Here is a 71,694-nt window from a genome sequence, read left to right on the forward strand (position 1 = left end):
CCACGAAATGACACAAAAAGCTGACCTGCATTGTAAAAAATTAAAGCTTTGTGGCTGCTGAGCGAAAACAAATAGTTACAGTGCAGTTTGTACCTGTAATTTTTACGACTACGCCACGCTAAGGTGAGAAAGTTTTTAATTAAGTGCTTTGAAATAACGTAAATAACGCTCAATAAAACGCGTTTTTCGTGGCATTTGAAAGCGTTCTGAAAGGTATCTAAGGCAAAACGCACTGCATAGCGCTATGTAAATGAAGGCTCTTTGGGGACAACCTCTCATTGGAGGGCACGCGATATGAAACGACCTGGTGATACTATGGAGTAAGAGATTCCAGGGACGTTTTCCTATTGGTCCAAACAACTAAGGAACGGGACGCAGAACTTTGCGTGTTTTTAACCCGATGTATGCCAGGAGCGAGAAGCAAAGGCGTATTGTGTTTAGACGGATTCCCGTGCTGCTGGGGCGACTCGCTGGTGGCTGGGCAAGAAGCCAGTCGTTCGTCCTCTGTGGGAGTCAGCCACTGCTGAGGACTATCGGTCAGGTGTCGGGCAAGTGAAGCATAGTTTTGCACATCTCCACAATTCCAACCTCACAAGGAAACAATGACCACCATAGCCAAGCAAAGCATGCGCTGTGGATGATCGGAATAGAAATTGTGATTTTTTTTTTTTTACATTTTAGGACATGGTTTAATTTTTGTTTTTTTGAGCAGCCCAATTATACGAATGAGTCTTAAGAAAGGCCAGATCCTGGTAAACCACATCTAAAAATGCACTGCATAGCTTTGCATTGGGCTTTTTCAAAGTCACCCCGAATACTAAGTCCCAAAATAATATAGCAATATTAAAGAGCTCTGGTGGCGCTAAGGCAATCGGGCTGCTAACCTAAACGTTGGTGGTTCAAACCTATCCGGCTGCTCAGTGGCGATTTGCTCGGGTATAAATTAAACCCAAATGAACAAATCTGTTGCCTTCAAGTCGATCCCGACTCATAGTGACCATATGGGACAGAGTGAAACTGCCCCATAGGGTTTTCAAGGCCATAAATTTTTAGGGAAGCAGATTGCAACATCTTTCTCCCCTGGAGAGGCTGGCTGGTGGGTTCGAACCCACCAACCTTTCTGTTAGCAGAAGAGCGCTTAACGACTTCACCACCAGGGCACCGAGGTAGATTACAGCCTAGGAAACCCTGAGGGGCAGTTCTACTCTGTCCCATATGGTCACTATGAATCGAAATCTATTCCAAGGCACTTAACAACATTACTATGGTTTTAACATTTAGGATGATCTTTAAGAATGTTAAGTGAAAATTGAAATAAATGTTGTCTAAAAGGGAAAGGTATTTTAATCTGGACCCTGAGGGTTTCTTACCAAGCTGGTTTCATGATTTTTAGGAAGGTTTCTTTCAGATTCTGTCAACTGTACGGCCTCCAAAATTTCCATAGAAGTTTTGGGTTCAGCCTGTAGAGCGTTCTGGCAGTTTAGTGAAGTCTATAGACTCTTTTCACAAATAAAATACATACGATCACAATTCTATTAAAATAAAACTTTAAAAAATTCTGACAGTAACATATGAATTTGTTAATAAATAACATCTAAATTACTACCACTCTTTGGAAATAGCAATGAGGATAAACGATTTTTCAATATTCTTGCAACAAATGTCAACTGAAAATACTTTCTATCGTTTAGTTTATAGCAGATAATAGAAGGAAATGCTAAATTTACTAGAGGTTAGTAAAAATAGAAACTAGAGTGTTCCTGGATTCGGATTAGGAGGAGAAAATTAACCCGTAATTATTGACCTGGACACTGGACTAAGAAAATCTGGTTGCTGCCGTGGAGTAGATTCCGATTCATGGCGACCTTATGGGTGCAAATAGAAACTGCTCCATAGGATGACACAAAAGGACAAATTGGGACATAGCTCTTGCTGTTAAAAAAAAAAGAAAAAAGAAAAAAAGTCTCTAATCCATTGCCATGGAGTGGATTCCAACTCCTAGTGACCCTTATGGAACAGAGTAGAATTGCCCCATAGGGTTTCCAAGGAGCAGCTGTTGGGTTCAAGCTGCTGACCTTTCCGTTAGCAGCCAGAGCTCTTAAGCACTGAGCCACCAGGGCTGTGTCTAGAATATCTATCTAGATCTAGACATCTATCTATTGATACTCTAGCTAGCTAGACACTGATATATTTGATAGCTGAGCAGAGCTTCATCCCTTCAACACCCTGGCATCTCCAGAAAAGCAATCTAGCCTACAGGAGAAATCCGTGTGTCCTCTAATAGCCTAAGCAGGGGGAATCTATAGATTTTTTGGGTTGGGCAATTGACTGAACCGCACCAGGCTTCGTTTTTTGGTTTATACTTTGTGTATAGAGACCTTTTATTTCAGCCCAAATATAACTGCACTTCTTGTAAGCAAACCCCACGTTGACCTAAGCTCTATTTTGTTACAGAAACTTCTAGAAATTTCTAGTGTCACGCCATTTTGTAAATATTTGGGTGGCTCTTAAAAGAGCCTTTGGGTTCTTTGAAAACTAGCCTCTCACGTTTTCTCACTTCTTTGATACTGCCTTCCTAGAATTTATTTTCTGCTGGGTCACTTTGGCCTTCCCGGCCTTAACCTGCCCTGTTCTGGCCTTCGCTGGGCTCTTCCGCTGTTGCTTGACCTTGGCGCCCTTAGCTTTCTTCACGCTTCTTCTAGCAGCTTTCTTAGCTCCTGCTGTCCTTGGCTTCTTGACTTTCTTGGTCTTGGGATTCTTTGCAGACTTCGGGTCTCTGGACAAAACCAGCTTCCTGGTCTTACCAGAGGCAGACTTTTTCACTTTGCCTTTGGTGGGCTCTAAAGCGGCCTTCTTGCTGAGCTTGAAGGAGCCAGAGGCGCCGGTACCCCTGGTCTGCACCAGGATCCCTTTGCTCACCAAGCTCTTGAGGCCCCACTTGATACGGCTGTTATTCTTCTCTACGTCGTAGCCGGCTGCTGCCAGCGCCTTCTTAAGCGCAACCAGGGACATGCTTGCTCGCTCCTGGGACACTGATAGCGTCTCGATAATCAATTTGGACACAGAAGGGCTCGGAGCCTGGCGGTTTGCACCTGTCAGGCCAACAGGTTTCTTCCCTCTCTTCTTGGCTGGAGGTTTCTCCATCGGGGCTGGAACAAGATAGGCAAGAGCTGCAGGCGCTGTCTCAGACATAGCAACAGAAAAAAAAAGAAAGGACGTAATAACCAGTGAGAAGCGTGAAATGAAGCGGGCCTCAGGGCCTTATATAGGGCAGGGCGCGCTGTGATTGGTGCATCGCCAAGGCACCTCCCCCGCCCTTCGGAGGAGGAGCATTTGTGTTTGTTCTACCCCCAAAAGTTGAATCCCACAAATCTCCTAGGAACCAAATCGCCCAAGTTCCACTGCTGAATGATCCAGGGAGACTTGGATTTCACATGCCTATTGTCTTTTAATGAAAGATAACCCTTTATGTCAAAACTAGTCAGTAAAGCTCTCGATTTCCAGCAAAATCTAAGGGAGAAGAACAAAACTTCCTCCTTTCCTTGAAAATTCAAAAGTGATTTTTAGCGGGAGGTTTATCTCACCTCTTCTGAGTGGTCTTCCAAATGGTTGGTTTCCACCTGATGGAGAAAATAAGTTATTCACGCCCTGACTTTTATTGAAATTTATTTATGTATGTGAGGGAAGTAACACAAATTTCTTAGATGTCTCACTGTGGAGTTAGAAGATGCTTGTGGAATTGCCTGAAACTTCAGGATATGAACATATTTGGGCAAACCCAATCTATGAAATCATAATCCACAAGGCACATGACTTTCCTGTGGGTAAAGCTCCTCCCCAGACCCTGTGGCTTCATAGTGGCCCCTCAAGGACAGGGAAGTCACATGAATCTCAAAATATGGTATCTGCTTGGTCAAAATCAGGCCACCCTCATAGCTGGTATCCTCGACTGAGTTCTGCTTCTGGTTTCATTACTTCAGTTTCCTCCCCTCTCTCCTGACTGATAAACAAATACAGTCCCCTACCCTCCCTAACTATAAAATGTCAGGCAGGAATCCTGCCCTGAAGAGCCCAATAGAACCACAGACCTGCAGCTCTAACAAGAGTTGGGTGGCAGGTGTGGTGGCAGAGCTGTGGAGGAAAGGTTGTTGGGACTGTGTCCACGATGCTGCTCTGAGCTTCTCCTTGAAGTGGTCTTTGTGAGGGGTCTGGAAATAAGAGTTTGCTTATGAAAGCCGTGTCTTTCAGGAGGTTGCTGAGGAAGCTGTGCAGTGTGGCCAGAACCCAAGGCCTCAGCAGAGGAAATCCCCATAATGACCTTTTTGTGAATATCCCCATATGCCTGGGTGAGAAGTTCCTTGGTTATTTTGCATACCTAAGAGCCACCAGAAGTTTTTAAGGAGAGACAGTTTGTTGTTGTATTGTTGTTATAGTTGTTTTGGCTTGATGTTTTTTGCAAAAAAATGATCATTATTGAAGAGGACCCAGTGTCAGAGGTTGGGAATCTCCTGCAGTAATCTCTGAAGGATGACAAGGGCTTCACCTAAGGAAAGCATATGGAAAAGGAGCAAGTCTGCATCCGAAATATTTCTGAAGCAGAACTTAAAGGATGAGATTGCTGGCTTTCAAACTTCTTCTGATTGTAAAGTTAAGTAGAAAAGTTTCTCTCTCTCTTTCTGTCACACACACACACATACACACACACACCAGAATCAAAAATTCGGAAACTACTACTACCCTAGGTGCCTGCACTGTGATGTATTCCATTGTTCTGTTTCATTTTTTTAAATGCTGGTTGCAAACCATGAAATTGATTTAATGATCCATTAATGGACTGTGACCTTCAGTTTGAAAAATCTTTCACCTTAATGAGAGTGTATCTTACCAAAGACCCTTAGTTTTGACATTTGCTTGGTGTCTCTGACCTCCAATGGTCTCTGAGCATTTGTGTCATTAAATGCTAGTGGTTTAGGGGTCCCTCTTGTGGCAGTTTGATCTTTGTATTTACAAGTTGACAGAATATATGCCATTGCATTGAAAATAACATACAATTAAAGAATTAAGAAATAAATTTAGATTATATAATTTAAGACCCAGAGAAAGAACCATGACTCATATTTTGCATTAGATAGTTAAAAAGATATCATAAAAACATGTCTCTGTCTCACACACACACATAGATACATATGTATGTAAACACATATATAGTGCTTACTTTATGCCATCACTGTCCTACACTTTTTCCCTCTTAAAAAAAAACCTCATTTTATAGATGAGGAAATTAAGGCATAGAAAAGTCACATGATTTGTCCATGGTCATAGAGCTAGTCAGGGCAGACTAAAACCATAAAAACCAAACCCGCTGCCGTTGAGTCAATTCCGACTCATAGCGACCCTATAGGACAGAGTAAAACTACCCTATAGAACCCAAGGAGTGCCTGGTGGGTTCAAACTGCCAGCCTTTTGGTTAGCAGCCATAGCACTTAACCACTATGCCACCAGGGTTTCCAAGGGCAGGCTACAGGGAGGAAAAAGCTGTAACTGGTTAAAAAAAAAAGCAGCAGTCATTCACTTTAGCCTAAAGAGGGGGACGCTTGGTGGTCTGTGGGTTGCAGAGTACCTTGTTTTCGTCTGTATTTACAAAATTTTGATAATCTTATTTTTGTTCTTTCTGAAACTCCAGATTCCCTTACTAGCTATTTATATGTAAGTAAAGACATGTACCCCATCGTGCTGTTTCTTAATTTGTGATTAACATGTATTATGCTAACCTTTCAGACTTCTGTCTAAAAGATTTATATGAACAATTCAGCCAAAAAAACCAAACCCATTGCCATCGAGTTGATTCCAACTCATAGCAACCCTATAGGACAGAGTAGAACTGCCCCATAGGGTTTCCAAGGAGCCGCTGGTGGATTCAAACTGCAGACCTTTTAGTTAGCAGCCATAGCTCACTGTAGCTCTTAACCAATGTGCCACGAGGGCTCCAATGCATCCCCAGGAGTCAAAAATAATTTTCCAAACTTACATGGATGCTAATAAGCCAGTCTTCAAAAGCAGGTGATACAAGCATTAGCACTTGGAGTGAATTTTCTTTAATCCAGAGTATGGCACAATCAGCAACAACAGAAAGTTATTTTTCTTAATCCTCCCGGTAACAAGGGAGTAGAGTCTGATGGTGTATGCTTATTTCCCCTCACCCTTACCCCTTCTTCCCACCTCAGCATAGATCCAACGACCCCCTAGAGGTGCTACAAACATCTGACGACCATGAAGTGGAAAGTACGTGGAGAATGGTTAGCACAGGATGATAGAAGTAACCTGTTAGGCAGCCCCCAAAACCACAGCCTAGCCTAAAGTCATGGATTGAATTGTGATCCCAAAAATATGTGTAGTAAATTCTAACCTCTATGCCTGAGGTTTTAATGCCGTTTGGGAATGGGTTGTCTTATGTTAATGAGGCAAGATTAGTGTAGGGTGTGTCTTGAGTCAATCTCTTCCGAGATATAAAAGAGACTGAACAAGCAAGCAAGCAGAGATGTGGGAAGGTAGATGCCAAGCCACACAGAGCTCTCCAAGGAAATGGAAACAGAAGCTGGCTGAAGAGACCATTCCCCAGAGCTGACAGAGAGTAAGCCTTCCCCTAGAGCCGGCACCCTGAATTCGGACTTCTAGCCTCATAAACTGTGAGAAAATAAATTTCTGTTTGTTAAAGTCATCCACTCACTTGAGATATTTCTGTTATAGAAGCAATAGATAACTAAGATACCTAGGTTCCTGCTAACTGGGAAAAACAAACCCCTTTCTGGTTAAGCCACTCTAGTAGTTGGGTTTCTGTAAAATGTCGCCCTGCACATCCATAACTGATACACAAATATTAGTTCAATGGGTGGTACGTCTCTATGAGCATGGTGACTTCATGAGGCTGGGATTTTGGTCATGCACACTGCTGAGTGCCCTCATCAGTGCCTGGTGCATGAGAGGGGCTCAACAGAGCATATTGAATGAATGATGCACACATGGTCCATCCCCTTTCCAGCTTTCTCTCATATCTTTAAACCATAGCTTTACAGCATATATCATTCCAGCTTATTTACCTATCTCAGATATGAGACCAATTTATAGATACTCACCCCTCCAAGATTATAAGGATATCATTGTCAATTGGATAGATATAAATAGTTGTGTACATAATTTGCATTTCTTTAGTTTTTCATAAGGTTCAATGTTTTTCATGGGTGAGTGTTCAGAATGGGCAGTTGGATTGGGCATTGGTCTAATTCTGGCTCTGGGGACACTCATTTCTTGATTCCCTGCACTGCTGTCTGCATGTGGTATGGGAGGAGCCCTGGCCTTGGAAGGAGGGAAATGGACTAGCTTCCCATCTCATCTGTTTCTGCTTTTGTGACCTCCAACAAGTTTAACTTCCCTGCTCCTGTGTCTCACTCAGTTTTCTTGTCTGTAAAGTAGAGCAATAACCTTCTTCACTGGGTCGTTAGGAGGTTTATAACAGACAGTGTAGATAAAAGTAGTTGAGCTACAGTTACACGCAGCCAAATGCAGTTGTTTATTCCAGCATAGCCCTGGGCAGAGAAGACACCTGATAAATACGTTAGGCTTTAACCTAAGATCCTATTAATTCTTTAAATAGCGCCTTGATTGCAATCATGTCCATCATTTTGCAGCACACTTTTTTTCCTTATTGGGCCATGGCTAATAAAATCACGGTGAAAATTTGACCCTCACTAATAATGAAGGAAATACCTTTAAAATATGGAAAAAAAGTTTTGTTTTCTTTTTGCCTATCAGGTTGACGATGCTTTAAAAAAAAAATCCTCAGTGTAAGTACTAGTGCAGTAAAACAGGAGTTTCTATACTGTGTTGGGATTATACATTGGCATGGTTCTTTGGGACTGACATGTTTGGTAATATGAAAGTTATGAGATGTAAAACATGTTTTTACCCTTTGGTCTAGATTTTATCTAGGTTTCTATTTCTAGAACTCTAACCCAAGGAAATAATCAAATATTTGAACAAAGATTTATGTTCAAAGATGAGTGATCTGTATCACCTGTAAGCATAAAAATGGGATTCAGTCCAAACATCCAATAACAGAGGACTAATTACGTAAGTAATGATACATCCAAAAATTAAATATCAAACATCCATGAAAAATTGTTTGTAAGCATATTTAGTTACCTAGGAAATCATATGTATATATATGTATATATATATACATACACACATATATATACATACAGATATATGGCATGCCACCTAAATTTGCTCTATATTTATATATTTTATTTATAGACTATAGAATTAACATATTTATGTAATATATATTCATATACATACATCTCTCACATATATATAAAAAGAACAGGAGATACTAGGAATGATTTTAATTTTCTTTATATATTTTTCTTTTCATAAATTTCTGCAGTGAACATTTAATATTTTTAAAAACAGAAAAAATAAGTAAATGTTTTAGCCAGATGCTTATTAATCCTTCCTGTTCATTAAAAATACTTCCATTTATCTTCTTCTGGTATCATTTTCATTGGTTTATTTGTGAGATGACCTGTGGTGGAAAACTGATGCCTAAAGTCTGTTTCCTCCTCCTGTAAAAAGAGAGAGGGAGAAAGATAGATTCATTTCCATAATTCATCAGATCCCTGATATTGTACTTGACTCTGAGAACAACAATGATAATGAAGATGGCTGACCTTCAATGGGTGTTTGCTCCGTGCTAGGCACTGTTCTAAGCACTTTATCGATATCAATGCGTTTAATCATTACAACAACTTTATGATATAACTACCATTATTCTCCCAGTTTTATAGATGAGGAAATTAAGGCACAGAGAGGTTGAATTTTCCAGGTGACACAGCTGTTGGATGGTGATGCTCTGCAGTAAAGCCATACCTTCTAGCACTTAAGCCTAGGTGTGCTCTTAAATAAGGGATGAATGACCTACTCAGTGTCCTGGAGGAGACAGACTCCCAGATGAAGTTCTATTAGAGCTACATCTTGAAGGGCGAGTAGGAATTTATCAGGTGAGGAAATAGAGTTAGGGCTTTTCACGCAGGAGACACAGTAGTGGCAAAGGCCAGGTGGAGTGGATTATCTAAAGCGGGAAGCATAGGCTTGGCCGTGAGCCAGGTGAGCTGCCCATGAGGGATGAGGAAGGCATTTGCATGATGACAAGTTGAAGAGTTCATGCTTGTTATCCCACACGGGCAAGTGTAACAGTCTCCAGAAGGCTCCTTCTCTCTCTCCGGTGACATAAATCCGAGCTACTGGCAGAGGAAGCCCCCATCCCTCTAGATTTCCTCTTAAATAAGTCTAACGAAACATACCCATTAGATATTAGATATGTTTCCTTACACTTAAGAGAAAAATTTAAGGAAAAATGTCTTTTACTTCCTCTTATTGACAATAAAAGGAGCCCTGGTGGTGCAGTGGTTAAATACTCAGCTGCTAACCCAAAGGTCGGCAGTTCAAACCCACTAGCCACTCCACGGGAGAAAGACGTGGCAAGTTTGCTTCTTGGAAACCCTATGGGGCAGTTCTACTCTGTCCTATAGGGTCGCTATGAGTCAGAATTTACTCGATGACAGTGGGTTTGGGTTTTTTTGATTTGCCGACAAGAAAGCAAAGGAAAAGCTTATTTCATGCTCTCCACGAGTGTGTCCAAACACAGTGCAGGGAGATATATGCAGGGTTTGCTTATTAGAGAATCCCCTTTAATACTTGTGAGGCTGGCAGGGAGAAATGGGTTTCTGTGACGAGGGTTCACACATTTATCCGAGGGTTCATTATTGTGTCTCAGGCTTGACACATCTAACATCCATGCCACACTTCACTTGACAGAGGCTTTTGCTACATGTTTTATATGTACTTGTGAAAAACAGTAGTCTTTAAACAAAGAAGTTGTCTTTAGTCAGGTCCTAAGAAAGGTCATATTTAGGTAAGCTTTAAGATCCACCTGAAGCAGTGCCTGCTGGGAGTGGGCGGTGTCTGTGGGGCAGGCAGTCCTCTCTCTTTGGCCACAAACCATTGACAATCTCAGGTGATTCAAGAGGTGACCTCTGAACAACCAATAGTGCACAAAACAGAGTCACTGTTGCTTCAAATGTACTAGTATTAACAACTCTAAGCGCCACATATTATCTTAAACCCTGTTGAAAAGGCACCAAATTTAAAGACTATGCTCTCCCTCCATGTGCTCCCACTCAGACCTACTCTTACAGGCTCACACCCAGAATGAAAGCAGTGATGATGGCAGTAGAGAAGAAGGGACAGGTAATCTGTTGGAACAGTTCAAAGGTAGAACCAGTAGGGCTTCGATTTCTCCTATTTTCTTCATTACTAATCCAGCCCCTAAGGGCTTCATATGTGCTTTCAACTAACATTTTATTGTCTGAGGTTCATTGAGTTAATATAGCAAAGCACTTAGAACAGTGCCAGGCACATACAAAGTGCTACACCAGCGTTAGCTACTATTACTCTATTAAGCATTGGGATTAACATTACTACAACTATTATCATATCTACTGCCACTCCTGATGTTCTTTCCATACTCTACCTTTTTCCTTTTCCATAGCATTTATCCTACTCTCAAATTCTATATAATTACTTATTATGTCTACTGTTTGTTGCCTGTCTTCCCAGCTAGAATGTAAGCTCCAGGAAGGTAGCAACTTTGCCCTTTTCCAAGGAGACAGTCACTGAAGATGGCTCCTTTGCAGCCAGAGGAACAAGAGCCAGAGGGATGGTCCCTCAGAGTGGGAAGAGAAGGAAAAGAAACCCTCTCCCGAGATCACCCCCAAACCCTGTCCCAGCTCCCCGGCCTCTGTGCTAGATGTTGTCAATGGCCAACAAGAAACCATTGTGGAGTCCCTTGAGAGGGACAGAGGGTAAGGGGGAAGGAGGAGGGTGAGAAAGTCCAATGCAAACTACAAACGATGACTGAGAGTCAGCTTGCTCTGCTTTCACCAAACTTTCTTTTTTCTGCTGGGGCATACAGCCGGGTAGTCTGCAGTCTTCAGTCTTCTTTGCAAGTAGGTGGGGCTGAGACCAGAGTTCTGGCCAAAAGAACATGTGCAGAAGTGATATGTGCCACTCCCAGGCCTGGCCTATAAAAATCTCCCCCACAAAAGCCTTTCTTCCTCTATCTGCTGGCCTGATATTGAGGCTCCGGCAGAGATCTCTGAGGCCCAGAGATGCCCAAGACCAGTCGCAAGCTTGGTAATCCCCATAACACTGTTACTTCTGCCTGCTAGCTACAAAGTTGGGGGTTCCCTCTACCCGCTCAGGATGCCAGCTGTAAGCTCAAGGGTCCCCAGGCCCCCTCACTTCTCACCTACTGGCTCCTACTACTCTCTTGAGTTTGATAATTTGCCAGAACAACTCACAGAACTCAGGAAAATACTATGCTTACGATTACAGCTTTGTCACAGCAAAAAGGATTTGAGCAAAGCGATGCATAGGGCGAGACCCGGGAGGACTCCCAACATGAAGCTTCCATGTCCTAAAGGACGTGCGACCCTCCAAGCACTGATGTCTTTCACCAACCACGAAGCCTATGGAGCTTCAGTACCCAGAGCTTTAACTGGGGGTCTCATTACATATACATAATTGATTGAATCATTGCTCCACATAGTTGAACTCAACCTCCAGCCCCTTTCTCCTGAGGTTGGCTGATACGTTGGTATCACGTGGTGGGTCTTTCTGGCCAGCCCCTACCCAAGAGTCACCTTGTTAGCATAACCTGTTAGGTAGGTGTCACTGTCCAACAAGACACCATTGTGGGGTCCCTTGAGAGGAACAGAGGATAAGAGGGAAAGGAGGAGGAGAGAAAGTCCAAAGCAAAGTGGACTGGAAGTCTAGAGGCCTCATCAAAGATACTTCAGTCACTGTGGAAATTCCAAGGTTTTAGCGGTTATCTCAGGAACTAAGGACAAAGGCCAAATTCTTTGGGTAAAGTTAACTGTAAATCCCACAGCATTCAACAAAACTTTATCGAACAAATGAATTGATTAATTCAATCATTTCGTGCACCTACTGTGTACCAGGCTCAGTGACAGCCCTTGGGAGATACTGCGGTGATCAAATCAGGGCTCGTAACAAATTGGGCGAGACAACTAGACAAGTAATGACCATTACATGCAGTTGCAAGAGGGGTGGTCAGAGAAACTTTGAAGGAAAGTGACGTCCAAACCGACACTTGCAGAATGAGCAGAAGTTTGCCAGGCAGGAAGGAGGGGGAAATACTCAGTAGGTTCAGCATATGTGGAAGGCAAGAAACCATGAAAGGCAGGGTGTGTGCAAATCTGGCTGCAGTACAGAGCATGATGAGGAGAGGAGCAAAAGAGGCCCCAGAGAGTGGGTAGGGGCACATCCCGCAGAACCTTGGAAGCTGTGTTTCAGGAATTTGTAGTTTTTCCTGTTCTTGTTGTTAGTTGTCATCCAATCAATTCTGACTAATGGTGACCCCATGTGTTACAGAGTAGAACTGCTCCATAGAGTTTTCTTGGCTGTAATTTTAATGGATGCAGAGTGCCAGGCATTTCTTCTGCAGTACCTCTGGGTGGCTTTGAATTGACAACCTTCAGGTTAGTAGTTGAATGTAATCTTCACCACCTAGGGACCTTCATAATTTATCCTAAGAGCAAGATAAAGTGCTTTCAGGCCCATTACAGATTACCTATCGCCCCCCAGCTCACAAGCCAGTAGGATGAAGACCTCACTACTCCTTCCACTCATTTCTGGCTGAGTAAAATTCCCAAGCCATTTAGTCTTATTTATGTCTAGAATTGATCAGGCCAAGTTTCACGTCTGATGTTTATAGTCAAGACTCCTGACCACTCTCCAAACCCTCCAAAAAGCCCTAACCCTGCTCGAAATCCTTGACCTCCAGGCTAGCAGGTTTTCTTCCATTCAAGATGGCTGAACCTACATCTTTTCTTTGGAATTCTTAAACACACAATTACTTCCCAATTTAAAAAATATATTTATTTCAAAGCACTAAAACTCAAATTTGTATGTGTGTGTTAACATCTCGTTCCCAAGGTCTATCATCCCAATTGTTTAAGCAAGTCCAAAATAAAAGAAAAAAAGAAAAGAGGGAAAGAAGGGAAGAGGGAAAGAGAAAAGAAAAGTAAGAACGAAGGTTTACACTTACTGCTCTTGAGTCCATTTTTTTTTTTTTTTTTTTTTCTTTTTTTTTTGCTGTTGGAGAACTTAATGTGGTCAGAGGACATGCCCAGGAATGTAACTGATGGAGCCAAGGTTTTTACCCAACGTTACCTCCTCAGAGTAGCTCCGTCTCCTCATAGAATTAATAAGAAAATTAATGATCAAGAATCGACAGTATTGAAGGAAGAAGTCCAACCTGTACTGAAGGCATTGGTGAAAAAAAAGGCTTCAGGAATTGACAGAATATCAGTTGAGATATTTCAACAAAGGGATGCAGTGCTGTAAGTACTCATGTGTCTATGCCAAGAAATTTGGAAGACAGCTACTGAGCCAACCAACTAGAAGAGATCCATATTTGTGCCCATTCCAAAGAAAGGTGATCCAACAGAATGAGGAAATTATTAAACAATATCACACATGAGTAAAATTTTGCTGAAGATAAGTCAAAAACAGTTGCAGCAGTACATCGACAGGGAACTGCCAGAAATTCAAGCTGGGTTCAGAAGAGGATGTGGAACAAGGGATATCTTTGCTGATGTCAGATGGATCTTGGGTGAAAGCAGAGAATACCAGAAACACGTTTAGCTGTGTTTTATTGACTATGCAAAGGCATTCAACTGTGTGGATCATAAGAAGTTATGGTAACATTGTGAAGAATGGGAACTCCAGAACACTTAATTGTGCTCATGCAGAACCTGTACATAGGCCAAGAGGCAGTCATTCAAACAGAACAAGAGGCTATGGAGTGGTTTAAAGTCAGAAAAGGTGTGCATCAAGGTTGTATCCTTTCACCATACTTATGCAATCTGTATCCTGAGCAAATAATCCAAGAAGCTGGACTATATGAAGAAGAAGGGGGCATCAGTATTGCAGGAAGATCATTAACAACCTGCAATATGCAGATGACACAACCTTGCTTGCTGAAAGTGAAGAGGACTTGAAGCACATACTGATGAAGATCAAAGACTACAGCCTTCAGTATGGATTACACCTCAACATAAAGAAAACAAAAATTCTCACAAATGGACCAATAAGCAACATCATGATAAATGGAGAAAATATTAAAGTTGTCAAAGATTTAATTTTATTTGGATCCACAGTCAACACCTATGGAAACAGCAGTCAAGAAATCAAACGATGTATTACATTGGACAAATCTGCTGCAAAAGACCTCTTTCAAGTGTTAAAAAGCAAAGATATCACTTTTAGGACTAAGGTGCACCTGACCCAAGCCATCGTATTTCCAGTTGCCTCATATGCATATGAAAGCTGGACAATGAATAAGGAAGCATGAAGAAGAACTGATGCCTTTGAATTATGGTGTTGGTGAAGAATATTGAATATACCATGGACTGTCAAAAGAATGAACAAATCTGTGTTCGAAGAAGTACGGCCAGAATGCTCCTTAGAAGTGAGGATGGTGAGACTTCTATACTTTGGACATGTTATTAGGAGGGACCAGTCCCTGGAGAAGGACATCATGCTTGGTAAAGTAGAGGGTCAGTGAAAAAGAGGAAGACCCTCAATGAGATGGATTGACAATGGGCTCAAACATAGCGATGATTGTGAGGATGGCACAGGGACTGTCGTACATAGGGTCACTATAAGTCAGAACCTACTCGATGGTACCTAATACAACAACAACAATTTTATCATGCCACCTATCAATATCATTCCTACTTTTATATCCCCTCTGAGTCTGCAGCAGGGAGACCTAAAGCAAGACGTGAACATCCATAGAAAGATGAAGTCAGCTCCTTTTATTAATTATTTTACAAATTGCATACTGGATGATTGGCAAGTCTCACTTTTTTCCCCTCAGAATGGAGATGGAGGAGTAAGGTAGTAGCTCATTCTCCAGATTTACTTTGTTTTTCCTAATTTATAATGAACGTATATTACCTGAGGTTATGATCAGCTGATTTTCAGAGTCTAAAGAATTTAGTCAGAGCCAAGAATGTCTTGCACGAAGGTCACGGGCAGTTGTGCTCTATGCCCAGTTTATTTTTCTGCTTATTCATCCAGGATTGTGCAAGGTGAAGGTTTGGAAACACTAACTAATCTTGAAGGCATTTAATTTAGGACTGCTGGGACTATCTGGCAAAATATTGAAACTATACACTCTTCCAAATCTGGAAGATTCAAGATAAATGATATGTGTCATCCTTTATGGCCACAGGAATATGCTTACAGAGCTAATTAAGTGTGTGTGGGGGAAAAAAAAAGTCATTTTCTGTCAACCTGTTGGACAAAGGTAAACACAATGGAATCAGCTGTCATTCATTTTATATCAAATCATTTGTGAAATCCCCATCATTTATGAGAGGCCAGCTTCTACCGAGGTCTTTAGTTTTTCATTAAGCTGCCTCAACTCCTTTTAGAGGCCTAAGATTGTTATAGAGAAAATGTGTCAAACAGCAGCAGACACTGAGCACTTATTACATGCCAGGCATTCTTCTAAAGACTTAATATGCATTAAAGAACTTTAATCTTCACAAACGCCCTAGAAAGTGGTGTTATTACCATCATCCTCAAGGTGAAGATGAGGACATTGAGGTACAAAAGGATTAAATGATTTATCTCAAAATCACAACGTGAGTAAGTGGTGAACTGAAAGCCATACCTGGATTCTGCCTCCAGAGGCTACCCTTTTTTCACCATGGAGCAATGCTGGGCAGCCATTTTACTTGCATGATACCATGTCTGGGATAAGTGCTTTATATTTGCAATTTCACTTGATCATCAACCCATCTTAATAAGTAGGTAATTATTACCACCCTACAGGCTCAGGATATTGGGCTTGTTGAAGTAGGTCAAAGATGTTTAGTTAACTATTAGCACACTGTTGATTTGTGTACAAGTTATATCAAGCAGCAGACTGATTTCATCCAACAAAGGCAAAAAATATGATTCGTATAAATGGGGGAGAAAAAACCTGCAGACTGCTGGAATAGGATACTGTGGTTGTACATTACATTCAGTAGCAAAGCTTTCAGTCTGGACAGTCTGTTCTTGGATAAGCCAAGGAGGACCTTTAAAGAAATTCATTAGTGATGCTCTAGAATCTCTTAAGCTTGACTGTGGAGCATACACGACAGGCTGTCTCTGCGTGACATCTTCTACTGTTGCTCCAGCAGCATATCGATCTTAGGCAGGGCACATCTTCACCATATCCTGTATCAGAGTTTCAACACCCCTATTTTGGTCCAAAAATTTTTCAGAAAGGAGCAGATTAAATCAAGTGGACTTTAGTCTCTTTTTGATAATACCTCTGTAACAACATTTAATCATCTGCATATTAAGAGTCCCTGGGTGGCGCAAACGCTTAAGCACTCAACTATGAACTGAAAGGTTGGCAGTTCAAACCCACCTAGAAATGCCTTGGAAGATAGGCCTGGCAATCTGCTTCTGAAAGGTCACAGTCTTGAAAATTTTATGGAGCACAGTTCTACTGTGCACATATGGGGTCACCATGAGTCGGAACTAACAACAACAGCAACATATTAGGCAAAGGAGGAAGACATAATAAGAAAGGCAATCACAAATATTTATTATAAGAAATATTTGAAATCTATATTGTCTCTAAATTTTTAATTGTCTTGTCTTAATTAAAACAAAATAGTTCTCAAAGATTAGCTTGGTCAACTGTAGTTGAACAAGTGTCATTTTTAAAAAATTGATTGTTTCAATTCTAATTCAGGCCATAGAAATAAATTATGTAGGGCACATTCTTATTTAGGAATTTTTAGTCAAGGTAGAGGTCCTTGTTAAAAACATGCAAAGACTCTTAATAAAATGTAATTTAGTGTCCCCTAAATTACAATACTGGAAAGGCCAGATCAAAAATTTAATCATTGGAAAGACTGACGATAGAGAAAAGAGCAAAACAGAGAACCACAACAAGAAGACGGAGGAAAAAACAGATCTCATCTTGATCTGTTGAATCTAGGGAGAAAATTTCCCACTTCCAGAATTCTGGAGGTCTTTTAACGAGTCTCAGAATTGGATTTCCAATGAGAGTATATATTAAGTGGTGGAATTCTAAGCATGTTTACATTTAGAAGTACATAACCATCTGTGCTGAAGCTTAAAAACAACATTTGTAATTAAGAGCAGTATTGTTGTTGTTAGGTGCCGGCCGGTTGGTTCTGATCAACAGAATGAAACATTTCCCGGTCCTGTGCCATCCTCTCAATCCTTGCTATGCTTGAGCCCATTGTTGCAGCCACTGTGTCAGTCCATCTCATTGAGGGTCTTCCTTTTTTTTGCTGACCCTCTATCTTACCAAGCATGATGTCCTTCTCCAGAGACTGGTCCCTCCTAATAGCATGTTCACAGCATGTGAGACGAAGTCTCGCCATCCTCGCTTCCAGGGAGCATTCTGGCTGTACTTCTTCCAAAACAGACTTGTTTGTTCTTCTGGTAGTCCATGGTATATATTTAATATCCTTCGCCAACACCATAATTCAAAGGCATCAATTCTTCTTCTGTATTTTTTATTCATTGTCCAGCTTTCGCATGCATATGTGGCTTGGGTCAAGTATACCTTAGTCCTTAAAGTGACATCTTTGCTTTTGAACACTTGAAAGAGGTCTTTTGCAACAGATCTGCCCAGTACAGTGCAAACTAGAAACAGCCTTTTCCATTATAGTTGTAAAGTTGACTTTTGTTGGAGTCTCTTTTAATATATTTAGTCCTTATTTGTATATTATGTAGAGGTGTGTTTGACAATATCATTTTTTGGAAACGTAGCTTGCATTTGTCAGATATTTGCCAATGTAGCTAACATAAGTTACTGGTAATATCTGTCAATATAGAATGTCCCAAGGTGAAACATGTCAAAACAGAAGAAAACCCGTGTCATATGAATCTTCTAGAACAATTTCAAGTCATGAAAATTTATGAGCATTTTTAGATGTAGACCACATTATCATTATTATCAAGTTAGGGATAAAATTTCGGCACAGGAAGATGAATTTCTTTGGGGCAATTTTTACTTTAAATTATCTTGTTTTATCTTCTCTGCATTTTGGGAATGATGTGGACAATGATGATTCTGTCTACTAAGAATACTTTTCTATAGATTTTTACAAAAAATTTTTACCTATAATCTCATTTTCCATCATTTAAAAATATTGTAAGTATTCCCACACGGGAAAACAAAATCGATATACTTTGAAACAATTACAGGAAATTGTTTTGTTAATGTTGTGGTCCTTGGGGGAGGAGGGTTTGAAATATTGCCTTACCTTTACACTTTTTCAGTCTATAATAATTATAGATAAGGCAAGATTCAGTCACTTGCCAAGTCTGCCAGTAACCAGTATTTTTGTAAAATTTGAATTTATTTGTCCGTGTCACTCATTGGGATTATTTTCTTACATGATTATAAAGTCTGGAGATGGTTGGGGGATACCTAGCAGCATGAGAAATTCAATATAGTCAATGACTTTTTGATGAGGGAGTGGTTGTATGTGATTTTATTTTTTCACATCTAGAAATCAGTAGGCAATTATCATTATAATCTACTAAGGGTGATGAAACCATTAAGGGCTATTTGTTTGCACAGCAATCAGAGCATTTTCTTTAGTATAGGCTTTAATATTAACAACTGAGATTTTTAGTTATTCTTTGTCATCCATGAGTAATTATCGTTTTCTCTCCCAATATTGATTGAGTTGTCTGGATAAGTTAGAAAACATCTTTGTTTTCATATAAGTTAAAATGATAAACGACCCTCAAGAATATTGACTATGAGTATACATGTCAACTCTTAAGCCTCTAGCAAAATGATATTCTCATATCTAGCTATTAAGTAGACTGAATTATTGCTTATGGAATATTTAAAAGTTAGAATATAACAGAAAAAAACATACTTTGATTATTCTTCCGATATGATCCCTTTCCAAATAATATTACGTCAAGATTGTAATTAGGGCCAAACATCAGACAAACCTCAATGAGACAAGTTTAACATGAGAACAGCTGTTAGAAAGTCATGGGATTTACGTTTATTGGGAGAAGGAGATTGGGAAGCTGGATTTAGATTGAAATAACTTTTAATAATATAACAAGCAGATTGAACAAAGATTTTATAGGTGCTATGTGAAAAATACCTAATTATTTTAGCATTCCACCTTTCTTTAAGGTGTGGGAATAAATATTTGGCTACACAATCGCTACCTAGGAAATCCCAAAGGTGGTTTTTGGTGTAAGAACATCTTAACAGATACATTATTTTAAATTTAGAGCTTGAATTTAGGATAAGTAAAAAATAAAGTTGTCAAAGAAAACTAGTTATTATTTATATGAACATAAATCATGGGTATATAAAAACAAAATGGCTGCCGTCTTATTCTGGAGTGATGATATTTAAAACACAGCATAAAGTGATGGTAGCGTGCTCTTTCTAAGGTGAAGTACTTTTGTTAAAAATGATTTAAAGCCTGGCAAAAGCACAATGATACATGGAAAGTTCTATTTTTGAACACTGGATTTTTCTCTTCATTGCATTGTTTTGCCTCTTAACAAATCCTAATAAACGTTTATGTGTATTTATTTGCATATACACAAATAATCATTATGTTGTTGTTTTTAGGTGCTGTCAAGTCGGTTCCGACTCATAGCGACCCTATGCACCACAGAACAAAACACTGCCCGGTCCTGCGCCATGCTCACAATTGTTGTTATGCTTGAGCCCATTGTTGCAGCCACTGTGTCAATCCATTTCATTGAGGGTCTTCCTCTTTTTCACTTACTCTGTACTTTAACAAGCACGATGTCCTTCTCCAGGGACTGATCCCTCCTGACAACATGTCTGAAGTATGTAAGATGTAATCTCACCATCCTTCCTTCTAAAGAGCATTCTGTTGTACTTCTTCCAAGACAGATTTGTTCGTTCCTTTGGCAGTCCATGGTATATCCAATATTCTTCGCCAACACCACAGTTCAAAGGCGTCAATTCTTCGGTCTTCCTTATTCATTGTCCAGCTTTCACATGCATATGATGTGACTGAAAATACCTGGCTTGGGTCAGGTGCACCTTAGTCTTCAAGGTGACATCTTTGCTTTTCAACACTTTAAAGAGATCTTTTGCAGCAGATTTGCCCAATGCAATGTGTCATTCATTATAGACTGGCAAATTAAAAGCCTTTAACTTTGACTCTAAAGTATATTTACCTTATCAGCATAAGACAGTGCATGTTAAACTGAATGTACTATATTAGTGAACCACAACAACTTCCTTAATAAATAAACATAATAAACATGGCCATTATCTTGTATGCATGTTTGTGTTTCTCTGTAGATATAGTACCTGGTAGAGCTGTTTGTATTAATGACAGCCCGTAACCAAAGTTCATAGAGACCCTATAGGACAGAGCAGAACTGTCCCATAGGGTTTCCAAGAGAGTGGCTGGTGGGTTCAAACTGCTGACCTTTTGGTTAGCAGCCGAACGTTTAACCACTTTGCCACCAGGTCTGTGAGTCAGAATTGATGCTATAGCAACGGGTTTGGTTTTATTGTTTTTTTTTTTTTTTTTTCCTTTTTTTTCATTTTTTTAACCAGAGCAGGCAATTGTGTTCCCTCACAGGCACAAAGAAAGGAGGAGGCAGTCATCCAAAACCCTCCTGGCCCTCTTGGCCTACTAGTACACAGTACATATCCCTTTTACAAATTTAAAGTGACAAAAACATGCATGTCTATTACCATTCTCCAAAGGCATCTGTACATTCTCTAACCTGTTAACTGATGGTCATTCTATAACTGATGGTCATTCTATATTTTATACCGTTTAAAAATATTAGCCACCACTCATCTCTCAGTTTGTTGTACTGTGGTGGCTTGCATGTTGCTGTGATGCTGGAAGCTATGACACCGGTACATCAAATACCAGCAGGGTCACCTATGGTAGACAGGTTTCAGCGGCGCTTCCAGGTGAAGATGGACTAAGAAGAAAGGCCAAGCAATCTACTTCTGAAAATTAGCCAATGAAAACCTTCTGAATCACAACAGAACATTGTCTGACTCACTTGTTTTGGACATGTCATCAGGAGGAATCAATTACTAGAGAAAGATACTATGTCTGGTGAAGTAGAGGGCCAGCGAGGGCATGGATAAGCCCCTCAGTGAGACAGACTGGCACAATAGATGCAATCATGAACTCGAACATGCTGGCAGTCAGGCGGATGATGCAGGACCGGTCAAAGTTTCATTCTGTTGTACATAAGGTCACCATGAGTCAGAGTCACCTCAACGGCAGCTAACAACAACAACAAAAATAAGACTTGCATAGATTAAATTTGTTTTTAGTGAAGTGTATTTTGTATCCTTCAATTTAGAAATTGTCTAGGTATCCAAAGATTGGGCATCACTAATTTATATTCATGCAAGTTATTAAAGTTATTGATGGATTCTGAATTTAATATTTAGCTGCACATTGAATCCTTATGATCTGTAGCATTATAAAAATTAATTCTAGTTTTAAAATAGTATTACCTATTATGATTTAATTTAGTTGAATGCATAATTCACAATGTTATAATTACAAATAAAGTGATTGTTAGCTCACCCAGCCAGTAAACATAATGGAAGAAATTTAGTAAATTCAAATTAATTAAACTTTTTTTTAAAGAAAATAAATCCTAGACTTGTGTATACTAGAATATTGGGCTAACATTACTTTTACATTATGATAATAATAAAGAAAAAGATATTGAATTATTTTAAAAGCAAACTTATTAAGCCAGCTAATTTGTCCAAAAAGTTATCTTGACTAGAAACATTATGTAGTTCTTTTCCCTATAAAATTACACAGTAGGTATTAAAATTTTTAAGTTACTTAGAGTTCTATTTTGTTTATTACCTTGTAACCTGATAACTAAGGCCATTTAAATAAACTCACTGTTAAACTTTTTTTTAATCTGAGTTAGTTTAAAAAGGCAGCCCACTTAAAGCAAAAGGAGAATTTTGATTTTTTTAGAAATATTTGGGTTATTATTATTTTAAATTGATGTGTTTATTAACCTTTATGTAATTTAATTTACTAATTTCCTCCAGAGGCAGACAATTTGCTCAAATGTATTTTATACTTGTAAAACAGAAAATGTTCTCAAGTCTTGTGCAAATTTAGAGGAGCTAATCGTGATAATGAACAGAATTTAAGGTAGGGAGAAACAGAGCCACAGGTATCTATTAAGTATGCTGATCAGTTAAAGAAACAAAGGCATGTAATTAGGATCAGAGATCCTTCAGGAAGCACCACTAGTGAGAATCTGAGTAAATTCCGTGACCCTTTTCTAAGTTTGGTAGGAAATTCTCTTTTCCATTGCCATATCCCTTACAGTGGAGGTCACTGAGTGGCATGAAAGGTTTGCATTCAACTACTCACTGAAAGGTTGGAGGTTTAAATTTACCCAGGTGCAGTGAAAGAAAGGCCTGGCAATCTGATTCAGTAAAAATTACAAGCAAGAAAATCCTATTGAGCAGTTCTACTCTGTTAATACATGGGGTTGCCATGAGTCGAAATAGACTTAATGGCAATGGGTTTGCTTTGTTTTCAGTTCTTTATAATAAACATATTTAGATGAAAATATTAAATCTTTGTTTTATATGGGTATTGGGAGCCCTTTTTTTTTCTGACTCAAAAGTAAGCTATATAGTGATATAAATTTCTCTCTCCTCTCTAACCTTATCTAAAGAGCCTGAAGGGACATTAATTTGGAAAGACTGAATCATAAACTTTACAAGCTTCCAGATAGCAAGTAAAGAGACAGGCCTTTGCATGCTGGGGATTCGATTTTCTTGGTTTCCTTCTTTTCCTGGGCCTCTTGTTAGGCCTAATGCTTTATTAAAGTCAAAAGTTACTACAGGAGGCCATTTTATGTTCATGTCATCTTTGATACAGGAATGCCATTTTGCCAAATATTGATAAGTATTTGGACCCATAATGAGTAAACAAGAAAAAAAAAAAAAGTTTTGGGAGGAGGAAAGAGGCTCTCATCTTTACAATTACAGGAACTCACAATATGTAAACATATAACACCAAACACAGTGGATACCATCAAAGTCAAAAAAGAAAAAACACAGCGACTTCCTGACTCTGTGTTCTCAAATGCCAGAGAAAATCAGAATCTTCAAATGCAAACAGCCAAAATAAATAAATAATGAATGAATCAGATTCCAAATTAATTACTTAATAATTTGACAAAAAAGCCATAACTCAAATTCCACTATCACTGCTACCAGTGTGCCAATCAGCCAAACACAATCAAAAGCAGAACCAGAACGAGAAACAAACTTGGGCAAGAATAAAATTTCACATGCAAGAACCAAAGTTTATAATCACTACAACAAAGGAGCCTAAGGGGAGAGCAAAAAACTCAAGGGGACCTTCATATTGGTTTCTATGGTAGACAATGTCTTGGTGGAACCTCCAGAAATAAATGGTTAAGAAGTTAATAATTAGCTTGCTGTTTACGCGTATCAAAGTGAGAATAAGCAATAGAATTGTTTCATCTCACAAAGGCAAAAGCAGAATTTATATAAGAGAAAAGAGGGAAGAGGGAGGAAAAGAAATCTGCAACCAGCCTGAGAACAATGAATCTTCTTTGCACATTTTTTGGGTAAACTGATTAGTCGGCAGTTAGGAGACAGGTTAGTCTAGATAGGACCATCAGTCCTTAAGGCCTGACTGAAAAAAAAAACAGTTGCCATGGAGTCGATTCCGACTCTTGGCGACCCTACAGGACGGAGTAGAACTGCCCCTGAAGAGTTTCCAAGGAGCACCTGGTGGACTGGAAGCATAGAAAAAGCAATCTGAGGTGTTGAAGGACTTTGGGAAATCTTAGAGTCCGGCTGAGAAACATGCCTGACAAGCTTACACCATCAGCACCTCCACCTTATTAGGCCAAAGCTGCACTGTTTCTCATCAGAATTTCTCAGGTAACTTGTCCAGGTAGACAGCCAGGGGTGGCAGAGCTATTTAAACAGTGGCCTGTCTGGCACCAGTGACAGGCCTTTTTATATAAGATATGTTTCTTAGGTGTCAAAGAGAACTGCAGTTTTAAGATCATGTGGTCTTCATATTAAGTAATTTCATAATCTAAATCACATGGTGTTTTAACTGGTAAAAATCTGAGCTTTGAACTGGTTTGTTCTGGTTCGAACTCCTACGGAGAATTTGCATTCCCACCCCAGATACACTGAATCAGAATCTACATTTTAACAAGCTCCTTGGGTGATTCTTATGTACACACCTGGGAATCTTACTGTATGCACATACCTGGGGATCTTGTAAAAATGCAGATATGTACATAAGAATCACCAGGATTCTGATTCAGTATACCTAGGGATGGAAATGAAAATTCTCAGCAGGGCGTTGAACTAAAAGGAACTGGTTCAAAGCCCTGGTAATCTTTTTCTGTTCAATATAAATTTTATTTCCTGTATTTTCCAATGTTTTTACTAGAAAACAAACTTCACTCCTAGGCGCCAAAAATGTGTTTTAGCCTTGGATAAAATCTCAGACAGGAGAAGTGCTTCCACTCTTTCATCTGAAAACGTCTGTCTGCAGCAAAGATCATCAGAAAAAGTATTCAATGGAAAGTAGAAATTTCCTAGACCACAAGCCAGGCTGCAGTTGTCTGGAAATTTTTCTCCAGTGAGCACCTTTGATTTTGCTAAGTTTGTTGGCTTCTTGCTCCTCCCCAACCCCTGCCTAGTATTTACTTTCAATTCAGCCTACGGAGGCTTGTCAGCTTGCCCTAGCACCTGCATATGAAAAACCATTCCGATGCTCAGGCTACACCCGATCAATTACGTCAAGCAGTGAGGATTGAACCAGGAATCTTAATTTTGTTTATAAACCTCCTAAGTGACGCACTGTACAACTAAAGTTGAGTACTATGCAAATTAAGCATAACCGAACAACTCTGAAAAGTAGAGGCTAAAATGTTGCAGCGGTTGAGTGCAGATTCAGTCTGAGTTTGAATCTTCAGTAAATGACCCCTAACTGAAAAAGAGTAGTCTTAGTTACTAACATTTTTGACAATCACAAAAACTACAGCCCAGCACACAAAAAAGCTTAACCGCCCCAAACGTCAAAATAAAGTACATGGGACATCAAAACTGTAAACACTGGTACATGAATTCTAGTTCCGTACTACCTTACTCCCATTAAGTGGGAAGGCCACGAATACCTGCACTTTACATTTTCTATTAACAGAGCGCAATACCTCTCGCCAAAACAAAACCGTTTTAAAAAAATAAACAAATAAACCTGATTACAGCTCCCTTTGTGGATAAACGGGTGGCTCTTAAAAGAGCCTTTGTGGTTAGCTGTAACGATGCTTACTTGACAGGTTTACTTGGAGCTGGTGTACTTGGTGACAGCCTTGGTGCCCTCGGACACAGCGTGCTTGGCCAGCTCCCCGGGCAGCAGTAGGCGCACGGCCGTCTGGATCTCCCTGGACGTGATGGTAGAGCGCTTGTTGTAATGCGCCAGGCGAGACGCCTCGCCGGCGATGCGCTCGAAGATGTCGTTGACGAACGAATTCATGATACCCATGGCTTTGGACGAAATGCCGGTGTCCGGGTGGACCTGCTTCAGCACCTTGTACACGTAGACGGAGTAGCTTTCTTTGCGGCTGCGCTTGCGCTTCTTGCCATCCTTCTTCTGCGCCTTGGTCACCGCCTTCTTGGACCCCTTTTTAGGAGCTGGAGCAGACTTCGCTGGTTCAGGCATTTTAAGGATTCAAAACACCGGGAAAACAATAAGAACAAAGAGCGGATTTCTGATACTTATAGGGCCTTATATGCTAATGAAGGGTGCAAAGAGTGTCTTAGTTAATTGGAAGACAGACAGCGGACCTGTCATCCAGGGGCAGAACTATGCAAATTATGTATAGAAATGCAGCTTTTCTATTGGCTACTTACTTCTAGCCAATCAGAGAGTAATCTTTACTCCCCAGGAAATGCCTATAAAAGCGGCGGTGCTTTACCTACTTCCCGGATTATTCTGTTTTTGTGTGTCGGTTGTTTTTCTGAGTTTTTTTTTATTTTTCTTTTACGTGTTTGGTTGCAATGTCTGGACGTGGCAAGCAAGGCGGTAAAGCTCGCGCGAAAGCGAAGTCTCGTTCTTCCCGGGCGGGTTTGCAGTTTCCCGTGGGGCGTGTACACCGCTTGCTCCGTAAGGGTAATTACGCGGAGCGGGTCGGGGCTGGTGCACCTGTGTACTTGGCGGCGGTGCTGGAGTACCTGACAGCTGAGATTCTGGAGCTGGCGGGTAACGCTGCTCGCGATAACAAGAAGACGCGCATCATCCCGCGCCACCTGCAGTTGGCCATCCGCAACGACGAGGAGCTCAACAAGCTGCTGGGCCGCGTGACTATCGCGCAGGGCGGCGTCCTGCCCAACATCCAGGCTGTGCTGCTGCCCAAGAAGACTGAGAGCCACCATAAGGCCAAGGGAAAGTAATTTAATAATACGTGTCTGAGCTTCAGAAAACACTTCAAATACAAAGGCTCTTTTCAGAGCCCCCCCCCACGGTTTCGAAAGAAGAGCTGAGGTCACTCTTATATTTTGAAGTTAAAATGGCAGAAAATACAAAGGTAAGTAAACTACAAACTATTAGTTTTTAAAAAGCTTTAACTTTTGGGGGGAAAGGCTGGGTGTTGTCAGAAACTAGGCTCTCGGTAGAAGCTGGTAAAATTCTTTTTGATCCTAGTATTTAGTGTATTTCAGAATATCTTTACAAGTACATACTTTTTACAGACGAGGTATTTGACCGTAGTTAGTAACGTCTAACTAAAAATGTAAGCCCACATTGCGTCTCTTTAATTTGTGCTCGACTTCCTGTTTCAAGCTACTCGGAGGTTCTCGAAGGCAAAGCTCCTCCGGAGCGAAATGGCGGCCTCTAGCCAAATCCACCTAGGGTGCTTTTCTTTTTAAGCTGCAGCCGCGCCCGGCTTTGCCTAATAACGGGAGAGTTCTAGGTTCTGTTCATGTTAATGCTTATAAAGTACCAAGACTTGTTGACGTGGGTCTCTGAAAATAATTTCCCCGAGTTAGTTGGCTCAGAATACTTGCTGAATCTAGGATCGAATTGCTGCTCCTCCCCCGTTTACCAGTTGTTTTACTAGGGTCACTTTCTAACCTGGGCTTGTTTTGTCATCTATAAACTGGGGGTAAATGATAGTATTTTACTCCAGTTCTTAAGTTATCCAATGCCCCTAGAACAGTGCCGGATAATTCAGCTAACTAAAGTTAAAACTTTTAAGAGGGTCAAATGCCTAGGCTCCTAACATAGCCGGAAAAGAGGGTAGAGGAGGGCCTCAGGCCTCCCCAAAACTTGGGGTTACAGACCTGGTAAATTAGCTGATCTTCCTCCGAGAAGTGGTGATCTGGGACCCTGCAGAAATATTTGGAGTACTGTTTCCCTGGGTTCTTTTGTTAGGTGGTTTGAGTGACCTGATTTGCGCTTTGACGGGGAATGAGTAAGCTGGGAGTGAGGGCGAGTGGGCCAAGGTCTGCCCTGACGCGCACCGGCTCCGAGGGCCTGAGAACAGCCAGCCTTTTACATGCCCTCGAATCTCCACTGGAGCGCTTCGCGAGGAATCGTTTTTAGTATTCACACTTGAGTGTGTACTAGGAGAGAGTCCAAGCAGAGGCTGGTTGTCCGGGACGACCTCCCACTTCACAGATAGTGGCACCGGATGCCGCGCGGTCTTGAAATAGCTTCCTCGCCTTCCCTCCATTCTCGGCTCGATTCCAAAAGTTTGGTGAGGGCACAGTGGGCGGAAAAACAACTTAGCCACACGTTAGAATCTCCAAGGACTTTTTAAAGTTAGATTCTACTGAGCAGCCGGGCTGAGAACCATCAGACCAGGGAAGTGAGGCCTCCTCGGAGACAGGGCGGCCACTCTCTGCTCGCTGAGTTCCGGCCGGGGTCCGCTGAGGAGCGGGTTCTTTCGGCTCAGCATTTCCTGTATGTTGGAAAACTTGGCTTCTTGGGTGGAGTTGGTTTGTATGAGCCTTGAGATCCCTTTCATTAGCTAACCAGGCTCCACCGCTAACTAGGAGTGCGACGTTGGGCGAGATACTTAACCCTCTCCCAGTTTCCTTGGCAGCCTTTCTTCACCTTGTGATGAAAAGAATGGGCTCAGCACTGTGGGTCCTGAGGAGTGCTAACGAAAATGGCTAACACCTATTAGGCAGTTCTACCCAGTTTCTGTGTATTAACTCATTTAATTCTCCAAGTAATCTTAAAGATAGGTATCATCCTTATCCCCATTTTGAAGATTAGAAAATTGAGGGACAGAGCTTAAATAACTTGTCTAAATTCCAACACCAGAAAACTAGTATTTCTAATCCCTGGTTATTCTATAACAACCACCACCACCACCCCAAGTCAAAAAATAAACTAGTAAATAATCAATACATAACCAGTCAACTTTGCCCACATAACAAGAATGTTACCAACTGCATCCTAAACGCTATGAAGAATGAAGAGAGAAAATTTGTAACCTACTTAAAGGGAGGAAGGTAAATCGAGACCGTGTTAGCAAGGTAAACTCATAAAATCCAATACATTTTTGATCTAGGGTGGGACAAGTGAAACAAACGGGGAAGATAGTTTAGTAAAGAGCTACAGGATCTGATAAACTGATTTATTGTGGGGAGTAAGAAAAGTGATTACAGAATATTAGAGTTTTGTTTATTTCCCCTGGGCTCCGATAGTAAAACTTTGAATTTGATTATTTAGGAGTGAGTGACACATTGTGTTAATTTTGTTTTATCATCTTTAGCAAGACCTTGAGGTCAAGAACCTCATCTTATTAAACTGTAGATGGTCAGCATAGACCCTGGCATACAAAAGACACTTGATAATTGGGTACTGAATAAATGAGTTGAGTTGGTGGCTAGGCAGCTAGGAAACTATTTGTTCTAGATGGTCAGTTTATTACCAGGGAAGACATAATTACCCACCAGACTAACTGGCTGCTAATAGCATCTTTGCCTTCCAGTAAAAATTCCTTCTGAAAATCCAACTTGCATGAGCAGCTTGCTTTGGAAGCTTCAGAGAAGCACAGAGAAGGTTCCAGATGACCAGGTCTTGTCTAAGAGGTGCTAAGAGCCTGCTCTGCAAACAGATGTTTGTCAAAACTGTCCTAGCTCCCCCTTCCCAACATGCTTCATCACTCCAACACGCTTCTTCAGCTTCCACTTTGAAATGTCACTGTTTATATCCAAAAGTCCTAGTCACTTCTGGAAAAAATTCTCTAGTGAGCAATAAACTCTTGATAGCTTCAGTTGGTTTCCAGCTCTTGAGCAGGGCCCTGGGGAGGACTGTTTAAATTAGGGCAAACTGAGGCACATGCTAAACTCAGACCTCCCAATTACTTACCACACCTGGGCACCAGGGATAAAAGTTGATTCCAGGGATTTACTGAGATGTGAGGCTGAGAAAGAATTATTATTTGGTTATTTTGGACATCCCAAACAGATTGATTTGATACATCATCAATTATAATATCCCTCTTTTAATTTCCTAATAATTTATGGAACAAATATCCTTTCCTTTACTCTGTCTGTCATCTCCACTAACTTCCTATTTTATTTCTGCTATTATTTGAACTTTTTTTTTCCACAAATATGATGAATTTTATAGTCAGCAGTTATAAAAAGCAGTATGCCTTTTAATGCTAGAACTAGGTTACTTTCTACAAGTTTGTCATCTGTTGATCCTAAATTAAGTATAACTGTTGTAACTGCAAAAGATATTGGGGAATATGACACATAGACTTAAAATGACACATAGAAGAAGTGTAGTCATATTGAAAAAATATCAGACTCCATTAAACCAAAAAACTAAACCCATTTCTGATTCTGACTCATAGTGACCCTATAGGACAGAGTAGAACTACCCTACAGGATTTCCAAGGCTGTAATCTTTACAGAAGCAGACTGCCACATCTTTCTCCCGCAGAGCAGCTGGTGGGCTTGAGCCACCGACGTTTCGGTTAGCACCTGAGGTGCTTTAACTACTGCACCAACCTGGGTCCTAGAACTCCATTAAACTTCATTATGTTTGTTTTACAGTAGTTTGTTTGAATTGTAGTTTGGGCAGAGTAAGGGGACAGACTTCACTTAGGACTTATGCATGTTGCTTTTATGGTTGAGGCTCTTTCCGAAAGAAGCAAGTGTGTGTGCTAAGCTTCAGACTCTGGTAATATGGTATTGGTCTTCCAGTCGGAGCTTAACCTTTACCACATCCCTACGCTATCTCAAGGACACTTCAGTGACACTGTCTCAGTGACTACACTATCTCAGTGATGGGTGAGTTTGTCCATTCTTTCCTGTATTTGTGGCAGAGCTGAAAGTACAGGGGTCTGACTTACCTCATGACAAACTGTCCTTGCATTAAATAAATATCTGCGTATCTCAAGATGACCAGACTCTAAATTTTAGAACCTTGGATCTTGGTTCTGTTCCCTATTCTTTACTTTGTCTCCCTAGTGAGTTCAGTTCAGTACCATAGTTTCAAAAGACCATCTATATACACCAATTTTACATCTCCAGGCCTGACCTCTTCTCTGAAATGCAAATATGTGTGTTCAAATTCCATCTTTACTTGGAGCTTTAACAGGCCTCTCAAACTGAATACATCTAGGACAGCGGAGATAAGATGGTGCTTCCTCAGCCTATTCTCCTCCCAAGTCTTCCCCAACTCAGTAAGTTACACTACCAGAAATCCATTTTCTCAAGCCAAAATGTCTTTTTCGTCACAAAGCCAAACTAACTAAGTCATGTCACCTACACTTTCAATACTTACTTTATTCTCCATACTCCTCTGACTTTATCACCATTGCTCTATGCCAACCACCCTGATTCCTCATCCAGCCTGCCAGGCTCTTTGCTGCTTGAAGACATTTACATTGTTGGTCTCTTTTCCTTATCCCCTAATGTTCCGTTTTTGCCGCTTAGGTCTCAGCTCTTCCTCAGAGAGGCCCACCTAAAATAGACCTACCTAGGTGGATTAAAGATCTGTATGTAAAGCATAAATATTAGAATAAATTTTAGGAGTCTATTTGTATAACCTTAATTTGTGTGTGTGTGTGTGTGTGTTTTGGGTTGTCATTATTAAGACAGGAAACACAAAGGCCATATAGGAAAGAACACAGATCATATATGTTAAAAAGAAATATAAAGAGAGTAGAAAATGGGCAGTAAATTGTGATTAATGATTTGTAAAATGTTATACACAAAAGGTTAATGACATCAATTTACAAAGATCTGCAAACTGTTAGGAAAGAGGCAAATAACATAATAGAAAAATGATTAAAGCATGTTTTATACCCCTTACTAAATTCAAATAGCCAGTACCTATAAAAAAACAAAAAACAAAAAACTGAGCCCTTCAAGTAGTTATACTTGGAGTTCCTGGGTGATGCAGACAGTTAAGGTGCTCAGCTTGTAACTGAAAGCTTACAGGTTCAAGTCTACCCAGAGGCACCTCGGAAGAAAGTCCTGGCCATCCACTTTTGAAAAATTAGCCATTGAAAACCCTATGGAGCACAGTTCCACTCTAGCGCGCATGGGGTCACCATGAGTCTGAGTAAACTCGTGGGCAACTGGTTAAGTTACGCTTATTAGAGCAACAAAGGGATATAATTTCTCACCTTTCTCAGTTGCCATTGAGTTGATTCAATAGGCAGCCATTAAAACCAATGAACGCTCAGGTCTGCTGAGAATGAGGAAGAGTTGTTACTGTCATACAAATTTTTGGGAAAGTGTCTTGACAATATTTCTTAAAATTTTTTAATTAGACACTTGGGAGGGGGGTGTGTCTACTGTCTAGAAATAACTGCTCCACTAACTAAGCTTATATGAAATAATGTAATGCGGAGGGTGGGGGGGAAGAACAAACAATTATAACTGTGATTCATCAGAATAACTATCAATAAGGAGACTTAAATTAAACGACGGGACGTCTAGGCTATGGGATATTATGCAACTACCAAAAAAGAATGAGCAGTGCAATAGAATCATACACTGCCAGTGAGAGTAAGTGAATATATAGACATGGCAGAAAACCCATCATATTGTTTATCTCAGGGAGATGATATTGAAGTGGGATAAGAAGAGATTTTTCACTTTTTTCTTAAACATCTGTATGTGAGGTGTTAAAAAGAGTGTGTTCATTTTGTAACCCAAAAAAGGTATAAAAAGTAAAAAAAAAAAAAAAAAAAAGTAGCCTTCCTCTCCCCAAGTTACTTTCTACCACCTGGTTCAGATTCTTTAAAATATAGTATAAGATTCTTTAACTACAATGTGAGATAAGGTTCCTGAGTGGCGCAAACAGTTTGCACTGGACAGCTAACCTAAAGATTGGCAGTTCAAACATACCCAGCAGTACCACAGAAGAAAGGCCTGTTGATCTGCTTCCATAGAGATTACAGCCAAGAAAACCCTATGGAGTAGTTCTACTCTGTAACACCATGAGTTGGAATCGACTTGATAGCAATGGGTTTGGTTTTTGTTTTTGTTTGCCTCTCCCTGTTAGAATCTCTGCTTGGTGAGGTAGGGAACTAGCAGAGGACCTAGGGCATTCGAACATCTAGTGAAAACCAGAGAATGAATGTTTAAGCCCGGAATGCCCTTCCAAAACCCTACACATGCTTATTTGAACTTCTATATTAAAATGTCTGCCCATAAACCATTGCATTGCCTACACCCCTACCTGCCTACCGGGAAGACAATGAAGTTTGGAAGTAAACCCCTTTTGTTTTACACACTCCCACCTTCTTCCTGATTTCTGATGTCTCCAGACTTTGTGTCTCATGATAACCCTCACCCATTGCCGTCAAGTCATTTCCGACTCATAGCAACCCTATAGGACAGAGTAGAACTGCCCCACAGGATTTCCAAGGAGTGGCTGGTAGATTCGAACTGGCGACCTTTTGGTTAGCAGTCAAGCTCTTAACCACTGCACCACCAGGGCTGCATGATAACCCTCAGGAAATCCTTAATTCTTTTAAGGGCTTGTTTTCTGCTAGATAGTATCATGCATAAATGAATCCCATTTAATATGTTACTGAGTCTGTGGTTACTAGATGTTTGCTTAGAATCATGGAAAGAAAAGGGTCACACAGTTGGTGTGTGTGACCAGCACGGTGCTGTTTAATCCAGTTAACACTCTGATCTAGAGCATGAGTTTCTTGAAGAATTCTATCTTAACTCTGGTTCTTCACACTTTTCCCATGTAATAGAGCTTCAGTAAATACTCAGAATGAGTAAGTAAATATATTTGACAATATACTTAAATCTGCACAGAAATGGAGTAATCAGTAATAAAAGCTGCAGGGGCTTGTGAGTTAATCCCATTTTAATCACCACTCGATCTTAAATTCCAGTTCCTGGATATGGAGCAAGAAGCATGACGGTTTCCAGTGCTGTGCTGTTCTAATACAGCAGCCACTAGCCACATGCAGCATTTTAAATTTTAGTTTATAATTAAAAACAGTTCCTCACTAACCACATTGTAAGTGCTCAATAGTCACACGTGGCTGGTGGCTACTCTCTTCGACAGCACAGATACAGAACATGCCCATCATCATAGGACGTTCTGCTGGATAGTGCTGGACTGTGTACTTCTTGCCCCTCTGGGCTGGTGGAATTAACTGAACTTAATCAGCTTCCTCCAGGTGGCATGTGCAGATACAGTTGCCAGACCAAATGCAGGACACCCAGTTAAATTTGAATTTCAGGTAAGCAACAACTTGTTTTAGCATAAGTATGCCCCCAAATATAGCATGAGACTTACTTATACTAAAAATAATTTGTGTGTCTGAGATTAAAATTTAACTGGGCGTTGTGTATTTTTATTTGCCAAATCTGGCAACCCTATCTGAGGAGCTAAATTGGAGCGTGTTCCTGGGAAGTTCGATCCTCTCAACGTGGGACACTACTTTCTATGTGAGGAATGGAAAAGGCATAGTACCCAGAGAGAAGCTAACACATTATGAGAAAACAGGCACGTCAGTTTTTCTGCATGTGTGAAGAAGGCTGAGAAGGAAGTTCTCTGATACATTTACTTTGATTTTTTTTTTCTTTCTTGTAGCTTCTCACTACAGAGAGATGCCAGAAACCGAAGTGTCTGCCAAGCCCACCAATTCTAAGAAATAAATGGGATGGACAGTTTCAGCATTCCTACATCACTGACTAATTCTGCACCTGCAAATTGTTTCCTATTAAAATTTACTCTGGGTTTATTTCTTTGTGTGTATGTGTGTGCACTGGGGGTAAGGAGAGTAGAGGGAGGCAAAAAAAAGTATTATTGAGGAAAAGCTCTCTTTAGTACAAAATGTGTCTAATTTTTGGAATAGGTAATAGCATTTACAAGGTTCAAACAAAACAAAACAAGGCATATATGGAGAATACACTCCCTTCACTGCCCCTAGGTAATCACCTATTTATTATGATGTCAGTCAAGAATAAATACATGTTTTATCTCCATCCTTTCATTCTCAAAGGAGCCCTGGTGACGCAGTAGTTAAGCAGTTCAAACCCACCAGCCATTCCTCGGGGAGAAAGATGTGGCAGTCTGTTTCCGTAAAGATTTACAGCCTTGGGAACCCTATGGGGCAGTTCTACCCTGTCCTGTAGGGCCGCTATGAGTTGGAGTCAACTCCATGGCAGTGAGATTTTATTCTCAAAGTGTGTCAGGCTGCATATACTATCCTGCGCTTCCTTTTTTCCATAATAATGGATCTTGGAGAACTTCTTCATACATGAACTTTTTTAAGAGTTATAAGGAAATGTAATGAGAGCCCAGTTAAAAGCCAGTTGCAGCTGAGTTGATTCTGACTCATGGCGACACTGTGTGTGCAGAGTAGAACCGCTCCATGGGGTTTTCAAGGCTGTGACCTTTCAGAAGCAGATTGCCAGGACTTTCTTTCAAGGCACTTCTGGGTAGGTTTGAACCACCAACTTTTCAGTTACTAGTCAACACTTAACCACTTGTACCACCCAAACCAAAAACAAACCATAGGATTTTCAAGGGTGTGACCTTTTGGAAGATCACCAGACCTTTCTCCCAAGATGCCTCTGGGTGGGTTCAAACTGCCAGCCTTTCAGTTAGTTGTCCAGCGCTTAATCAGTTCCACAACCCAGGGACTTTATAATTAGAGAGCCGATTCCCCAGATTCCAGTTTAGCGAGGGGAAGTAAGAGGTGGGGCAAAGAGGGATGAGGGCAGTTTCATTAATTACCTACTTAGGACACCCACTTAGTTAAATCACCATTTCTTGCCCTCCCTGCATAGGAGTTAGAAAACTCAACATCCCAAGCAGCTGCTCCTCACCCCTTCTGTCCTATCCCCTGTGGTTGACGTCACATTTCAAGAATGTCTGCTACACTGTAAAGTCGGGATGTGGTGATGGGTGGGGGCCTTTTTGCTCCACTTCTGTGTTCCAGCACAGTGCCTGATGGTGCCTGGCATGTAGTAGTCACTCAAGAAATACCTGATGAATTCATGGGGCCTGCTCTGGGTGGAGATTCTAATTGTGACCTTCATTTGCATTGGTGGAAGAGCCACCCAATTCCACAGACTGAAGCATAAGGAGACACCCAACATAGTTTTAAAAAATATCTACATGATAAGTGTATAAAAAATGGTTTTTGTGTGTGCACACACACCCACATATATGTACACACATGCACACTCAGAATGAGGGGTTCTAAAAAGACAAGGGAAACTGCAGCTAAAACACCTGGATTTGTGTCCCAGCTCTGCCATTTGCCAAGTGTCTGACTTGGTGAGTGACCTGCCATATCTGAGGATCAAGTTCTTTATCTGTGAAATAGGATGACAGCTCCAGAGTAGTGGAAACCAATCAAGTGAGATGCACACAAGAAAGCACTTTATTCATTGCAAAATGAAATATGAATATAAATGTAGGATTATATAAAAACATACATATATAGAAATATGTAATATATTTTTTCTTCCAAATATGGGAAAGGGAAAGGGAAAGCAAAAGAGGTTTGGGGATTTCCATCAGAGATTTGCCTGCTTGCACCTGTCAAGACTGAAGTAATTGGAATTGCACTAAACCAAAGAGTTACCTGCTTTGGGTGGCAAATCATCTCCATGGCAGGAAGAAGCACCTGGAGGAGCTGGCCTGGCAGACATGCTGAATTGAAATGGTAGTGGGACATATCCACATCAGGTCTCCTCTGGGTGCAGAAGCAGCAGCCCCAGAGGAGGGAGTGTTTTTCAAACCCAGCTAAGCTGCCATTTGGGGTACAGAGAACCCCCAAGTCTGGGATGTCCCACCCTCTGCCCTCTTAGCTTCTGGCTCCACTTGTCTCCCTGCCTTCAGTGAGGATATGGAGGATCCATCACTATTGGGTACCTGAGCAACCTCAGGAGAAAAGAAAAAAAGAGGAAAGCCCTTAAGAAGGGCCCTGGGCACACTGACCCTATGGGAGGAAAGGATTACATGAAGGGCAAACTATAGAACTTTTAATTTCCTTTAGCTCAGCACCTTCAGCACCTTCAGTTTGTGAATGAAGAGCTGGGGCCCTGAATCAACTGGTCTTGTGCATGGTCACAAAGCAGGTAAGTGGTTTGTCCATGTTCACACGATGAATTATGTTTCTGCCCTTGGCATCTTCATTCTCTCAGGTATCCAACTGAAAATACAGGTATCATTTTGCATCCATCCCTTCCTCCCTCCCTCCCTTCCTTCTTTTGTGTTCAGTGTACATCGATAGTCTGAAATTGGCCATACTGGCAGTGTTTGCACCATGGAAATGGGCAAATGCTACAAGTTAGGATTTTTTTTTTTTTTTTCTGTAGAGCTATTTATTAAAGATTTACCAGCACATCCCTTCCTTAAACCTCCTGTACTCCAGCTTGGTAAGGTACTCTCATCTCTCCGTATCTCACTCGCTCTCTCTCCAGCAGTAGCTCACACGACTGTGCTATTTTCCTACTGTTATGGACTAAATTGTGTCTTCCCCTCCCCCTCCCCCCAAATGTGTGTTGGCATCCTAACCACTGTACCTGTGGAATAGGTTTCCTTTGTTATGTTAATGAGGCCGTATCAGTGTACGATGTGTCTTTAATCACTTCTGAGATGTAAAAGAGCAGATCAGATACAGAGACAAGCAAGCACAAATGCGGAAAGATAGTTGCCACCTGGAGCTCAGAAGAACTTCAGGGTTAAAGAAGCTGAGTGAGACAAGGACTTTCCCCTAAAGCCAACAGAGAGAACATTCCGCTAGAGCCGGTGCCCGGAATTCAGACTTCTAGCCTCCTAAATTGTAAGAAAACTAATTTCTGTTTGAAATACCTATTGTATTTCTATTACAGCAGCACTAGGAAACAAAGACACCTAGAACGGCCCACTCCCACTTCCCAAATGACCCCTTTCCTTCCGGGCTGATTCTAGTCCCACGCTTGCTCCCATGATCTGCAACTACCCCCTATGACTCTGCCCTGCCTCCCACCCACTCTCTGTTTTCATATCTGCTTTCCACATTTTACAAGGACACCTGGAGCACTCTTCTGGCAGATACTCACCTGCCTCAACTTCTCACTTCCATAAGACATTTGCTCAAATGTCACCTTCCCTGCCTGCTCTCCCACCCTCGAGAGGAAAGGTGACTTCTGGGGGGGAGGTCGTGGTCTGGCAGATGGTGATGGTGGGAGTATGACTGTCAGAACAGTGCAACTAGGAGGGCCTTGCACACAGGCACCATAAGGACACAAGCAGGGCTGTTTAACAAATGACCCCAGGGGCTTTCTCTGTGTTGCCTGGCAATGAACTGGGAGCTAGGGCTGCTTCTCTCCCTGTGGAAGGATCTGCCCACGTTCCCATCTCAAGTGTTAGGAGACTGGCTTTCCCAGCTGGCAACCACACAGAAAATATTTATTCTCCTCATTTAAGTCTGCTTTCGTGTTTTCTCTATAAAAAGGGAACCCCATAGGCAGTGGGACCCTTGATTTCTGGGACAGTGTAAGATAATGGGGATAAACAGCAAAGGTTTGACTTCCAGAGCGCAGCAACGCTGTGTGTCAGGATGCACCCTGCTACGCACACGGCTCTGCGGGTTGCGCAAGAGCAGCCACTGTACACCTGCACTTGACACCCTGCCTGCTGACAAGGCAGAATAGGCCAAAAGTGGGAAGACGTGTTAAACCAGTTGCCCTGGAGTCAATTCTGACTCATGGCGACCCCATGCGTGTCGCAGTAGAACTGTGCTCCACAGGGTTTTCAACGGCTGATTTTTTGGAAGTAGATCACCAGGCCTTTCTTCTTAGGCACCTCTGGGTGAACTTGAATCTCCAACAATCTGGTTAGCAGCTGAGTGTGTTAAACATTTGCACCACCCAGGGACTCCACGTTAGGAGGAATTAAATTATGCATAGAGGTGGTAATCAGTGGAAGTGAATGGGTGTAAGTTTACATTGAGGGGCTACGATTTATTTATTTTTTTAAATCATCTTTCTAATCACCTCGTCTCATCATCTCACATGCTCTTAATGAAAGCTACAAATCATTAGCTATTTCTGTAATTTTCCATTTATAGCCTTTTGTGCCCCTCTTTCTATTATCCATCCTGATTTCACTGTCTCTCCATTTAGCATTAACTTTTTCTAATTTCTTTTTTTTAATTTTTAATTTTTATTGTACTTTAGATGAAAGTTTACAAAACAAATAGTTTCTCCTTAAACAGTACACGTATTGTTTTATGACAATGGTTAACAACCCCACGACATGTCTACACTGTCCCTTCTCAACCTTGGGTTCCCTATTACCAGCTTTCCTGTCCTCTCCTGCCTTCTAGTCCTTGTCCCTGGACTGTAATGCCCCATTAGTCTCGTTTTGTTTTATGGGGCTGTCTAATCCAGCTGTATGATGAACCTCAGGAGTGACTTCATTACTGAGTGTGTCTGGGGGCCATACTCTTGGGGTTTCTCCAGTCTCTGTCAGGTCAGTAAGTCTGATCTTTTTTTGTGAGTTAGAATTTTGTTCTACAATTTTCTCCAGCTCTTTCCGGGACCCTCTGTTGTGATCCCTGTCAGAGCAGTCAGTGGTGGTAGCTGGGCACCATCTAGTTGTACTGGACTCAGGCTGGTGGAGGCCATGGTAGATGTGGTCCATTAGTCCTTCGGACTAATCTTTTCCTTGTGACTTATTTTCTTCAGTCTCCCTTAGCATTGACTATCTTTAAAGGGGCAGTTTTTAAAAGCGTCATTCCTGTTTTCACACTGGAAAGTCAGTGTTGACATATGTGCAGATCTTCCCGCCTGTGGATGTCCCAGCAGGATTCGGCCATCCTGGACCTAACAGCTCAGCTCCTGGTTTCTGGTGCCACACGTGTGTGTTGGGAGCAGCACATGTGGCAAGGTCCTCTATCTCCACGGTCAGAAACCAGACTGTTTAGATCCAAGTTGTAGCTCAGAAATTGTGCCTCTGAATGAGACAGATATGCCTTACAGCTCAAATTCACTTTGGATAGTGAGGAATGTTGATCCTACTTCAGTTCATTAATTAACTTATGATGCTCACTATGTGCCAGGCACTATTTTCAAATATTAACTAATTTTATTTACTCCTCATAACAGCTCTGTGAAACCAAAACCAAACCCCATGCCATTGAGTCAATTCTGACTCATAGTGACCCTTTAGGACAGAGTAGAACTGACCAATAGGATTTTCAAGGCTATAATCTTTAAGGAGGACCCATGGTGGCACAGCGGTTAAATGCTTGGCTGCTAACCAAAAACGTCAGCAATTTGAACCCACCAGCTGCTCTGCAGGAGGAAGATGTGGCAGTCTACTTCCATAAATATTAGAGCTTCGGAAACCCTGTGGGGCAGTTCTACACTTTCCCATGGGTTCACTATGAGTTGGAATCAACTTGACAGCAACAGGTTGAGTTTGGTTTGGTCTGGTTTGGCTTGGATCTTTACGGAAGCTGACTACCACATCTTTCTCCCATGGAGGACTGCTGGGTTTAAACTGAGCTCTTAACCACTGTGCCACCAGGATTCCTTAACTCTATGAAGTAGGTGCTATTATTAACCCATTGGTACATGAGGAGACTGAGACACAGAGAAGTTAATTAACATACACAGGTCGCACACATACCTACTAAGATGAGGAGAGGAATGAGCAAGTGGGATTTAAAACACTGGACGTCTGGCCCATAGTGTTTTGGGGAGGGTAAGTGAAGTAATGCATGTAAAGACCTTAGAAGAGCATCAAGCACAAAAGGAACTCTGAATAAATGCCCGTTGTTGTTTGTTTTCTGTTGTTATTCTTATAATTATCATTTGATTACACAAAGATACCAGTGGACTAGTAGTCCAAGGAGACAAGCCCCACCTGTTTCTTTGGAGGATTTGTTTGGTTTGGTTTGGTTATTTGTTACTTCAGTTTCAAATTATACCCTGTACTTCAGTCTTTAATTAAGAAACGTCAGAAATGAGGCCTCAATCCTTTTTTATTTTTATGTAAATTATGATGTTCTAGGAGAGAAAATTATGGATTGGATTTTAAGAAACTGCAGTGACATTTGATTTTCAACAATTTGTTCTTTCTATTTGTACACAACCCAAATGAGATAACAGCAACCTGAAGGCCAGTCATTTTGATTTCTGGGACAGTGTGAAATAATGGGGATAAAAAGTACAAGTTTGACCACCCATCAGGCTCCTACTGAATGCAACACAGTGTAATCATGAAGCAATCATTTTTCTCTTTTCATCCTTAGTTTCCTTGTCTGGGAAATGGAGCAAGTCATGATCACCCACTTCAGAGGATGGATATGAGGAGTAAATGGAGATAATGCTCTTGGCACATAATAGATACTGAAACAAGGCCCGCTCTTCCCTTCCCTTTCCGCTTATACAGTGTTTGGTTCATCCCTGGATGTATTAGTTATCTATCGCTGCTTAACAAATTATCCCCAAACTTAGTGGCATCAGGGTCTGGGCTCAGTTATACTGAGGTCCTTAAGTCCTTGTTGGCTGTTCTTTGTCTTGTGGGTCTCTCTATAGGACAGCTCTCAACATGGCAGCTGTCTTTTCCCTGAGGGAACAAACAAGTTAGAGAGTACGAGACAGTGCCCAAGACAGATGTCACAATCTTTTTTGTAACCTAATCTCAAAAGTGACATACCATCACTTTTTCCATATTCTGTTGTTAGAAGAGAGTCACTAGGTGCAGGAGATACTCTATAAAAGGTGATAACCCAACGACAAGAACCCTAGGAGGCAGGAATCGTTGTGGGCCATCTTAAAAGCTGCCTACCACACTGAATAAATCATAACCTGCTTAAAACAAGGTGAAACTGTCTTCCTGATCCAGCATGTTTAAAAATGGAAACGTAACTGTATTTTTTAGAGGGCTTGGGTGAGTGCAGGTTCATGGTCATATACTCAAGCATTTGAAATTACAGTAACATTTGTGTTGTTTGAGTTTTTGACTGTGCCTGTTATTTGCCTATTTTGCAGCAGATCCAGCAGGCCCTTTGTCAGGCCTGCTGTATATCACCCGAAACTACATTTCCCAGGCTCCCTTGCTTTCTGGTTCCCAGTATATTTGGCCAATGGCAGTAGACTTGACCGATGGGAGGCACTGTAGGAGGTAGAGGGTGGAACCAAATTGTTTCTCCCTTCCCTGTTCGCTTTCCTAGGCTGCTCCACTTTCTTTGATCCTCTTTGGCTCCCGCTTCCACCACGTAGCCCCTCTCCTGGTGGTCTCAGCTCCTGCTTTACCAGCCTTCCCTGTTTCAGCTTCACTGGGGATTTCAGCTCCCCCTCCTCGATTCCAGTATCACCTATTCTTTCCCTTTGCCCTCTAGCCCTAGAAGAGGTGGCATCATCCTGCTGCTATTATCTTTGGGTTACCGTCCCTCTTTTGGCATGTTAACTCTTTTATCACCTGTTTATTTAAGCCCCTCTATTACATTCTTTCTATATGAAATCCCTAGAGTGGTTTCTCATTTCCAACTGAACTTTATGGGGAAAAACTTAGTGAGACTGAATACAACTGATAAACGTTGATCTTTGCTGAGCAACTCATGTAAAGCAGTGTTTGCAGCACTTCCTAGTCCTAAACGCCTGCCCTGACCTTCATGCTGCTGGAAGACCAGAGAGTAATTGCTTCCTCAGAATGTGTCTTCACCATCTGGAACATAAGTTTCCTCTTTTGTAAAGTGGGGGCTTTGTGACACTTATGGTGCCTTAAGTCCCTGAATATTGAGTGCTGCAGAATTTGTCTACAGGGAAAGTTTAGGAACTGCGTTCTGGTTGAGGGGAGAGGAGTAGGAGGGTGGCTTATCATGAAGCTGCATTGCGCAAAGCACTTTATGTGAGGGGGGAAAAAAATCCTGAGTTGTCCACATCACAGAGTGGGAATGCCAATGGTGGAGACTCTGGGGGAAGCTAACATGGATCATGCTGTGTCTTCATAAAATAAGTATATTGTCCTACAAATTTGCTTCCTGTTTCCTACCCCATCCTCTGCTTTCTACGTCATCCCCAAATCAAGGAAGAGGGCTTAGGAATAAAGTTAACAAATTTGAAAATAATATATCTCTGTATTTGGAATAAAAATAATTTACAAAAGATGGTGGGAATTGGTCACTGAGGAAGTCTTCCCAGGAGTAGAGGCAGCAGAGGTGAGACCTTGGGCAAATTACTTAGCAACTCTGTGACTCAGTTTTTCCTCTGAAAAATTGTATTAATAATAGTATTTAAGGTTATTAAGATGATTAAATGAGATACTTTTTTGAAGTGCTTATAACAGTGTCTGACACATAAGTTACTGTATGTACTACCTATTACTATGATTATACACATCTAAATTCATATGAGATGGATTTATAAGCCATGTCATTAGTATATTAATTTACAATGAGAACTGTACTTGATATTAAAAATAAGAATCAGAGGTTAGCTTATGGCGTTACTTTCTGGTCAGGAGACAAAGGTAAAGCTTAGAATATGCTTTTGAGCACAGAGTAATAGAAGAGATACTTTTATCAATGAGCGATCTCCTGATCCATCAGCTTCTCCAATCTAGGAACACTTGTGTCCTGTGTTCTGAAAAAGTCACTATCCTATGAAGTCTTGTTTATTTTGCAGTTGCTTTTACTTGACCTCTCCAGGCTTGTAGTAACCATAATTACTGCAGTATAATTTATATCAGTTACAATATAAATACAGAATAACGCAACATATTTATGAAGTTCACCATTGCAACATATTTATAGGTTCACTATAAAGTATATATACTATATACCAGGCACTGTTCTAAGCACTTTACAAATACTGAGGCATCTGCCACTAGGCAGGAGCGCTTGCCAGCCATGTGAGTGAAGCATCTTGGGACTGGATTCTCCAGCCTGAGTGGTATTCAGATGACTGCAGCTCCAGCTGACACCTTGACTACAATCTCATCAGAGGTCCCAAGTCATAACCATCCAATTAATTTCATTACCAAATTTTTATTTTTTTTAAAAAAGGTTTGATGCTATGTGTTTTCACTAATGGATGGCATGCTGATTCAAAGACCAATTTGGAATTTTTGATATGAGTTATGGATTTTGATATATATGACCCGGTAATACAAGGCACCAATGAGATGAGTGGCACTTTCATCCACTGATCTTTGGTACGACAATATACCAATAAGAGCTATACAGATAATTTATTACAGGCACCCTTCCATCAAGTTATATGGGAACTTCTGGTTTTCCAGATATGACGCAGAAAAACCAAGACGAACCCATCAGGGCTCCTTAACTATCACACAGGAAAGCCATGATTATGCTTGCAAGCCTTATCTCACAGAAATAAAGAAAAAAAAAGCAAAAATTTATAAAACTAACACATCTAGGAAACATCACCTAATAGAATGTTCAATCTACACACCAATTATGCTCCAACTCTGGTCTACTGAACTTCACGGATTTCAAAAGGGACCACCTTGATGCTGTATACATTAGAACCAAAATAACACCTTACCCCTGAGGTCCAGGGGCATAAAAATGACTGGTAGACCATTAACCCAATAGTAACGAAAGAGTTAATTCACCCTGAGATTCCTGACCCATGGAAACTGTGTGAGATAATAAATGTTTATTATTACTTTAAGTAACTAAATTTTGGGATAGTATGTTATGCAGCAATAGATAACTAGTACAAGAGTCTATCTGAATAACCTGTATGCCAAACTTCCACCACTGAATTAATAATCTTGTGTAGAAAGATAATCCATACCTTTACAAACCAGCAAATTCATGTAATGTATAGGGAATGGTGAGGGAAAAGTAAAGGAATGTTGAAGAAATAATAATGGGAAGTATGGTAGACAGAGAGAAAGTAAAGAGCAAAGAAAAGATAAATAAGAAGGCCAAATTCAGTCTGTTCTTGTTCATTGAACCATCTCTTCTAAAGACACCAGCAAGATGTTTGAACAAATACATGCTGAAGAGATTGATTAGGAAAATGATTATGGGTTCAATATTAAGGTTAATGAAAAGACGTTAATATCTCTAAAGCCGTTGTTTTAGAGAGTATTCTCTGGACTCTTGGCAGGATGAAAGCATCAACATTTTGATTCTTAAAAGTATATACACAGACACTCCATGTTTTATATTATTGAGCTCTCTTAGTCAAAGACATTTCCACCCTCCAACCCATCCCCAGATCCAAATTACTTTCCACCTGTGCCTTTTGCAAGGATGCTTCCTGCCTCCAGACTCCATAGGATTCCCCTCCAGGTAGCCCAGGGAGCAAGTCATTGACCTCTTTTATTCCAGCTTTCATCTTAGAATGGTAATAGATTCTCAGAGTTTCCATATTCTTCAACATCCAACTTAAATTTAGAATAATTTATTAGATTTATCCTTTCTATATATTTTGTTTGTTTGTTTTGCTTATTTAGCCATAGGTCAATGTGGAATTTTGTGTAAATCAAGTCAAACAATTTAACTTGAGGTTAGGGCTCTAAAGATAGATAGGTAGGTAGGTAGGTAGGTAGATAGGCAGGCAGATAGGTAGGTAGGTAGACAGATAGGCAGATAGATAGATAGATAGAGATATCTCTTAAGCTGCAGCCTGTAACACAGTTTTCTTTCAATCTGTTTATCGAGATCATTAATGGGAAACAAAGTCAATTTAGTGTGTTGTGGTCAGCTTTGTTTAAATTAAATAGAGAAGGGAAGAGAAAATGGCAGAACAAATTGCATATAATAGGGGTACTTGCTGCTTCCTGAAACTTCCATTTCACACTTGCAAAAGTGTGAATGTATTATGTAAAATGTGTTTCTTAAATTAGGTTTCTTAAAATTTAAAATGTTTCAAAACTGTAAGTTATGGTAAAAAAATTTATAAAATAACTGTTCAGTTAATAAACATATAAAAATAAAATTATATCATTACTGTTTAGGTTACCAATGCTATGTAACAAAGTACCCCCAAAACTTAGTGGCTTAAAACAACAACCATTTCATTATGTCCACAGATTCTGTGGGTTAGGAATTCAGATAGGGCAGAGTACGGATGGCTTGTCTCTGTGCCATGATGTTTGGGACTTCAGCTGAGAAGACTCAAAGGCTGGGAGACTTGAGCACTGGGTGTTGGAATCATGTGGAGACCCCTTCTCTCACATTTTCAGTCCCTGAAATAAGATGGCTCAAAGACTAGCACTGTCAACCAGAGTGCCTAAACGTGGTCTCTGCATGCCACCTGGCTTCCTCATAGCATGGAGGCCTCACAACCAATGAAATTCTTAGGAGATAGCTCAGGAATCCCAGCCTAAGGATTCCAGCAAATTAGGCAGAAGCTGCATTGCCTTTCATGATCTGACCCTGGAAGCCACACAGCCTCATGTCGTCTACATTCCAAGGGAACAGTTACAAGCTCATGCAAATTCAAGCGTAGTGGAATGAGACTTGACAGAAGAGTGACAAGTCACATTGGAGAAGGGAATGTGGTCCAGTAGAAATTGTTGCTTGCATCTTTGGAAAATTAAATTTGCCACATTATACAACCACCAGAATATCCATGAGGAATAGACTAGATAAATAAATACACGGGGCCACATTTGTAAATGAAATATATGCATTAGTGCATCAATACACTAGAGCTCTCTACATCAATATCAGGGATGGATCTTATTGAGGGGAAAAAGAAACACACAAAACAATAAATATAATATGATTTCATGTATAAATTTCTAAAACAGGAAAAACTAAATGATACTGTTCATTGATACACATATAAGTGATAAATCTGTAAAGAGAAAAACAAGGAAATCATTTCAGTGAAAGTCCAAATAATTGGATGAAAGAGGGTATGTGGTCAGGAAGACTGTACAAAGGGGATAGTATCTGGGTGTCTGGGAAGCTCAACACACTCTTATTTTTAAATATGCATTGTTATATTTTTAAGAAAAAAACACTTTGGTTGACTCTATTTTGAGGAGGTAGCTCTCCCCTAGCCATATTTGAGTGCCTTACAACCTGAGGGGCTCATCTTCTGGCACTATATCAGACAATGCTCTGCTGCTATTCATAAAGTTTTCACTGGTCAATTTTTTTAGAAGTAGATCGCCAGGGACTTCTTCCTAGTCTGTCTTAGTCTTGAAGCTCTGCTAAAATCTGTCCACCATGGGTGACCCTGCTGGTATTTGAAATACCTGGCATACCTTCCAGCATTACAGCAACACACAAGCCATTACAGTACGACTAACTGACAGAAGAGTGGATGGAGTAAATTTTTTCAGACCTTCTTTTGCCAGTGTGTCCCAACTGAAAATGAGAATAAACAGCTGCAAGTGTCCAATAACAATCAGAACATGGAGTGTACGAAGTATGAATCTAGGAAAACTGGAGATCGTCAAAAATGAAATGGAACACTTGAAGATAGATATCTTAAGCATTAATGAGCTAGAATGGACTGGTATTGGCCACTTCAAATCTGACAATCATATGGCCTACTATGCTTGGAATGACAAATTGAAGAGGAAGAGCACCACATTCATTGTCAAAAAGAACATTTCAAGATCCATCCTGAGGTACAACCCTGTAACTGATAGTATAATATCCATATGCCTACAAGGAAGATCAGTTAATAACACTATTGTTCAAATTTATACACCAATCACTAATGCCAAAGATGAACAAACTGAAGATTTTACCAACTTCTGCAAACTGAAATTGATCAAACATGCAATCAAGATGCATTGAAATTACTGGTGATTAGAATACGAAAACTGGAAACAAAGAAAAAGGATTAGTAGTTGAAAAATAAGACCTTGGTGATAGAAATGATCCCAGAGATCGTGTGATAGAATTTTGCAAGACCAACACCTTATTCGTTGCAAATATCTTTTTTTCAACAACATAGATGGCGACTATACACATGAACTTTGCCAGATGGTATACAAAGGAATCAAATCCACTACATCTGTGGAAGGAGAAAATGAAGAATCTCAATATCAGTCAGAACAAGGTTAGGTGCTGACTGCAGAATAGATCATCAATTGCTCATATGCAAGTTCAAGTTGTAGCTAAAGAAAATTTTAAAAAGTCTACCAGAGCAGAGTATGACCTTAAGTATATCCCACCTGAATTTAGAGACCATCTCAAGAATAAATTGGATGCAATGAACATTAACGACTGAAGACCAGAAGAGTTGTGGGATGACATCAATGACATCATACATGAAGAAAGCAAAAGGGTCTTTAAAAAGACAGGAAATAAACAAAAGACCAGAATAAATGTCAGAAGAGACTCTGAAACTTACTCTTGAATGTAGAATAGCTAAAGCAAATGGAAGAAATGAGGAAGTAAAAGAGTTGAACACAAGATTTCAAAGGGCGCCTAGAGAAGACAAAGTAAAGTACTATAATGAAATGTGCAAAGACCTGGAGTTAGAAAACCAAAAGGCAAGAACACACTAGGTATTTCTCAAGATGAAAGAACTGAAGAAAAAATTCAAGTCTCAAGTTGCAATATTTAAGGATTCTATGGGCAAAATATTGAACGATGCAGGAAGGAATACACAGAGTCACTATACCAAAAAAATTGGTTGATATTCAACCATTTTAGGAGGTATCATATGATGAAGAACCGATATACTGAATTTGAAAGAAATTCAAGCAGCACTGAAGGCATTGGCGAAAAATAAGGCACCAGGAATTGACGAAATATCGATTGAAATGTTTCAACAGATACAACACTGGAAGTGCTCACTCATCTATGCCAACAAATTTGGAAGACAGCTACCCGGTCAACCGACTGAAAGAGATCATATTTGTGCCCATTACAAAGAAAGGTGATCCAACAGAATGCAGAAATTATGGAATAATACCATTGTTCACACGCTAGTAAAATTTTGCTGAAGATCATTCAAAAGCAGCTGCAGCACTACATCGACATGGAACTGCCAGAAAGTCAAGCCAGATTCAGAAGAGGATGTGGAGAAATGGATAGCATCGCTGTGTCAGATGGATCATAGCTGAAAGCAGAGAGTACCAGAAAGATGTTTACCTGTGTGTATCATAATAAATTATGGATAATATTGCAAAGATTGGGAATTCCAGAACATTTAACTGTGCTCATGTGAACCTCTATGTAGACCAAGAGGCAATCATTCAAACAGAACAAGGAGAGACTGAATGTTTTAAAATCAGGAGAGGTGTGCATCAGGGCTGTATCCTTTCACCATACTTATTCAATCTGTATGCTAAGTAAATAATCCAAGAAGTTAGACTATATGAAGAGGAACATGGCATCAGGATTGGAGGAAGACTCATTAACAACCTGTGATATGCAGATAATACAACCTTGCTTGCTGAAAATAAAGAGGAATTGAAACACTTCCTGATGAAGATCAAACACTACAGCCTTCAGTATGGATTACACCTCAACATAAAGAAAACAAAAACTCTCACAACTGGATCAATAAGCAACATCGTGATAAATGGAGAAAATATTGAAGTTGTCAAGGATTTCATTTTTTACTTGTATCCACAATCAATGCCCATGGAAGCAGCAGTCAAGAAATCAAACAATGTATTGCGTTGGGCAAATCTGCTGCAAAAGACCTCTTTAAAATGTTAAAAAGCAAAGATGTCACTTTGAGGACTAAGGCACACCTGACCCAAGTCATGGTATTTTCAATTATCTCATTTGCATGGAAAGCTGGACAATGAATGAGGAAGCAAGAAGAAGAAATGATGCCTTTGAATTACGGTGTTGGTGAAGAATATTGAATATACCATGGACTGCCAGAAAAACGAACAAATCTGTCTTGGAAGAAGTACAGCCAAAATCCTCCTTAGAAGCGAGGATGGTGAGACCTATTTCACGTCCTTTGGACGCTTTATCAGGAGAGACCAGTCCCTGGAGAAAGACATCATGCTTGGTAAAATAGAAGGTCAGCAAAAAAGAGGAAGACCCTCAATGAGATGGATTGATACAGTGGCTGCAACAATAGGCTCAACCATATCAAAAATTGTGAGGATGGGGCAGGACCAGACAGTGTTTTGTTCTGTTGTACATAGGGTCGTTATGAGTCAGAACTGACTTGACTGTACCTAACAACAACATGTTATGTGGATATTTTGAAAGTACACAAAAATTGAGACACACAAATAAAAATCATCTATAATGCTTCCACTGTGGAGGATCTATGTCACATCTGGTATATTTCCCCCTTCTGTGAAAAGTATTTTAACATGATGAGATCCTAAGAGAAACTTTCTTTAAGAAAACTTTACATTTTGGACTAATTTTATATTTACAGGAAAGTTGCAAAAATAATACAAAATTTTCCTTATATCCCTTAGTCCATCTCCCCTAATGTTACTGTCTTCCGTAACTATAATGTACTTATCAAGAATAAGAAGTACACATTGGTACAATATTATCAACTAAACTTCAGATAATATTCAAATTTCATCAATTTTTACATGAATGTCCTTTACCTGGGAGCCCTGGTGGCGCAGTGGTTAAGAACTACTGCGAGCTACAGCAAAAGGTCAGTAATTTGAATCTACCATCTGCTCTTGGAAACCCTGTCAAGCAGATCATACGGTCTCTATGAGTCAGAATGGACACAAAGGCAACGGGTTGGGGCCTTTACTTGTTCCAGGATCCTACTCAGGACCTCACTTTGAATTTAATTTAATTTTTTTTAGTCTCTTCCAGTTTCTCAGTCTGTTCTTGTCTTTCATGACCTTGACACTTTGGAAAAATACTGATCACTGTTTTGAAGAATATCCCTGAATTTGAGTTTGTCTTGTGTTTCTTTATGATTGGGGTGCGTTTATGCTTCTTTGGCAAGAAATGCCTCAAAAATGATGGTCCTTGGTGCAAGGATTCATGATGTCGATATGTCTTATTACTCACGATGTTTATTTCGATCACTTAGTTGTGTGCTGAGTTTCTCTGCTGTCAGCTTACTATCTTACCCTTTGTAGTTCATAGGTATCTCCAGGGAAATACTTCCAGGTTATGCAAATCTAGCTTCTCCTTAAACTTTGGCCCACTATTTTTAGCATCCATCACAGCATTTTGCTAAGTCTACCCAAATTACTGTGAGTTTGCCTAAAAATCATCCTCTATTTCCCTCTTCCCATTATGTATATTAATAGGAATTCTACTGTAAGGAAGAGTTGTCCCTTTTCATTTACTTGTTTGTTTATGTGTATGTATGTATGTATGTCTTTACATCAGTATGGACTCATGAATATTTATTGTATTCTATTATGTGAGTTAAAATCAAATTCTCTCAGTTTTTAAAAATTATTTTAGTGCTCAGGTTGTGCCAACTTTTGTCATTGGGAGCTCCGTCAGATCAGCGTGTGTTTTTTTCCAGCAAGTCCCCATCTTTTTTTTTTTTTTTTAAACAATCTCCTATTTTCTGTAGGAGTCTTTGGGTGGAGCAAATGGTTAAACACTTGTCTACTAACCAAAATGTTGGTGTTTCTAACCCACTCAGAGGCACCTTGGAAGAAAGGACTGGCACTCTGCTTCCAGAAGGTCCGGAAAAAAAAAATCCTGTTGCCATCAAGTTGATTCTGACTCATCGTGACTCTATTCCAAGGAGAAACTGGTGGATTTGAACTGCCAACCTTTTGGTTAGCAGCCAAGCTCTTAACTACTGCACCACTAAGGCTTCTCTGAAAGGCCACTGTCATAAAAACCCTATGGAGTGCAGTTCCACTCTGAAACATATGGGGTCACCATGAGTCAGAATCGACTCAATGTCAACTGTTAAAAATTTTCTGGCACCACAGGATGTTCCAGGCCCATCCTCTATTTTCCCTCCCCAAGCCCTAGGATCAACGACTACTCCAAGGGGCCCTGGTTCCTTTTATTGGAAATAGTGCTTCAAAACCAAGGACTGGATGCCAAGTGTGCTCATTGCTACTAGAGTTCCAGTATTTCTAGGCCCTCTCAGCTAATACAGCAAATATATGTATGTGTACTAACCCACACATATACACACTCAGATCTGTGTTTCTACATCTATATGACTGTATACATATTGAAAAATATGAATCTATATTAATACCTCTGATTCCAATCCAGGACCACAAGATTCGTTTTAGCCTTATTTGTAACTTCTTTTTCCAGTGAGAACTCTGGATCTCATTATCTACAATATATTTACTTATTTGTTTAATTCTCATATACATATTTCAGAATTGGTAACCAATATCCCTGACAGAAACATTGTTACTAGATTACAGCCTTTACATACAGTTTTTTCAGGGCCTTATGGTGGTGCAGTGGTTAAGAGCTACCACATGCTATGGCTGCTTATCCAAAAGGTTGGCAGTTCAAATCCACCAGCCACTCCTTGGAAACCCTGTGGAGCAGTGAGTTGGAATCAACTCAGCAGCAACATGTTTTGTTTGATCTTTATAGTATCCGGTCAAGATATTTATTGTTTTCCATGGTTACTTAGGTTAATTCTTACCTACCTCACCCCTTCCAGTGTTGTAGATTATTAATTTAATACAGTTCTGTTCATTTGTCAGTGCTTGTATTCCATTTTGGATTCCCTCACCCCTGCTGGTTTTAACAGTGTGTTTAATTGGGAGGTATGTGAAACATTACTATAGTTGAGTCAGAAGTATAAAAAAAAAAAGGTATATTCAGAAAAGTGTCACTCCCTCCTCATCCTTGTTACCATATTTTCCTTCCCCCTTCTTTCCATCCTTTTGTCATCCATCCCCATAGATAACCAATCTTTCATTTTTTTAAAAAATTATCCCTCCCATATTTCTTTTGCACAAATGAGCAGAAACTTGTGTTTATAGATAAGCTTTTTCAGTTAAATGTATGCACTAGAATCCATTCCATATTAGTTCACTGAGATTTTCCTCATTCATTTTTGTAGCGGCATGCTCATCAGTTGTGTTGGTGTTCCATAGTTTATTGAACAATTCTCATATGTACTGATATTTAGGTTGTTTCCAATATTTTGCAATTCCAAATGATGCTGCAATGAATAAACTTGGGCATGCAATCCCCAGATGTAATTATTGACTTGAGGAAAAATAATCACAATTTTAATATATAGCTCCTTTTAAGAAAAGTGTTCCAGAAATGCTGTATGCCAAAAGCCAAGCTAGAGTATGTAGTAAAATTGTCTACGAAGGGAAAGTCTGTCCCAGCAGATGGAGTGCTGCAGGTGGTCTGCCCAATGTCGTCATATCCATGTTTATATAACTCAGCTCCTGTGAGAAAGCTGGAGAAGGGAGAATTTGTCTAGTTCAAAACAGCTCCTTCCCAAACTTTGTCTTCAATAAAGCAATCATAGTAAAATTATATCAAAACAGCAAAGTCCAGAATCAAGGCTTTGAACCCAGAATTGTGGAACAAAAAGAACCAAGTACAAGTCTCCCCTTCCTTTCAGCTTTTCTACAAATCACATTTTTCCTCTTAGCACAGTTGCTATCATATCTAAAATGGAAATGATCACAGAGTGCCCCCCATTTTCTATCACTCCGGGTCCCTTTTACATGTTGTATCAAAGGTACATGGAGGCTTTCTGGGTCAGAAGTAGTGAAGAATAGATGGAGAAAGTGAGCCATTTGAAAACAAACGTCAGTGAGTTGTGCAAATTTCAGTCACTTATGGAAGTGGTTTTGTTTTTCATTAAAAACGAGTACACTCCCTCTGTTCTGGCATCAAATTACCCACATAATTACAGTTTCCCCAGTAACCTGCAATTGGTCTGTTTTGTTGACATCCTCCCATTTTATTTTAATAAATACCAAACGGTACATTTATTTTACACTAAAAAACCAAACCAAACAAACACCAAACCCATTGCTGTCAAGTTGATTCCGATTCATAGTGACCCCTACAAGACAGAGTAGAATTGCCTCAAAAGGTTTCTAAGGAGTATCTGGTGGATTCTAACTTGTGACGTTAACCACTGTACCACCAGGGCTCCAAAATCTTCCTCCCATTACACAGTGAGGAAAGGAAAGAACACTAAGGATGGGATCCGAACCCACACGTGCAGAGCACAATGGACTACCAGTCCATCACCTTAAGGACTCAGCCACCTCTTTTTTCCATTATTTTGTACTAACCCATTGCTGTCAAGTGGATTCTGACTCATAAAGACCCTAAAATTAAAGTAAATATGCTTACACATTAAGGTTTAAGAAGTATTGATAATTTACATCACTTTTATACCAAATTCGTTGTTAATTTAAACAAGACAATTTTCAAACATTTCATTAATATTGTATCAAAGATACGTATTCTCCTTTGTTTTAGTGGTGGAGGCAATGGAATTAAAAATCAAGGTAATGCCAATGCCTTGTTACAACTTGCTACATTCATAGAATAGTATCACCTTATTTATAACATTGTGCAAAATTGTATCTTATCTCTCTACTGGTGGCTTGAAGCTTTGAACACAATTCTGCACTGTTTTCCTGGAATAATTCGTTTAGTTGTGCTTTCATTGCCAACATATACTCTTCATTGGTTGGGCAACTACCTAAACAAACCCACTCCTTCAGAAGCCTTGCAAAGGATTTCTTCAGAGGGCAGTGACATGGCTTGGGTAGGCTCTCACAGTTCTGTTTCTGAGATGGAAATTTAAACTTGTCATTGAATCCCTACATGAGACTTCTTCTCTTTTTTTATGGAGCTCTGAGAAGTTTTGGGCCATAATCTTTCCCGGGAGTGACACCATATTTAGTGTGTTGACTAGTCATTCATCGCTGTTCAGGGTCTAAGGATTCTCCGGTAAAGAGAATGGATGTGTTCTAATTTCTGCTTCCCATTTATTTTCCCTTATGATCAGTGCTTGAATTCCAGCTCTAAATAATATATTAATTACAAATTTGGTTCTGAAGCAAATGCCCAAAGAACTTACCAAGGCCGAAGACAAATTCTTCAAAGTAAAGTGCACACCCTCTTCAAGTTACTTTGTGGATATCATCTGCGTCTTCCTTGAAAATTAAATATTTTTCATTTGTGTGTACCCTGACTGTGTTTTGGGCTCCCTTCTTCCCCATATATCCTAAATTCAAGGTATCTCAACCCACGGAGCAGTTGTCCAGAAGAAAACAGAAGCAACAGCCCCGCCCTCAACCCTTGGGAACAGAAAGGAAAAGAATTATCCTAAGGAATTGTTTAAAAATCCAGGTGAAGCAGACAAAATAAAACGAGGGCGGCACAGATTGATGTCCCAGGGGTCCAGAAGTTAACCTCAAGTGGGCAATAATTTGTTTGGGATTAAACTAAACCAGTTTGATGAACTCAAATGCCCTCTGCTCAATAGGCAGGACTCTCCCAGGAGCCTGTGTTACTTCCCTCACTTAAGCGCAGATTTGTAATAAAAATCTTAATGCCAGTGGCATGTTTTTTGGACATATAAGAAACTAACCACTTGGAGAATCATATCTGAGGGGTCAGAAAACTCCACACTTGAAGATCGGTTTATAATTTACAAAGAAAATAGAAAGTTTTGTTCCTCTGAGTTGAAATTTGCCGAGCACGGCGGGAAATATTGCAGGTTTTTGGCATAAGGTTTTGTGCTTTGCTCATAATCTGAGACCGCCTTGAAGCCTGAGGCTTCGGGGATCATCTTCTGAGAAAAACCGGGCAATTCAGAGTAGAGAATTTTGATATTTTTGAGCTTTTTTGAGGTGTAACAAACACAACTCGGGATCGGAGAGGAGACTCTGCGGCTGCCAGTGAGGCGGGCTGGACAGCGCACCAATCACGGCGCAGCTCCGCCCTATATAAACGGGCGGGCGCAGCGGTGCAGCCTGAGTCCCGGCCAGTGTCTCTGTTTCCGGCTGGAATTGCATTTCCTACGCCCACCCTCAACATGTCCGAGACTGCGCCCGCCGCGCCCGCCGCTCCGGCCCCTGCCGAGAAGGTGCCAGTGAAGAAGAAGCCCCGCAAGTCCGGAGGTGCAGCGAAACGCAAAGCGTCCGGGCCCCCGGTGTCCGAGCTCATCACCAAGGCGGTAGCCGCGTCCAAGGAGCGCAGCGGCGTGTCCCTGGCTGCGCTCAAGAAGGCGCTGGCGGCCGCCGGCTATGATGTGGAGAAGAATAACAGCCGCATCAAGCTGGGTCTCAAGAGCCTGGTGAGCAAGGGTACCCTGGTGCAGACCAAGGGCACCGGTGCCTCAGGCTCCTTTAAGCTCAACAAGAAGGCAGCTTCAGGGGAAGCCAAGCCCAAAGCCAAGAAAGTGGGCGCAGCCAAGGCTAAGAAGTCCGCTGGGGCAGCTAAGAAGTCCAAGAAGGCGGCGGGGACGGCCACCCCGAAGAAGAGCGCCAAGAAGACCCCAAAGAAGGCGAAGAAGCCAGCTGCGGCTACAGGAGCCAAAAAAGCAAAGAGCCCGAAAAAGGCGAAAGCAGCCAAGCCCAAGAAGACGCCTAAGAGTCCAGCAAAAGCCAAAGCGGTGAAACCCAAGGCGTCTAAACCAAAGACCGCCAAGCCCAAGGCTGCCAAGCCAAAGAAGGCGGCAGCCAAGAAAAAATAAGTTTTCTTGGCCAACTGCTTACAGGCTCAACACAACCCAAAGGCTCTTTTCAGAGCCACCCAGAGATCTCAGAAAAGAGCTGTTTTACACCACACTGCAAGGGTTGTGGTCGTAAGGGAAGCCACACAGGAGGGCTGGGCCTTCCAGGTAGGGGTGAGGGGGGTGAGAGGTCTAGTGACAGCGGTTCCAATTAAAATCATGGGTGTTTCGTGAACCGGACAGATGTAGTTATTTTCCCTCTCTCCATCTCGGGTCTAGTGAGTGCACAACTTTAAAAGAAACGGGCTGGAAATCCGACTCCACCCCACTGCAGGAAGTAGGCTTGTTTGGAGACTTCTTGACCTGTTAAGATTTACACATTGCCAAACTTTTTGGTGTAGGGATCTGAGAAGGCAAAGAGTGAACTTCCAGGTAATTGCGCAGTGTTGAGCTCCACGTCGTTGCTCAAGATAAGCTGCGGTGGGCGCGTACTCGCTCACATGAACAGCGCGTTGCAGGCCAAGTCCAGCATCTAGGCGGTACGCACAGCCGCCAGGTGCTCACAGGCCAGCCCAATCCGCGGAGCTGTTCTTGCGAGCCAGTAACTGACTCCACCCACAAGCCTCGTTAAGACTTTTAACTGTCTGCTCTCTGTGACTATGCAGCAAGCTTGCTCGGAAAAAGTAGCTTTGGGCAGCCTAGGTTAGGCTTTTTGATTGGGTGTAAGCAAAGTAATGAAATAGCCAATGAAAATGCAAACCTGATAGTGTCATTTACAATCGCGTTTGTGACGACATACTGAGATAATCCAATCGTAAGCTAAATTTTATTAACTTTATTTGAATACCGCGTCTATAAATAAATGCGATCTCGCCGGGATTGATTATTCTCCTATGTGTTGGTGATACTGTTTAACTTTTAACGCTACGATGCCCGAACCTACCAAGTCTGCTCCGGCACCGAAGAAGGGCTCCAAGAAAGCGGTGACCAAGGCGCAGAAGAAGGATGGCAAGAAGCGCAAGCGAAGTCGCAAGGAGAGCTACTCGGTTTACGTGTACAAGGTGCTGAAGCAGGTCCACCCGGATACCGGCATCTCGTCCAAGGCCATGGGCATCATGAACTCGTTCGTCAACGACATCTTCGAGCGCATTGCTGGTGAGGCGTCTCGCCTGGCGCATTACAACAAGCGCTCTACCATCACTTCCAGGGAGATCCAGACGGCAGTGCGCCTGCTGCTGCCTGGGGAGCTGGCCAAGCACGCTGTGTCCGAGGGCACCAAGGCCGTCACGAAGTATACCAGTTCTAAGTAAACCTTCCAAGTAAGCGTCTTTACAGCTAACCACAAAGGCTCTTTTAAGAGCCACGCATGCTTTCAACAAACGAGTTGTAATCCTTAATATTCCAAATGCTATTCTTGGGTTTCTTTTACCAAATTTGAAGCTATTCTACCATTCTTTAATGTTCCATTAGAGCTGCGTGGAAAAGATTTGTAAGGTACCGCCAATGATAATAGCATAAACTGAATTGTCCCTAAGGGCATACACAGTTGTATAGAATCATAAGATCATTTAGTTTCACTTTGAAATTAATATGAACTTTAACACATTTCAAGTGTACTGTTTTAATTTTATGTACAGGTCTGCAGGTTGATGCTGACGTTGATCCTCTTAACGACTGGATGGATTCTAGGTGATGAGTGCTCACTATGAGCGCGAAGGGGCATGCTCTTGACAACTTTGTTCGGCTCAGAACCCTTTAAAAAAAAATTTCCTTTTATCATCCAAATATGTATTACTGAAAAAGGCTGAAGACAATGTGAATTTTCACAGAAATATTACAAACGGTTTCCTAACTAGTTTGCCTGCTTTGCAGTTTGGCCAATTTCTGCTGGAGGCTCTGAGCAGGCTAATGAGAGTGGAAGAGGAGGAGTCTAATGCTGTTTAAAAGGGACGGAGAAAGAGGAAGGGGAAGGAGTCAGGTCTCTCATTTATAGGGTTTGACTCCAAAGGAAGCCAAAATCGCAGAGTCAGTTTAAAAGCTCTCCAGGTAACAAGACAGAAGTCTGATACTCCATAGTTGAAGATGTCTGAGTGTGGTCAGGCAATCGTCATCTCAGGACTGAGGCCTTCTTTTCAGTACCATTCAACCTTTCTCAGATCCCCTGAGTGTCAAGGAAGTCGATGTAGAAAGGAAAAGAAAGCCTCTTCTGACAGGATATAGCTTCTGGTGTGCAAGGCAGGCTGGCATGAAGGGTTTTTACTGTTAGCACATGAATTTATGCGGGGAAAATAAATCTAAAAAAAGAGGTTGGAGGAATTCGAAAAGAGTGATCGGGATGGAAGGAACCAATGGCTCAGAGTTTGACAAGATAATTGTGAGGTGGATGAGGCTGGGCTTGGAGTGAAGTGCTTATGGAGATGGAGAATTTGGTTAAAGTGGATGCTAGCAGAAGTAGGAATGAATTCAGCAATTCTAGTGTCCTGGCAACTTCCCAAATAAGCATGGATTCATGCACTATGGGGATAGATTTTTCATAATATGGTGAGGTTGATACCTGGATAGACAATTAAAATCCTGGATAGTTCTGTTTTTTAATTCTTAAAAGCACCAAAGAGCTGCTAAGAAAGTAAGGAATCTGGCCTAGGGATTTGACTCACATGAAGCCTCCAGTACCACACCTGGCTTTCACCCAAACACGAGCTTTGGCTTTTCAGGTGTTACAAGAAATCTGTCCATGGTGAGGAGCCTGATAAGAAATCTTTCTCTGTGAAGCTCAGATACCAGACCAAAAGCTACATCCTCAGAAGATAAACTAGAAATAACTATCCACCCATAGACACACAAAAACACATTTAACCACAGGTGATTGTAAAGAAAAGTTTACATACTGCGGGCTTTCATACCACAGGAATTCAAAGAACCCAAGCTAGTTCTGTGCCCCTGTGCACCTGGTAGAAGCAAACACAATCTCTGGAGGAAACAGCTTTATTTTAGGCCTCAACAAATCTCCACAGATAAAATATCAAGGACAATGACTGAGCAGCATCACAATCAAAATTAACCACACACTATGAAACAAGACACTGTGACCAAGAGCAGCAAGAACAACTGACAACAGAAACAAAAGAAGAAAAGGGAATTATCAAATACAAATTTCAAATAACTATTATCTTTAAAAAAAATGTTCAAAATATGTTCAGGAACCAAGAAAATACAAAGAATGACAAGAACATTTGAAAAAAGAACCAAATAAAAATTCTAGAATATACACACACACATACATATACATACACATATACACATACATTTGTGTGTAACATATATATGTTAATTATATCACAAAATCGAAAGCTTATGAGTTCAACAGCCAGTTGGACCCAGCTGAAGTAGATAGGCAGATCTTAAGGAATTATCCAAAATGTAGCACAGAGAAAAAAAGGTAGAAGTGAGTTTAAGAGATAACAGAATTTGTAATGAAAAGGTCTGACATGTATCTAATCATAAAACCAGAGAGAATGATGCAGATGTATGATTGAAAAGATCATTGCTGAGAACTTTCTAGAATTGATGAATTATTCATATAGTTAAAAATAAGGAGAGTGAAAAATAATACAAGAAAAAAGGGTTACTATGTAACATTGTATGAGTAAATCACAACAAACGTAATGCTGATTTTCATAGGGTAAGCCTTCTGTTTCATAGTGACAGATGGCATCAGACTGAAGGACTGCTTGAAATTTTGTGTGGGGAATAATAATTAATTCATTATTTACATATATTTTGCATCCAGCTAATTTACCCACATTTTGTTAATTCTAGTCAATATTTAATGGACTGTCTTAAGTTTTCATTGCATATAATGATGTCATTAGCAAATAAAAATGTTTGGTCTTCCCAATAACTATTTCTGTTAATTGCTGTTAGTATCTTATTGAATTAGCTAAAATCACAAACAATAGTCCATACCAAACTTGCTAGCAGGCATCATTGTCTTCTTCCTTCCTTTCATGAAAATGGCCTTGGTAGTTCATTATAAGAATATTTGCTTTTTGGATTGTGAATAGTCTTTATTGTGTTGATGTAGTTTCCTTCTAATCCTATTTTACGAGCTTTTATTAGGAATGATTTGTGAGTTTTATCCAGTCTTTTCTTTTTTTTTTTTTTTTTTTGGCATCTGCTAAGGGCATGTGCTTTTTCTCCTTTCACCTGTTGCAATGAAGTATAGATAAATTTCCTAATGTTTATCCATTCTTGCATTCCTAGGGCAAATCTTACTTGGCCATGTTAAATATTATCATTTAAATAATGGCTGGATAAATTTTGTTAATATTTTACATGAATTTTTTCTATCTCTATTCATGCATAAAAACTGTTCTATGTTTTTCTCTTTTGGCATTACCTTTATTAGATTTTGTCATTAAGATTATGGTAGCTTAGGAAACATAATTGTGGGGCTCTCCTCTCCATCTGAATATATTATTTATTGCTGTGTAACAAATTATCCCAAAACTCAACAGCTTAAATAAATAAACATTTATTATTTCATACAGTTTCTGTGGGTCAAGAATCCAGGAGTGATTTAGCTGAGTGGTATGGGTAAAGATCTCACATGAGGCTGAAGTCAAGATTTCAGCAAAGGCTGCATGCAGTCACACTTCCAAGATGGCTAGCTGCCTGCCAAGTTTGTGCTGGCTGATGGCAAGAGGCCTCAATTCCTTGCAACATAGACCTTTCCATAGAGTCAATTAAAGGTCCTCAAAAAGTGGCAGCTGATTACTTCAGAAAGGGAAATTATAGAGAGAAAAAGACAGTGGGAGGAATAAGTCATCATGCCTTTTATGACCTACTTTCGGAAGTCACATACTGTCAACTTCTGCCACATTCTATTCATTAGAAGTAAGTCACTTCCAAACTCAGGAGGGGAATTAGGTTTCACCTTTTGAGGTAAATATAGTCAAAGAATTTGTTGACATATTTTAAAACCACCATGTCATCTTCTTTATATTTTAAATAGTTGAATGTAAAAATTATTTGTGCTTTAAAGATTAGATAGAACTCAGCTATAAAATCACCTGGGCTTGATACCTTTATAAGGCAGAACTTTAAGAATCCCGACAACTTACACTACAACTGACCACTATTATAGACAAAGGCCAATAAAATACCCATGTGATCAGAGACTGTCCTCAGTGGATTTTCCCTTAGATTGTAAAACAGTGACCCCTGAAGTTACATATAGGGTTGCTATGAGTCAAAATCGACTTGATGGCAACAGGTTTGGTTTTGGTTTGGTGGTTATATAAAACATTAGCCCAGCACATTGCAGATACTTAAAAAAAGTATTGAATGTATTGATTTAATTCATCAGAGAAATGCTAAACTGCAATCTGTAAAGCAAATTTCTGATGCATTATCATTGTTGGAATATCCAACGAACTAATAGGTTTGGTCTTTTTGAAGAAAAACAGATTAAAGGAGAAAAATAAACACAATTAAAAATTAAGGTTCCAGAAAATACTATATGAAAATTTTTTTTGAAAATTTTTTTTTAAAAATTTTTTTGGAAAAAAAGGAATGAAATTTAAAATCAGAAAATTTAAAGCTAATTTAATAATTTATTTAAAATATAGAATTTAAGATTGATCATTGATTAATACTAAAAACAAAAAATATATATGATGTTTAAAGTGTAAGGTAACTTAAGCTAAAGAGAAACCAAATAGAAGAATTTAATCATGAAAGCTTATAAGGAGATTCAAGGTGTCTCAAAATTCCCTAGTAAATTGTAACATTGCTACAGTCCAGGGTGTTTGTTTATACATAAATTCAACAGAGATTCACCGAGTATTCTTAGGCTAGGCACTGGGATGGGTGCTGGAGCTACAAAGAGCGATAAGATTGAACTTGACTTACATATTGGAACCATCAGTTTTGTAGACTGAGTCAAGGAAGCTTAACAGCTACTGCTTTCATTTTCTTTTGTCTTTCACTAAGGCCTAAAAAAAACATTTCTCACCCTGGAAATCTGAAGGCAAGTGAGTGGCTTTGGCTCATATGGGGACTACCAAACTCATTCAATTGAAGCAAATTATTTACCCAATTTTTGAGTAATAAACAAAATACAGTAATATTAATATTGTGACAGTGGAAAGTTAAGAACAGTCCACAGGATCACCCTTCTTCTGCCATCAATTGCAAATTCAGAGGTCTCCAAAACCACCTTCAAGTCTGAAAATTCACTGAGACTCACAGAAATCACTGAAAGCTGTTACACTCATAGTTATGGCTTATTACAGTGAAAGGATACAGATTAAAATCAGCCAAGGGAAGAGATGCATGGGCAGAGTCCAGGGAGGTTCCAGATGGGGAACTTCCAGTTGTCCTCTCGCAGTGGAGTCATGGACAGCATTAACTCCTCAAGGCAATGATGTGTGACCAAAGACATGGAGTATTGCCAACCAAGGAAGTTCACCTGAGCTTTGGTGTCCAGAGTTTTTATTGTGGCTTGATAACATACACCTGGTTCATACCTTGAGTAGCTGACCTTTAGGCTCCACCCCCTCTGGAGGTAAAGCAGAATACTACCTGATCCCAAACCACCAACATAAGTCACATTGTTAGACTATCTGGTGTGGCCTAAGGCCCCAGGTAAGCAAAGACACTCTTATTAGGCACGATATTCCAAGGGTGGAGAGATCACCTCCCAGGAGCCACGGGCAAAGGCCAGGCCTCTCTTAGGGTAAGGTTAATTCTATACTACACACATAAAAATATATATATTTTTGAAATTTTTAATGAGATATCTATCATTGGTCATAACTTGAGTTGTACAACTATTTGATTTTTATTATTGCTGTTAGATAGCTGTGGCTATTCAGATGGATTGTGAACCCAAAAATTATAAAGATTTCTCACTGAAGACTTTTTTATGCTTTGTTCAGATGAACAACCTCAGCAGTCTTTTCTCTGATTTATACTCCCAACACCCCTCTAAACCCTGGCTGCAAGAAAAGAAGACTCGGAAGATAATAGAAAACAACTTTGGGGGAGAGTTCAGAGTTCTTAAGCTTGTTCAGGTAGCTTGGGTATTTAGTGCTAAACAGGAAAAAAAAACTTATTTTCTTCACTTAAGCAGCAGTACTTGAGTGGATTTTCCCTTCATAAAACATGAAGTTTGCTATCACTGACAGTGAATAGAATTGTAGAAAAGTGGGTAAATTGCTTTTTAGGATTTTGTTTAAAAGTTAACAGTGAACATTAATCAGTATTTCATAAATACAAAACAATGTGTTATAAATATCACAGCCAAATTATGGCTATTTATTTGTTTTGTTTTTGGAAAGGGGGAGGAGCCTGGGAAGAAGAAGAAAGGTGAGAGGAATTGGGGAGGACTCAGGAAAGGAAGGAAGGAAGCAAACTGGCTGTTCACAAAAGACCTCAGTTCCTTGCCACATGGACCTCTCCAGAGAGTTAATTGAAGTTCCTCAAAAAGTAGCAGCTGATTTCCCCCAGAAAGAGAAATCATGAGAGAAACAGAGAGGGAGGGAAAGAGCTGAGAGCTGAGGGAGAAGCCTACGGCTCACTGTGGTAGGACAGAGTCAGAGAGAACAAAGAGAAAAAGGGAAGATGAGTAGGTAGACCTTGTCATGTATTTGACGTCTCGGGCGCATCAGTTCCAACTCAGAACTCGTTGCCATGAACTCATAACAACCCTATAGCACAGAGTAGAATTGCCCCATAGGGTTTCGGAGGAGCGGCTGATGGATTCGAACCGCCGAACTTTTGATTAGCAGCCGAGCTCTTAACCACTGAGCCATCAGGGCCCTATTCTGACTCATAGTAACCCTATATGACTGAGTGGAAGTGCCCCATAGGGGTTTCCTAGGCTATAATCTGCCCTGGTGGTGTCCTATAGGGTTGTATGAGTTGGAATCAACTCGATGTCAAAAGGTTTTTTTTTTTTTTTTTTTCCATTACAGAAGCAGATCACCAGCAAGCAGATCACCAGGTCTTTTCTCTCCCGGAGTGGCTGGTGGGTTTGAACTCCACTTTTCAGTTAGCAGCCCATTACTTAAACATTGCATTGTGCCACCAGGGCTCCTTTTTGATGTCTTAGTTAGATATAATAATTTAAAACAACAACAACAACAAAAAAATACCTCATGGCCATTGAGTTGATTCCAGCTCATAGCAGGACAGAGTAGAACTGCCCCAAAGGGTTTCCAAGGCTGTAAACTTTATGGGAGCAAACTGCCACATCTTTCTCCTGCAAGCAGCTGCTGAGTTCAAACCTCTGACCTTTCAGTTAGCAGCGGAGCTCTTTAACCAATGCACCACTGAGGGCTCCTTAGTTATGTATTAATACCTGTTACAGGATTACTGAATTACTCCCCGACATTTCTTCGGTATGGGTTGAGTGGCCTGATTAAAATATCACCACATCAGGGAGACTTTCTCTGACCAGCAGATGAAAAATGGCACCCTTCTATCCCCATTCTTAACATTCTCTATTCTTTCTTCTTCATTATACATACACCTGAAAACATTTATTTGTTTATTGTCTGTCTCCTCTCATCATCCTAAAGACTGTAAGCTCCATGAGGACAGGAACTTGTCACTCTTGTCACTGCTGACTCCCTAATGCCTAAGGCTGTCCCTGGCATACAGTATACTCTCAACAGATATTTGTGCCATGACATAATAAATTAAAGTACATATGTGTCCAGAGCCCTGGTGGTGAAATGGTTAAGAGCTTGGCTGCTAATCAAAAGGTTGGCGCTTCAAATCCACCAGCTGCTCCTTTGACACCCTGTGAGGCAGTTCTACTCTGGCCTATAAGGTCACTATGAGTCAGAAGGGTCACTATGAGCAATGATTTTTTTTTTTTTTAATACATGTGTCTAGAAAAACAAGGATAGAAGCAAGAGCTGAGTTGTCACAATAGTTCAATTGAATGAGTGACTCAGCCCTTCTGGCCTCATTTTCCTCATGTATACAAAGAGGATATTAATAGTAAGCACTTCCTAGAGTTATTTTAATGATTACATGAGGTAATTCACGTAAAGCTCTTAAAGCAATAATGGACATTTAGTAAGCGCTTAGCCATTGTTAGCAATTTTATTATATTTTCCTTGATCACTGAGTTAAAATGAAAATTGAGTGGCCAGTTCTCCTCAGGTTGAAAACTAAAGGGAGAAAGTATGAGCTTTTGAACTATTTAAATCTCACACCAAAAAGAGTAGTTGGGGGATCTGGAACAAAGATGAGATTTTTCAGGGTATCTCCTGACTAAGCATGATTTGAGCCATTATCTGTTAATGCTAATAATTACTAAAGTGTAGCTAACACTGGAGCGGAGATTCCTGATAGCACAATATAGTACTAGCATATGTCCAAATAACCCTTTTCTTTGCATGGCAATTATTAGTGTTGATGGAAAAATGGCATCTAACAAATAAATCCTTTTTATTTTTTATTCAGGGGAGAGATATGAAAGCAGAGAAGAAATGAATGAAAGCAGTAACTGAAAATGTGAATCTGCCCATAGAAGTTATGAAGTATGAAAAGTCTGATCTGCCTGAGAAAGAGTGATTAGTGTGTATATTCTTCCCAAATCCAACCCATCCTGGAGATTGTTACCTTTTACCTTCTTCATTTTATTTTTTGTACAAGTTATAAAAATAGAACTTACTTTTAAGGTTCTTGTTTGTTTGGAAGGTTGCTTCTCCATAGTGTTTTGTTTTCCTCTTCAGTTTGGTCACATTTATTATGAGCTTATATTTGAACATATCGCAATTTCCTGGGAAAGTGCCTGGCATGTAATACGTGCTTAATAAATAATTGCTGAATAAATAATTTCAGTGAATCTTGAGAACTTGGGTTCAACATGCTTCCCTCCTGAAGAGGTTTATGTTCACCTTAGTAAGTTCTAGGGGGTGCTACAAACCTGGATAGCTTTAATTTCTCAGGTGGTATTCATTGAAACCCCAGACCCTGTGTAGCTCTATGGTTAAATCCTTGAGGCAAATTCTCGTCTCCCTCCTCCACAGAGCCCTGCAGAGACAAGCAATTTCCTTCTCAGGAATCCCTGCCAGATTTGTTTTTTCTCTCTAACCTACCTGTAGTGCAAACAGTTAATGTGGTGGGCAGCTGAACAAGAAATTGAAGCTTCTAATCTACCCAGAAGTGCCTCAGAAGAAAGGCCTGGAAATCTATGCTTGAAAACTCAGGCATTAAAACCCTATGGAGCACAGTTCTACTCTTATGCAGGAGTCAGAATTGACTCCATGGCAACTGATTTTTACCCTTTCTCAAAAGATCTTGGCTTTATGCTAGGTGTCTCCAGTTTCTTTTAAGGGCTTGGATTCCTCTTCCCCAAGGAGCCACCTTTAATTCCCAAAGCTCTGAGTCCTGATATGGTCTGTGCCCCCAGGGAGCCCCGGCAGGCCTGTTTATCACTCTGTTTTCAACTCCTAGGTTGTTGTTGCTCTGAGGAACTTGAGGAAATTTTCCTTGTTAGCCGGGCAATGATATGCTAGTATATTGTAGTTTATCTAGTCTTTAGGTGTTTTGCTTCAGGAGAGCTTTCCAGAATATCTTGATTTCCACATTGCCAATAAAAGTCCTTACAGTGTCCCTCTCTACCCCTACTAATACTTTTAGCCTTAAATTCTGTTTTGTCTAATATTAATATTGCTATACTTGCTCTCTCGGTAAACATTTTTGAGGCACATTTTCCTCACATCTTTATTTTCTTTATTTTTTTTCCTTTTCAAATCCATCTATGACTTGTTTCCAGTCTCCAATAAGGGGAGCAGTCTCTAATACATGTGTTTATTACACACATTCTTTTGCTTTGTGAAAAGATAAACATCATAAAAAGATAAAATCTTGTATATATGCCAGAAGTTTGACATATGCTTTTCTGAGAAAGGCCAAAGAAAACTTATACAACTTCCATAAGACCACAATAATAAAGCAATACATATATATAGCAAAATAACTTAGAATAAATTACATTTAAACTAGCATCTACCATTATTTTGGAGTTCAAATTTCGTAAAGCCTAAAAAAAATCACTGTTCTTGGTTATGGAAAGAATTTTTATGGAACAAAAGTATATCAGAGAGTTGTTTGGGATGATTTTTAAAAATCAGGAAATAGACAGTAGTGATGGTTACACAACACTGGAATGCACTTAATGCTACTGAATTGTATGCACGAAAAATGGTTAAAATGACAACTTTTATGTTATTTGTATTTTACCACGATAAATGAATGAAGAAAGAAAGGAAGCCTATTAGAGAAATCCACTTATTTATAAGTATACTAGCCAATTTTGTTTTTAAACTGATAATTCTGCAGGCCAGATAACAACCTTCAGCTCAAATGATTATGGCCTCTGAAGAGTTTAGAACAACTGGAATGGAGGAGCCCTACTTAGACAGGCAATTTTCATGCTATTCAACATATATTACTATGAACAATAAATCTATTTCAGTAATTTCAGATTACATTAAGGTAAAATCAAGTGTGTTCAATTACTTTTTAATTTTTGTTTCTAAATGTCAGAACCAAAGCCCCTTGCCATCCAGTCAGTTCCTACTCATAATGTCAGAACCAGCAGGACTTAAATGAGGTATCATAGATTGCAACTGATAGTCTTGAACTTTATCAAAGACCTGTGATCCTGGAGCCCTGGTGGCACAGTGGTTAAGAGTTAAGCTTCTAAGCAAAAGGTCAGCAGTTCAAATCTACCAGCAACTCCTTGGAAGCCCTCTGGGGCAGTTCTACATTGGCCTATAGGGTCTCTGAGTCAGAATCAATGGTAATAGGTTTGGTTTTGGGGTTTTTTGTTCGTTTGCTTTATTTTGTTTTAGGATCCTGGAAAATAGCATATGTTAAAGACATCCTCCACCCCTTTTTGCTCCAGAAAGGGTTTACTGCAAGAAACCATCCTTCTTCATATGACTTAGACCAATCTCACAGATGCCCTTCTTTACTCATGACAAGGCCAGACCCTAAGATAGCTGAAGTACTTGTCCCCAGTGGTCAATCAGAACAAAATACTTATTAACCAAACTTTGGTTAGATTTCTCTCCTTGCCCTAACCCCTGAACTTTGACCCACCCTAAGCCTGAAGCAGCTCACGAGGCCTCCTTAAAGGCCCCTACAGAGAATAGGTTGGCTTTAAGGTAAAAACCGTCTCTAATCTATCTGATCACACCACCCTTTCAACTCCCTTCCCCACCATCAATTCTTTCTACCCTTACTTACTCCTTGATAGCAATTAACAACATACAAGAGAAATTCTTTTTGCCTAATCCTTAAGAAGCTTGCAAAGCCTATGGTTGGAGCAAGCTTCCTGTTACAATAATTCTTCCCCCTCCCTCCTTGCAATGATCCTTTTGAATAAAGTCTCTACCTACCAAGTTGGAGCTCTGGTGGGGCAGTGGTTAAGAGCTATGGCTGCTAACTAAAAGGTTAGCAGTTCAAATTCACCAGCTGCCCCTTAGAAGCCCTATGGGGCAGTTCTATTCTGTCCTTATAGGGTCACTATGAGTCACATTAGACTCCACAGCAACAGGTTACTTACCTAGTTGGATTTGTTTTTTATTTAGCACAACTCCTGGACTATTTTGTCTTCCCTGTACAACATGTGTTTCATTAAATTCATGTAGGTGTAGAATGAACACTCCTGTCTGGGTCAATCCTCACTAGTCTTCAGTGTTCTATAGAGGCCAGCTCCACCTATGTATCGTTAACATGTTTAAATTAGTTGCTTGGTCCCTTAGACCACTGATTTACATTTTATAAACCAAAAATAGGTTACACTTGCGGGGCAAATGGTTATGTGTTATTGACTTCATACTGTTATTTTATGAATTAAATTTGTCCTGAATTGGAAAGTAATCAGACCAAAACAGGTCCTGTGTTCCATGACCATGTGTCCTTATTCACAGAATGCTCACAGACATTTGTAGAGATAGGTTCCCTTTTCAGGATAAAATCTCATGGGGCGGCTGAAATTAAGTGTGAGAAATTTTAACACTTAAAATGATTGCATATTAATTTAACTCCTACAGCTATAGCTCTCAACTGGTGGCTTTCAACTTTACCCATAACATGTATCAGTTTTGAAATTTAATTTTTAATTAAATGAAATTACATAGAATTTAAAAATTTTGTTTTTCACTAGCATGAGCTATACTTCAAGTGCTCAATAGCCACATGGCAACTGTATTGGATGGCACAGCTCCACTCTACAAATTTGAATACACAAATGATGAATCATTCCTACTTTAATTTGTATTTCCAGTGACTAGGCTATTTTAAAAATGTTAAAAAGCAAATCATAAAATAATATAGAGTATGATTCTATTTATGTGGAGAAAAAAGCAAATTTAAATAATGTACTATTCATGGGTCTATATTTAGAAAGTAAAACTATAAAGAAAAATTATTAACTTTTCAATGATTAACACAAAATGTAGGATAGTGGTTGATCTGTGGGAATGTGTGTGTGGAGGGAGATAGAATTGGGGAGGTTGATACAGGACTCGCTAAGATACTAATGACATTCTAGTTCTTAAGCTGGGTTTTGAGTAGCAAGTATTGGTCTTATAATTTTTGTTTATGTTGCATAAGCCCATTTCATGACTGAGGCATTTTACTAAAAGTTTTTTGAAATCTCTTTAACCAGAAATAGGGCTCCTGGGTGCTGCAAACAGTTCACTGCTCAGCTGCTAACCAAAAGTTGGCAGTTAAGAGTCCACCCAGAGGTACTTCAGAAGAAAGACTTGGCGATCTACTTCCGAAAAATTGGCCATTGAAAGCTCTATGTAGCACAATTTTACTCTGACATACAAGGGGTAGCTATGAGTCAGAACAGATTGCAAGGTAACTGGTTTAACCAGAAATAAGGAATCTCAAATCTCTTTAATCAAAGATAAGGAATCTCAGGTCCAGTGAGTGCTTCTTGGTATTTTTTAAACTTCCTATATCTTTTCCTTCTTTACATACCGTATCTCCATTTTTGTCCCAGTAGATATAAAAAGGCAAGAATTTGAAAGTGTTTAGCAGCAATTTAAAACATCATGAACAGCAGCATTACTTCATTATAACAGATCATTGAGTCTCAATCCTCCTATTTTATCAGCTGAACATCTGATATATGTAGTTATTGTTAAATGCCTCCATCTGTCTTTATTTTTCTGTGCCTTCTTGCAGTTGCAAATTGTATTATTGGATCCCTCTCTCTATGGTTTCCTTTGCGTATGTACATTTTGTGTTTTTCCAAGATATGGTCTCTTCCTCTTTAGGTGAATTTCTCTTTTTATTTTGACCCTACTCTTCCCCCTCTGCCTCTCCTTCCATTGTGTCTATTTTTTTTTCCCTCTCCGTCTGCTGCTTTCTCTTGATCCAGTTTTAATTTTCTTTCTTACTTGTCTTTCTCTTCTTTCCCCATTGACTAGGTAGTCTGTAGAATCAAGGCTTTTTATTTTAAATGAGCTCTCTTAGACATGAAAGAAATGCTCTATTTCCCTTGCTTTTAAAATTAAGAGGGGGCAGTGAAACTATTCTGTGTGATACTGTAATGATGGATACATGACACTATATTTGTCAAAACCCACAGGACTGAACAACACAAAGAGTGAACCCTAAGGTGAACTGTGGACTTTAGTTAATAACAATGTATCTATATCAGTTCCTCAATTGTAACAAATGTAAGACATTAATATGAGCAGAAACTGTATAGGGAGGGGAGATAAGGTATGTGAGAACTCTCTATACTTTCTGCACAATATTTCTGTAAACCTAAAACTGTCATAAAAAAGAAGGCCTATTTAAAAAAAAATTAGAAGAAACAGCATGAACAACAACAAGTATTTCTCTCTTTATGCTAAAACAGCCCAGCCTAGCAATTGGAGTCTTCTAGTGAAGGGCCCAGTCTCTGGATCCAGATCTGGCTAATCACCATTCTGGCTCCCCCACTTACAAACTGAGATCCTTGGGAGGTTGACTTGCCTTTGGTGCTCTGATTTCCTTTTCTGTAAAATGGAGGGGGAAAAAACCCAAATAATAGCCATCACGTAGAGTTTTTAGGATTGAATGAATACATACAAGATACATTAGCTATTATTCTGAACTTGGCTAAATTGTGAATAAAGGAGCTATAAAGAGGTTGAATAGTTCCTCAGCGATTTCCTCCTCATCACTGAAGTCAGATAAATAACAACGCTGTGATACAAAGATGAGACATAATGTAGACCGGAGTGCGGTCTTGATGGATGCTAACCTGCCACTGTTGAAACCTCAGTGGAAAGATGCTGGGCTGGCATGGCGCCTTGCTGCCCTTGGACACAGGGGAGGGAGGGGCGACAGGCAGTTTAGAAAAAAGAGAGATGGGAATGGAAGAAAAAGCTAAAAGCCGGCTTCAGCAAAGATGATGA

At 40.2% G+C, this 71,694-nt stretch overlaps 6 protein-coding genes across 7 annotated transcripts in view; 4 read left to right on the forward strand and 2 right to left on the reverse strand.

The window, feature by feature from the left end:
* The window catches only part of LOC101348789 (uncharacterized), a 91,680-nt gene extending 90,859 nt beyond the window's left edge, over positions 1-821 (forward strand). The window contains exon 4 of the mRNA XM_004384004.3: positions 1-821. This exon is cut by the window's left edge and continues 375 nt beyond it. The gene's annotated coding sequence lies outside the window, so the exon portion shown is untranslated.
* A 1,727-nt stretch (positions 822-2,548) lies between these two features.
* H1-6 (H1.6 linker histone, cluster member) lies at positions 2,549-3,192 on the reverse strand. The gene has a single exon (XM_004384017.2). It carries the CDS (start codon positions 3,190-3,192, stop codon positions 2,554-2,556), a length of 639 nt encoding a protein of 212 aa, XP_004384074.1. The 3' UTR covers positions 2,549-2,553.
* Positions 3,193-8,399: 5,207 nt separating this feature from the next.
* LOC101352913 (histone H2B type 1) lies at positions 8,400-25,994 on the reverse strand. Its single transcript, XM_004384020.3, has 2 exons — positions 25,557-25,994; positions 8,400-8,624 (listed from the first exon to the last, which is right to left on the reverse strand). The coding sequence occupies exon 1, from the start codon at positions 25,944-25,946 to the stop codon at positions 25,566-25,568; it is 381 nt and encodes a 126-aa protein (XP_004384077.1). The 5' UTR covers positions 25,947-25,994; the 3' UTR covers positions 8,400-8,624; positions 25,557-25,565.
* Positions 25,995-26,201: 207 nt separating this feature from the next.
* On the forward strand, positions 26,202-34,473 carry LOC101353937 (histone H2A type 1-C). Its single transcript, XM_004384024.2, has 2 exons — positions 26,202-26,811; positions 34,323-34,473. The coding sequence occupies exon 1, from the start codon at positions 26,285-26,287 to the stop codon at positions 26,675-26,677; it is 393 nt and encodes a 130-aa protein (XP_004384081.1). The 5' UTR covers positions 26,202-26,284; the 3' UTR covers positions 26,678-26,811; positions 34,323-34,473.
* A 21,066-nt stretch (positions 34,474-55,539) lies between these two features.
* Positions 55,540-56,304, forward strand: H1-4 (H1.4 linker histone, cluster member). The gene has a single exon (XM_004384014.3). The coding sequence runs from the start codon at positions 55,604-55,606 to the stop codon at positions 56,261-56,263; it is 660 nt and encodes a 219-aa protein (XP_004384071.1). The 5' UTR covers positions 55,540-55,603; the 3' UTR covers positions 56,264-56,304.
* A 117-nt stretch (positions 56,305-56,421) lies between these two features.
* LOC101353177 (histone H2B type 1-M) lies at positions 56,422-66,039 on the forward strand. 2 transcript variants are annotated; one of them, XM_023738376.1, is made up of 2 exons: positions 56,422-57,561; positions 65,723-66,039. In XM_023738376.1, the coding sequence occupies exon 1, from the start codon at positions 57,172-57,174 to the stop codon at positions 57,550-57,552; it is 381 nt and encodes a 126-aa protein (XP_023594144.1). In that variant the 5' UTR covers positions 56,422-57,171; the 3' UTR covers positions 57,553-57,561; positions 65,723-66,039. The 2 variants fall into 2 exon arrangements, with proteins under 2 accessions (XP_023594144.1, XP_023594143.1); XM_023738375.1 differs by lacking the exon at positions 65,723-66,039 and adding an exon at positions 57,880-59,473.
* Positions 66,040-71,694: the final 5,655 nt, after the last annotated feature.

Source organism: Trichechus manatus, unplaced genomic scaffold (genome assembly GCF_000243295.1).
Source record: "Trichechus manatus latirostris isolate Lorelei unplaced genomic scaffold, TriManLat1.0 scaffold00115, whole genome shotgun sequence".
NCBI classification, from domain to species: domain Eukaryota; kingdom Metazoa; phylum Chordata; class Mammalia; order Sirenia; family Trichechidae; genus Trichechus; species Trichechus manatus.

What these genes read in the sequence shown, in the direction of transcription:
- H1-4 (XM_004384014.3), top strand. Translation starts at nt 55,604, where the DNA reads ATGTCCGAGACTGCGCCCGCCGCGCCCGCCGCTCCGGCCCCTGCCGAG.
- LOC101353937 (XM_004384024.2), top strand. Translation starts at nt 26,285, where the DNA reads ATGTCTGGACGTGGCAAGCAAGGCGGTAAAGCTCGCGCGAAAGCGAAG.
- H1-6 (XM_004384017.2), bottom strand. Translation starts at nt 3,192, where the DNA reads ATGTCTGAGACAGCGCCTGCAGCTCTTGCCTATCTTGTTCCAGCCCCG.
- LOC101352913 (XM_004384020.3), bottom strand. Translation starts at nt 25,946, where the DNA reads ATGCCTGAACCAGCGAAGTCTGCTCCAGCTCCTAAAAAGGGGTCCAAG.
- LOC101353177 (XM_023738376.1), top strand. Translation starts at nt 57,172, where the DNA reads ATGCCCGAACCTACCAAGTCTGCTCCGGCACCGAAGAAGGGCTCCAAG.